This window comes from Moschus berezovskii, chromosome Y (assembly GCF_049115385.1).
Source record: "Moschus berezovskii isolate FMDL1 chromosome Y, NW_MosBer_1.0, whole genome shotgun sequence".
Lineage (NCBI taxonomy): Eukaryota > Metazoa > Chordata > Mammalia > Artiodactyla > Moschidae > Moschus > Moschus berezovskii.
In genome coordinates this window covers 4,187,419-4,257,667 of record NC_142489.1, presented here as the reverse complement: position 1 = coordinate 4,257,667, position 70,249 = coordinate 4,187,419, and the positions used below count along the sequence as shown (strand labels likewise).

Sequence of the window (70,249 nt, the reverse complement as noted above, 5' to 3'; positions counted from 1 at the left end):
CTGGAACCCCCAGGACAGAACTAACAGTTCACATGTCGCAATGAAATCCTGCTTGCTACCACTAAGACCTGAAGCAATCCAACGCTTAACAAATAAAGACCATTTTTTTTTTTTTTAAAGAGAGACCTGCAGCTGCCCCTTTGCCGTGCCCCACCTGATCTGACGGGGTAGCGACCGGTCAGGAAGGCGGCCCTGCTCGGGGTGCACATGGAGGCGGCTGCCAGGTGCTGGGTGAGTCTCACGCCCTCGCTGGCCAGTCGGTCGATGTTCGGCGTGCTGCAGACAGACGGAGAAGCCAGCAGGCGGGTTTGTGAATCCCTCCCCCGCTCAAAGCGAGTGAGACTCAGTGGCAGCCTGCCTGGGGAGTCAACATGACTCTGTTTCCAGTCCACCTGAAAGACATCCTTGTTTATACATCAACCCACCAATCTACTCCATCCCTGGTTAGACAGATGGGAACCAGAGGGCCAAGCAGCGCATCTCCAGGCAAGATTGATGACAGTCTAACGCAGCGCATCGTCAGATATAATCAGATGAAAAGTGAAAGTGTGTTAGCCTCTCAGTCATGTCTGACTCTTTGCAACCACGTGGACTGTAGCCCGCCAGGCTCCTCTGCCCATAGGATTCTCCAGGAAAGGATACTGGAGTGGGTTGACATCTCCTCCTGCAGGGGATCTTCCCCAACCAAGGATGGAACCCGTGTCTCCTGCATTGGCAGGTGGGTTCTTTACTGCTGAACCACCCGGGAAGCCCCCACACTAAGCTGCAAAGGAAGCCAAACGCTCTCCTGATGTTTTGCAGCTTTCCTGAGACAAAACCTTCCGCTGTTGGGTTTGAAAACTGCTTCCTGAAGGTCATTCTCCTCCAAGACAAGAGACGTGGCTGGCGGGACACTACCATCCACAGCGACTTTCTTTCTTTCTTTTTTCCTTTTTCTGTTCCTTTCATTTATCGAATTAGCTGATGGTTTCTTTACCTCACTGAGTTATTCCCGTAGCAGCATAAATCTCCCACCCCAAGGTCGTCCGCCATGAAGAGGACAATGTTGGGTCTCGAGTTCCTGGTGACGAACATTCCCTGAAGGCTCCCACAGAAGCACCACAGGGACACTGACAGCCAGCAGCGCCTGAAAGGGGGAAGAAAAGAAAACAGAGGAAAAAATAAAAGCTCAGACAGAAGCAACTGATGGGGAGGGAGGTGGGACGGGGTTCAGGAGGGGGAACACATGTACACCCATGGCTGATTCATGTCAGTGTATAGCAAAAACCACCGCAATATTGTAAAGTAATTAGCCTCCAGTTAAAATAAATAAATAAATAAAAACAAACACCCAGAAACCATTGGTTCCATTTTGCTTTCTAGGCAACTTAAAACAGGAACTGAGGCGTCCCCAGTAGCTCAGCGGTAGAGAATCCACCTGCAATGCAGGAGACGCTGGAGATGTGGGTTCGATCCCTGGGTTGGGAAGATCCCCCTGGAGGAGGTAATGGCAAGCCACTCCAGTGTTCTGACTGGCTTCCCTGGTGGCTCAGGTGGTAAAGAATCTGCCTCCAATGCAAAAGACCAGGTTCAATCCCTGTGTCAAAAAGATCCCCCAGAGAAGGGAGTGGCAACTAACTCCAGTGTTCTTGCCTGGAGAATCCCATGGACAGAGGAGCCTGGGGGAGGGGGGGACTACAGTCCATGGGGTCGCAAAGAGTCAAACACGACTGAGCACCCATGCAAACTAGCAACTCATAGGGAGCCCCCTGGTGACATAGTGGTTAAGATTCCAGGTTTTCACCACTATGGCCTGGGTCCAATCCCTGGTTGGGGAACTGAGATCCTGCAAGCCGTACGGTGTGGTCAATAACTAAATAAATAGGAAATAATGGTATTTTGGCAGTGTCCCTGGAGCTGGCTTCCTCAGAAACCACACAAAAACATTTTAGGTCATGATTTATGTTCATCAGATCTGTGTGTGTGCTCAGTCGTGTCTGACTCTCTGCGACCCCATGGACTGTAGCCTGCCAGGCCCCTCTGTCCATGGGATTCTCCAGGCAAGAACACTGGAGTGGGTTGCCATTTCCTTCTCCAAGGGATCTTCCCAACCCAGGGATCGAACTCAAGCCTCACACATCTTCTGCATTGTCGGGGAGATTCTTTACCACTAGCGCCACCTGGGAAGCCCTAAGGTGTTATAGTTTACAAATCAATTTTAAATGTATTGTGACATTAAATTCCTCATAATTTTTCAGCTGCGTTAGTGACAGGAGGCCTTTGAAACAAGAACAGAGGTTTAAGAAAAGAGCCTAACAATTTAATTTCTTAGTATAAACAAAATGGAAAATCAGAGGTTAATAGCCAGCTAATCAGGCTTGATTTTCTTTCATGCTCAACTGTATGCTTTAATTCACTTTATAACTTCATAATTTTGCTCTCAGCCACAAAGATGGGAAAGCAGAGACTGTACTAACTTCTTGGCTCTGAGCCCGGGAAGAAATGATGAAAAACTGGTTTTTCAGGGTGAGCTACATGTGTACACAGAAAGTAATTCTTCCTTTTCCTTCATCAGAAAAATATGTCTGCAAAATAAATCAGGTGGGGGAGCTCAGCTGCCAAAAATAATAATAAATGCTAGGAATTCTTTTGACGTTTGAAAAATGAAATTTAACACATCTATGCACGCTATTAAATTTTGGAGTGTGGAATCATTCATGTGTTAGGTGCTCAGTCGTGTCTGACTCTCTGCGACCCCATGGACTGTACCCCGCTAGGCTTCTGTGTCCATGGGATTCCCCAGGCAAGAATACTGGAGTGGGTTGTCATGCTCTCCTTCAGGGGATCTTCCCGACTCAGGGATCGAAGCTGTGTCTCTTACACCTCCTTCATTGGCAGGCAGGTTGTTTACCATGAGTGCCACCTGGGAAACCCCGGACCACAGACGGCCCTCCTTAAACTTCCTTAAGAGTGGTCCACGACGTTCATTGCTTTGCTGTTTCCATCTCTAAAAGGTCTTGCATTTACTCTGTGAATTCCCAAACATGCTGGCATTCCTAAGTTGGCATGGCAGTGATGGCGGTTTAGTTGCTAAGTTGCGTCCAACTCTTTGCGACCCCCATGGACTGTAGCCCACCAGGCTCCTCTGTCCATGGGATTTCTCAGGCAAGAATGCTGGAGCTTCCCTGGTGGCTCAGAGAGTAAAGCGTCTACCTGCAATGCGGGAGACCCAGCTTCGATCCCTGGGTCGGGAAGATTCCCCTGGAGAAGGAAATGGCAACCCACTCCAGTGTTCTTGCCTGGAGAATCCCATGGACAGAGGAGTCTGGCGGGCTACAGTCCATGGGGTCGCAGAGAGTCAGGCACGACTGAGCGACTGCACTTTAATACTGGAGTGGGTTGCCATTTCCTTCTCCAGGAGTCAAGCCCACATCTCTGCATTGGCAGGTGGATATTTTACCGATTGAGCCGCCAGGGAAGCCCCTTAGAAAACACTTCTGTTTGACTCCAGCAATCCCTACAGCACCCACCACTCTCCCCATTGCAATTATCACGTATAAACAGACGAAACATCCGCAGGATTGAGGAAGAATTGGACAAAGCACCCTTCCCTCTAGAGACAGACAGTAATGAAGGTTTATAAGTTTTCCTACTTACCAGCCAAAGAACGGCTGTCTCATGGCTTCTTACTGTTACCTAGAAAAGAAACAAATAAACAATGAACTTCTGCAAAGCGGTTATTTTTCTTATAACTGGGTGGTTATGGTCCAAAGTGTGAAGGAGCCTATTTTGTCTTTTTTACAACGACCCACTGAAAAGACCCTGATGCTGGGAAAGATTGAAGGCAGGAGGAGATGGGGACGACAGAGGATGAGATGGCTGGATGTCAGGATGAGATCACTGACTCTATGGACATGAGTTTGAGTGAACTCCGGGAGTTGGTGATGGACAGGGAGGCCTGGCGTGCTGCAGTCCTTGGGGTCTCAGAGTCTCACAGGACTTGATGATGGAAAAAAAACAACCACTGAATTATTTATACTGAATTGCACGCAGGCGATGTTGGTTCAGACAGAACACGGCAACGTCATGCACAATCCCTTCATTTGTGGGTCGTTCCGACGGCATAGTTCCCACCCTTTATGTACGTCTGATAACAAAAACCCTTCATTCTGAGGACACTGAGCAATCAAGGTGAAGGACTACAATAAAATGTCTGAAATGCATTTTTAAGGATTGCGTTAATTGTCTTCTAAGTGTCGTGAGATCTTTGACAATGAAAAGCAACGTTAAATCAGACCACATTCTCCTGGGTTGTTGGAAGAAGGCATTGCTTCCCCTTAGATATCTAACCCAGGAATTTTATTTTTCATGTGGCTGACTTTTTTTCGACATTCTAAGCCCTACATCTTTTTCCTTCCAATAAGTAATGATGAAGTAAAGATATACTTTCATTAGAGAACAGTCTACGGTCTATGCAGTTTCCTGAGGAGGGTAGATGAGTTTTTTCTTTTAAAGTAGTCTAACTTCTTTCTGGTTTTCATTTGCAGCTCTAAATTATAGGTCTCAGGGCAAGGGGGAGGTCGTGGGCACAGAGATTCAGGTCTAATTTAAATATGTGTGCTCAGTTGCTGTCGTGTCCAACTCTTTGTGACCCCAATGACTGTAGCCCGCCAGGCTCCTCTGTCCATGGGATTCTCCAGGCAGGAATACTGGAGTGGGTGGCCATGTCCTTCTCCAGCGGATCTTCCTGACCCAACGATTGAACCCAGGTCTCCCACATTGCAGGCAGATTCTTTACCATCCGAGCCACCAGTTCAGTTCAGTTCAGTTCAGTCACTCAGTCGTGTCCGAGTCTTTGCCACCCCATGAACCCCAGCACGCAAGGCTTCCCTGTCCATCACCAACTCCTGGAGCTTGCTCAAACTCATGTCCATTGAGTCGGTGACGCCATCCAGCCATCTCATCCTCTGTCGTCCCCTTCTCCTCCTGCCTTCAGTCTTTCCCAGCATCAGGGTCTTTTCAAATGAGTCAGTTTTTTTGCATCAGGTGGTCAAAGTATTGGAGTTTCAGCTTCAACATCAGTCCTTCCAATGAACACTCAGGACTGATTTCCTTTAGGATGAACTGGTTGGATCTCCTTGCACTCCAAGGGACTCGCAAGAGTCTTCTCCAACACCACAGCAGGGAAGCCCTCCAACTTAAATCTTCTGTTCCACTCTAAATATTCTTCACCAGTTAGCAGTAACAACTTCCTTCGAGGCTCAGTCACCTTCTGAATGTCACCCAATAAAAAGATGAGAAAGACACCCTGTGGTTCCTAGACAAGAACGTTAATAAAAGCACTTTCTCAAGTAACACCAGCAACAAAACCCTTCAATCTGGAGCCTCTAAAATAAAGGTCACCCACGAGCAGGGAGCCGTCCAGGAAGTGTTTGTGTGAGACGCACTGCTTGCGCCTCTAGGGAGGATGGAAGATGGTTGAGCATGGCAGACCACCCATCCCTCTCGCCTTGAAAAGCGCAAGGACCAGCAGTGTAGACCTGGGGGTCATGGTGGCCAGACTCAATCCCCACAGACCAGCGTGTGGGGCAGCTGTCATTAGGACCGTTTTATGAGAGTCCCAAGAGTGATACAGCTGGGTATCCCCTTGCCTTGGGATGCTTTAAATTCCCCACATCAATGAGGTTCTGTCAGCTGAGCACCCACCCCACAGACCAAATGACAGGTAGTAAAGATTAATGACTCCACCAAACAGTTTATAGGGTTTTCTGAACCCCAAGGCATCGCTACACACGGCTTCCCACTGGGTCCTCAAAATACCTTACCTGGCTCACCTCGAGGGGTTAATGATAGCTGCTCTGTTTTATGGGAGAGGGACCTGGGGAATCACAGGGTTTAGAAGACTTTTCACGAGGCTGGTAAATTGAAGATCGGCGTGCGGTGTGAGGTGTCTGAGTCAATCCTGTGTGTGTGTGTGTGTGTCCAATTCCTAGGGCCATCTTGCCATCTTTGACCTCCAGTAAGGATCTCCGAAGGATTGATGGTTTTGAACTGTGGTGTTGGAGAAGACCCTTGAGAGTCCCTTGTACTGCAAGGAGATCCAACCAGTCCATTCTAAAGGAGATCAGTCCTGGGTGTTCATTGGAAGGACTGATGCTGAAGCTGAAACTCTAATCCTTTGGCCACCTGATGCAAAGAGCTGACTTACTGGAAAAGACCCTGATGCTGGGAAAGATTGAGGACAGGAAGAGAAGGGGAAGGCAGAGAATGAGATGGCTGGATGGCATCACTGACTTGATGGAGGTGAGTTTGAGTGAACTCCGGGAGTTGGTGATGGACAGGGAGGCCTGGTGTGCTGCAGTCCATGGGGAAGCAAAGAGTCGGACACGACTGAGCGACTGAACTGAACTGAGTAGCATCAAAGACCCAGTGTATCCAAAAATAAATAATTTTTTTAAAAAAGAATTACAATGGGTGGTCGTAGGCACCACTGCAAAGTCCTTCTGAACAGGCAAGCAACAAAATCTATCTGTTAAATAGACAGGAAGGAAAGTTGTCTTCACGATTTAAGGGAACGCCTATGGCCTCAAAATACTGTGTCTATCAACTCCAGATTTTTAAGAAATATCAAGAAGATCCTGTCTACCAAGAAGCTGCTCCAACTAAGCCTATATTCCTCACCCCACCCCACCCCCATAGCCTGCTATTTTGTTCAAATTTTAACATAGAATGTTATTAAAGGTAGGTACATGGGCAAGAAGCAATTGGACTTCAGATCTATAAATGCATGAAGCTGACAAGCTGAAAGCGTCAGTCTCTCAGCCATGTCTGACTCTTTGAGACCCCATGGACTGTAGCCCGCCAGGGTCCTCTGTCCATGGGATTCTCCAGGCAAGAATACTGGGTTGCCATGCCCTTCTCCAGGAGATCTTCCCCAGCCCAGGGATGGAACCCAGGTCTTCCGCAGGCAGATTCTTTACCAACTGAGCCACCAAGGAAGCCTCAAGCAGCCTGACACATCACACACAAATACAGTCTTATAAAACCGTCGTTATCTTTCGGCAGTCTTTAAAGAGGTGGCCAAAGTCACCTTCCTTCATCAAGAGCACCCCTGAAAAAAATTACTAAACACATAAACTCCGCTGCAGAAAAGTAGGATTGGACACCCTGTGTCCACCCACAGGTGAATGTGACTCCATCAAGTCTGGAGAGGCCAGAAATCCTTAGAATACGTAGTACTCAGAGATTATTGTTTATTTATTTATTTATTTTTTAAGGAGCAAAGCATTCAGAGAGATAACAATATTGATGGATTGAAAGATAAATACGCTGGGTGAAAGAAGCCAGAGAAAGTAGTATATACTGATGATCTCATACCTACACACATTTAAAACTGCAGAAAATGTGAAGGGCGGAGCGAGAAAGAGAGACAGAATTTGATGAAATTCACACTCAAGTCTCCCCCCTCTCCCTTGACCAGATAAAGATACGAGCATCCCCCAAGCTGAAGTATCGCAAAGTTAAACTGTTCTACTCACTGGAGACGAGTTGCTCCCCGCAGGCTCCGTGCATTTGTGAATGCCGCTCCTGCAAGTCCAAATTCCCCTCTCGGCCCCGAGCTCCTGTCCTCACGATTATAATTAGACACGTATTAAGTGCCCAGGCTGGGCCTTGCTCAAATCCTCCAATTATTTTCATATTTAAACATGACCTGTCGAGACTGCCGCGCACATAGTTATTTACGGGAGGAATCGGGCATCGTTGACTTTCAAGTGGTGCAGATATTTAGTCCCTTAGTCATGTCCCAATCTTTGCGACCCCACGGACTGTAGCCCACTGGGGCTCCTCTGTCCATAGGGATTTTCGAGGCAAGAATACTCAAGCGGGTTGCCATTTCCTCCTCGAGGGGAATCTTCCTGACCCAGGGATGACCTGTGTCTATTTCACTGCAGGCAGATTCTTTCCCACTGAGCCACGAGGGAAGCCCTTTGCGTGGTACCAAACACACACACATAAGAAAGGGGAATTCAGAACGTTGAATTTTATTTTTTTTTATAAAACTTAAGCAAGGACCCCAGCCAGATGTTCAAAGCAGGGAAGAGAGGGCAGACGTGTAATAAGAAGAGCTTCAGCCTCTTCCGGTCTGCAAGGATCTCATGGACCTTTCACAGCTCTGTAAACGCTGAGTGCCATGGGCTGCATACAGAGGTGGTGGTTTCACGGCACCCAGACACCCTTTCTGCTAGATTCAGCCATGCATCCCTATTGTTGGGCATCTCCACCCTTTCTTAAAGTTTTATTATGACTTCCCTGGTGGCTCAGACGGTAAAGCATCTGTCTACAATGCGGGAGACCTGGGTTCGATCCCTGGGTCGGGAAGATTCCCTGGAGAAAGAAATGGCAGCCTACTCCGGTACTCTTGCCTAGAAAATCCCATGGACAGAGGCGCCTGGTGTCCACGGGGTCGCAAAGAGTCAGACACGACTGAGCGACTGAACTGAACTGATGTTGATGAGACATGTTGGTGAGACAGAGGATGAGAAGGTTGGATGGCCTCACCAACTCGACGGACACAAGTTTGAGCAAGCTCCAGAAGCTGGTGCTGGACAGGGAGTCCTGGCGTGCTGCAGCCCACGGGGTCTCAAAGAGTCGGACACGACTGAGCGACTGAACTGAACTGATGTTGCTGAGAAGCCAGGGGTTAGGGAAAGAAGACATGCTCATGTGTCGGAAGTCTTGACGCGCTGAATCGCCCCATTTTCCGTACAGGGTCTGTTCCTTCACTCTTGTGTATTTCGTTAAAAAAAAAAAAAATCTGTTTATTTTTAACGGAAGGATAACCGCTTTACAGTTGCATTGCTTTCTCCCAGACATCCACATGGATCAGCCATAGGGTTACCAATCTAGGTTGCCCCAGAGCCAGGCTCTGAGTTCCCCCGAGTCACACAGCAAAGTCCCATTGGCTGTCTGTGTTCCATATAGTGACGTCTGCTTCCATCTTACTCTCCCCATACCTTCCACCCTCTCCATATATATGCATTAGTTTGTGATACTGTTTTTCTCTTTCTGACTTACTTTACTCCGTATAATAGGCTCTAGGTTCATCCATCTTTCAGTTCAGTTTAGTTCAGCCGCTCAGTCATGTCCGACTCTCCGCGACCCCATGAATCGTAGCACGCCCAGCCTCCCTGTCCATCACTAACTCCCAGAGTTCACTCAAACTCATGTCCATCGCGTTGGTGATGCCATCCAGACATCTCATTCTCTGTCGTCCCCGTCTCCTCCCGCCCCCAATCCCTCCCAGCATCAGAGTCTTTTCCAGTGAGTCAACTTGTCGCATGAGGTGGCCAGAGTATTGGAGCTTCAGATTCAGCATCACTCCTTCCAATGAACACCCAGGACTGATCTCCTCTAGAACGGACTGGTTGGATCTCCTTGCATTCCAAGGGACTCTCAAGAGTCTTCTCCAGCTGCTGCTGCTGCTAAGTCACTTCAGTCGTGCCCGACTCTGTGCGACCCCATAGACGGCAGCCCACCAGGCTCCTCTGTCCATGGGATTCTCCAGGCAAGAACACTGGAGCGGGTTGCCATGCCCTCCTCCAGGGCATCTTCCTGACCCAGGGATTAAACCCAGGTCTCCTGCATTGCAGGCAGATTCTTTAGCATCTGAGTCACCGGGGAAGCCCTATATTTATAAAAGGAAGGGGTCAAATTCAACATCTGTTCTCTCCAGGGAGGTTCAGGTTAAGCACTGCTATGGGTCACACACTGTGCTAGAATTGGAATCTCGGGCAGGTTGCAAACTCTTATTTTTATCTGCTCCAAAATACGTATTTTTATCCTCAGCTTATTTTTTTTTTCATTTTTTAATAGTAAAATATACATAACAAAAAACCTCCCAGGGGCTCAGCGGTAAAGAATCTGCCTGCCAGTGCAAGAGACGTGGCTTCGATCCCTGGGTCAGGAAGATCCCCTGGAGATGGACACAGCAACCCACTCCAGGATTCTTGCCTGGAGAAACCCCATGGACAGAGGAACCTGGGGGGGCTGCAGTCCATGGGGTCACAAAGAGTCGGACATGACTGAGCGACCATGGACCACATCACATACTCCACTACATGGATAGATCTGTCCTCTCTCCATGGGATTCGGAGAGTCGGACCCAGCTGAATGACTAACGCTTTCATTTTTACTTTTTAAAAGTATCCACTGTATGGACAGACCTCTAAATTAACCACAAATGGATCAAAGACCTTAAACAGGGGCCTTCAATACACAAAACTCTTACAAGAAAACAGAGGCTTAAATCTTCACAACTTTGGATTTGGTGATTCTTTAGCTATGACATCGGTCCTGAATATTCATTGGAAGGACTGATGCTGAAGCTGAAACTTCAATCCTCTGGCCACCTGCTGCGAAGAATCGACCTGTTGGAAAAGACCCTGACGCTGGGAAAGATTGAAGACGGGAGGATAAGGGGACGACAGAGGATGAGATGGCTGGATGGCATCACCGACTCGATGGACATGAGTTTGAGTGAAGTCCGGGAGTTGGTGATGGACAGGGAGGCCTGGCGTGCTGTGATTCATGGGGTCGCAAAGAGTCGGACACGACTGAGCAACTGAACTGAACTTTCTGTGACTTTGAAAGCGCAAACAACAGAAGAAAGGGAAAATAGGCAAGTTGTACCTCGTCGGAATTAAACAGTGGTATGTCCACAATCAGCAGAGTGAGAAGACAGCCCACAGCACAGGAGGTTTACATATGGAATCCTGTGTGTTCCCATCTGTGAATGTAACATGCATTTTACTGCACTTGGCAGCCAGGTGGCAGTCACCATCTATTTCTGCCTAAACTCTCTGCCGGCACCTTCCAGAAAGATCAGGAAAAGGGCTAATCCAGGGGTTTGAATGAGCATCTCAGGGCACATCCATTCTTATCATGACTGCACCTTTGCCAGATTGTGGGGTTTTTTTTTGGTTCCAGTAACCTGCATCCAACGCGGACCAACCATGACGAATTTCAACTCCCAACCTTCCCAGTTTTTACCAGTTCTGGGGTGTGATAACAGTCACATTGGGCTTCCCAGGTGGCATTCGTGGTAAAGAACCTGCCCGCCAGTGCAGGAGACAGAAGAGAGGCAGGTTCGATCCCTGGGTCAGGAAGATCCCCTGGAGAACGGAAGGGCTACCCACTCCAGTATTCTTGCCTGGAGAATCCCCATGGACAGAGGAGCCTGGTGGGCTGCAGTCCATGGGGTCGCAAAGAGTTGGACACGACTGAGCAACTGAACAACAAAATAACTGATTGACTTTGCTGTACGGCAGAAACTAACCCAGCATTGTAAATCAACTCTACTCCAATAAAAATTAATTTAAAAAAAAAGAAATATATGTTCTGCCACCATATGGGAAAATGTTTCCCCTCGCCAACAGAAAAGAAAAATGGCATGACGCTGAAAAGGAGTTTACACAGATGGTCACGTATTGAGAGGGTAACAGTCCACGGGTCTCCAAACACAGGGAAGAGGCTGCAAGTGTCAGACATTTTTAATCTCACCCTTAAGCGGCAGGAGGAGACAAAGTGCAAGTGCCGGATTTTTTTCCCTTCTCCAGTGGGGAATCCCAGGGATGGGGAGATTGGTGGGCTACCGTCTACGGGGTCACACAGAGTCGGACATGACTGAAGTGACTTAGCAGCAGCAGCGTACAAAATTAAAAGGAGGTTTCTCTTAAAATTCTCTGCTGCCATGACGACACCCGGTTCCACCTGAACTTAACTTTTCTCGAACCCTGAGCTAAGCAATGCATTCTTCTTATGGAAATGTTTTCCTTAAGCTACACGAATGAAACTATGTGTTTGCTTTGAGATTTGCCTTTCTTCAAAACGATTCCACCTAAGACTAACTTTTTTTTTTTTTCCTTTTCTCAAACCTTGGGCTGATAATAGCTCAACAAACCAGGATCCGTGTCAATTGTTTTGTGGCTGGGGGATGACACAGCTTGTGCTAAGCTATCTAAAAATGCACATTGTGGGAGAGGGGTCTGTGAGACTCCTCCTCAGCTTCGAGGTGCCTCTCTTATCTGATTAATAGCTTTCTAAGAGACACAGAGGAGGCCTGGCGTGCTGTGATTCATGGGGTCGCAAAGAGTCGGACACGACTGAGCGACTGAACTGAACTGAACTGAAGAGACATCCAATGGCTTGCTGAAAACCAGCAAGGGGTGGGGGTCACTCTTTCTGCCCCCTTCTGATGTCTGTATCAGCTTTGTCTGTCTCTTGCATACTTGAAGAAACCTTTGTCACACCAGAGCTCTGAGCGATCAAGCCTCATCACTGCCCCTTTCGACCGGAGGCCCAGAATCCTGGCGTGTTTCAGGGCTCAGCAACAGCATTTCCGTTTCAGGTGATCAACCTTTTGTTTGCACACACAGAAGGAGCTAAAGCCTCCTCAGAGTTGCCCTCTGTCTTTCCATTTCGGAAGCAGACGCGAGAGAAGGGGAAAACCACAGACATTTCAGGACTTGTGCAAGGGGGCATTTTCAAGGCAACGGCGTCCCTGCTTTGGGACAGGGCCCAGCAAACGCCCCGTGTGACGTGAGCGATGTGCCGGATGCGGGCCAGCCCTACTTGTGAATGAAAAGGCTCAGTGTTTCCAGCTGTCGGAGATCCCTTGGCAAGCGTTACCATCTTCTCAAGGGGCACAGAAGATCTTCTGTCGACAGGCAAAAAAAAAAAAAAAGGCTGGACGACAGGCCCTCCCTACAGAAGATCTTCTGTGCTATTTTGCAGAGTGTAAGGCTTGCTGAGTCTGTGCACAACCTAACTTGGTTCAGGCAGGACCGCTGTCACTCCGGAGAGTTAATCAGTCGCACATGCGTGGACCGCAGGGACCTCCCCGGGTCAGAGCCTGAGATCACATCTCCCGCCGCCTGCTGACCTCGGCTGCCCGGCCCCGAGACGGCCCTGCAGGTAACCCGTTTTTCTTGATTTGTTCTCCAAGCAGCAGCCAGCCTGGCTGGTGACCCTCAGCCCACACGTGGCCGCCTGGCACCCCTCTGGGATCTGGCTGTACTTGGCAGGCAAATTTTCTTAAAAAAAAAAAATAGAAAACAAAGATATCCATGTCAGATGGTGCCTCGGGGTGGGGTTTCTGGAAGGACTGCAGAATTAAACAGCGAAAGAGAGGGCTTCCCTGGTGGCTCAGATAGTAAAGACTTTGCCAGACCTGGGTTCGATCCCTGGGTCGGGAAGATCCCCTGGAGGAGGGCATGGCAACCCACGCCAGTATCGTTGCCTGGAAAATACCACGGTCAGAGGAGCCTGGTGGGCTACAGTCCACCGGGGTCGCACACAGAGCAATGCTCTGCAGAGTTGATCTCTCAGATGCTAAGACATTTCAGAGCGTGGGGGACTGGGCACTAAAGAGATGCTGACATTCAAAACTGAAGTGGGTTTGGGAACGGAGCCCGGAGCGTAGTGGAGAAGCGAGGCATGCCGCCCCGGGGTCTGGAGGGTGGCCAGAAACCCAGGGGCTTGCAATTCTTTCTTCCCTGGAAGAGCATCAAAGGCTAAATTATAGGTACTACTTCACTGAAGGGCTTTCTTTCTCTTTTCCTGTATCCTATTTTTTTTTTAAATGGAGATATAAATAGCAGATAACATTGTGAGAGTCTGCCCTGTACAAAGGGACAGTTTGATACTCCTATGTGTTGCAATACGGTTGTGTCGATCGCGGGCGCCAACACTGCAGTATCCTCACAGTTTCCATTGCTTTTTGTGTGTTGAGAACAATTAAGGTGTAGTCTCTTAATGACTTTGACTCTGCTATTATCTCTGGAATGTATTCACCTACACATTGCAAGGTTGCCTCCGTAAACATCGTCGGGTTCCTCCGGGACAGCTCAGCTGGGAGAAGGATGATGACCCCCCAGCTCAGAAGCCCACCCCACCATGGAGGCCACACAAGCCAATCTCTCTTCCACTCTTGAGCAGAGTTCAGGGTCACTGCACAAGCCATGCCACATCAACGGTCAGTAACTCCCCCAAGAGCCATCACTGGGCTTCCCTCATGTCTCTATGGTTCCTCATGGCCACAAAGAGGCTGCCAGGGACCGGCATTTTCACTACACGTAATGTCACCCAGTCAGTCAGTGACATTCCATCTTTACTGGGTATCCAGGAAAAGAGAAGTAGAAGATTAGCCCAAGGAATGAGACTCAGAAAACTCCTGTTGCCACCAGATGGTTTTGTAGACAAACAGATAAACTCCCTTTTCATGGAGTAGGAAGTGGCAACACACTCCAGTGTTCTTGCCTGGAGAATCCCATGCACAGAGGAATCTTGTGGGCTAACAGTCCAAAGGGTCGCAAAGAGTCAGACATGACTAACTTAACACTTCCCTTTTCCTATTATTGTTTGGTGCAGTTAGTAGCATACTAAATGCTATCCTGACTCTTTCTCTTTTTTTAAATCTATTTTTTATTGAGGAATGATTGCTTTAAAGAATTTTGCTGTTTTCTGTCAAACCTCAGCATGAATCAGCCATAGGTATACATATGTCCCCTCCCTTTTGAAACTTCTTCCCATCTCCCGCCCCTCTAGATTGATACAGAGCCCCTGTTTGAGTTTCCTGAGCCATGCAGCAAATTACCATTGGCTATCTATGCTACATATAGTAATGTTAGTTTCCATGTTATCTTTTTCATTAAAAAAAAAATCCTGGATATACAGGCTTCCCCGGTGGCTCAGCGGTAAACAATCCACCTGCCAAAGCAGGAGACCCAGGTTTGATCCCTGGATCTGGAAGATTTCCCTGGAGAAAGAAATGGCAACTCACTCCAGGATCCTTGCCTCGAGAATCCCATGGACAGAGGGGCTTAGCAGGCTACGGCCCCCACGGGGTCGCAAAGAGTTGGACATGACTGAGCGACTCAGCAACAACAAAATACTGCATATATAGATGACATGGTCCATCCACACAACAGAATATCATTTCGCCACGTTGGGGAATTCTGCACAGGGTACAACGTGGGCCAACCTTGCGGACATTTCGCTATGTGAGATTTAACGCCGGCCAGGAAAGGACAGACAGTGTACAGTTCATGGGTATAAGTGGCAGAGACTTATCCGATTCAAGGAGACAGAAAGCAGCAGAGTGGGCTCCGTGGGCTGGGGGAGCAGGGAGGGCAGGAGAGTGTTTAATGGGGACACAGTCTGGGTCTGCGGAGATGAACTAGTTCCGAACGTGGGCAGAGGGGACGCTTGTACAACGAATGACGTGACCGTGCTCACTGCTACTGCGCTATGCACGTCAGGATGGAGACGGGAAATTCTGCAATGTCTTGTTTGTTGCTGTTTAGTCGCCACGACCTGTCCGGCTCTTTTGCAACTCCATGGACTGTAGCCCGCCAGGCTCCTCTGTCCATGGGATTCTCCAGGCAAGAATCCTGGACAGGGTTACCATTTCCTCCTCCTGGGGATCATCCCGACCCAGGGATCGAACTCAGGTCTCCTGCGTTGGCAGGCGGGCTCTTTACCACTAGTGCCACTTGGGAAGGAATTTCATATTGATATGACATGATCTTCCATATAAATCTTTTTTAGTTTTAATTAAGTGTGTTTACCACAATTAAAAAGCAATCAGGGCTTCCCTTATGTCTCAGTTGCTTGCAACTGCCTGCAACATGGGAGACCTGGGTTCGATCCCTGGGTTGGGAAGATCTGCTGGAGAAGGGAAAGGCTACCCACTCCAGTATCCTTGGGCTTCCCTGGTGGCTCAGCTGGTAAATAATCCGCCTGCAATGCGGGAGACCTGGGTTCAATCTCTGGATTGGGAAGAATCCCCTGGAGAAGGGAAAGGCTACCCACTCCAGTATTCTGGCCTGGAGAATTCCATGGACTTATGTATAGTCCACGGGGTCGCAAAGAGTCGGACACAACTGAGCGACTGTCATTTTCACCAGAATTAAAAATGAAAAAATATGTATTAGAGATCACGTCATATCGATTTCTTATCACTTCATTTTGCATTTTCCTTTATCCTGCTTCCTTTATGTCGGGGATCAGAAACCTCTGGTGCCTTCCACAAACTCAGCCTGCCTTTGGAAATCCAGTTTTATTGACGGACAAGGTCAGCCGTCTGGATGGTCGGGGGTCACATCCTGCTGCAATGGCAGAAAGAAGTGGCCGCAACAAGACCACCTTGGCAAAAAGTCCAAAATATTTATCGTCACGTTGTTGATAAACACATGTTCTACTTTCTTTTTTTTTTGTTCCTCTCTTTTTCTTTCTTTTTTTGCTCGCACCTCAAGGCTCGCAGGATCTTTGGTCTCTGACCAGGGATTGAAACTGGACGCAGAATTAGCAGCGTGGAATCCTAACCAGTGGGCCACCGGGGGCGGGGCGGGCAATCTTAAGATTCTTTTTTAAATTTTTGGAAATGTTATTTATTGATTGACTTTGGACTGTGCTGGTTCTTCATTGCTGCTCAAGGAGTTTTCTCTAGTGGCGGCGAGCAGGGGCTCCTCTTGAGCTGTGGTCTGCGGGCTTCTCACTGCAGTGGTTTGTCTTCTCGCCGAGCACGGGCTCCAAGCTTCTGCAGCTGCAGCTCGCGGCCTCGAGAGCACCGGCTCAGTCAGCTGCTGCTCCGTGGCACGTGGGATCTTCCCAGACTAGAGGTCGAACCCGTGTCTCCCTCTCCGGCAGGTAGATTCTTTACCACTGGGCCACTGGGAAAGCCCTTACATTTTTCTTTTTTTTAAAGTCACATTAGGACTCAGCCGCTTGCCTGGAGAATCCCAGGGACGGGGGAGCCTGGTGGGCTTCCGTCTATGGGGTCACACAGAGTCAGACACAACTGAAGTGACTTAGCAGCAGCAGCAGGACTCAGACACAAAAGGCAGAAACCCCAAACCAGGTGTTTTTTTTTTTTTTCTTTTCCTGGTCAAGGTGAAAGAGCGTTCCAACGAGGACATACCCACTCCAGCCTACCTCCTGCAGTCTGGCCCCAAGGGCATTGCTTGGACAGGCTTGCCAGGTGGTTCAGTGGTAACCAACCTGCCTGCAGGGCAAGAGACACAAGAGTTGTGGATTCGATCCCTGGGTTGGGAAGATCCCCTGGAAGAGGGCATGGCAACCCAGTGTAGTATTCTTGCCTGGAGAATCCCAGGGACGGAGGAGCCTGGTGGGCTGCAGTCCGTGGGGTCGCAGAGACTCGGGCACGACTGAGCACACACGTGGTTTGCACACTGGCCCCACCTGATCCAAGGACCTACCTCGAGGGCATTCCGGGCCTCATCAAACTGAACGCGCCTCCAGCCTGCCGCTGAACTGGAACATCCGCTTCGTCCCGAGTTTGTGCAAACAGGAGCAGTGAACCACGACCTGGGTGGGGTCCGAGGATTCTAGAACCTTCACAGGAAACATGGGTTTGCTTGCTATTGTCGTTCAGTCTCTGAGTCAGGTCTGACGCTTACGACCTCTTGGACTGTAGCCCCACCAGGCTCCTCCATCCGTGGGATTCTCCAGGCCAGAAGACTGCAGAAGGTTGTCATTTCCTCCTCCAGGGGAGCTTCCTGACCCAGGGATCGAACCTGCGTCTCCTACATTGGCAGGTGGGTTCTTTAACTACTGAGCCACCAGGGAAAACCTTGCTTTCTGGCTCCATATGTGGGACTCAGGGTCCATCTGGACTGAACCAGGCTTCCAGCATCCACGCCTGAATCCAGAACGCCTTGGGAACTTACACACTGCAATGGAGAAAACGTGGTCTGTTTTGGGGCCTCAAAAGCAATCACCCTTTCTGTCCTAAGCTACATCTAACGAAGTCCACGTTCTATGCTCTGGAGACGGTGTTCAGTGTCTGTAAAGCTTCTTCCGTAGGGAAGAGCACTGCTTTGGTTCTTTGTTTTGTTTCCAGATTAATTGATTTACTACTTATGGCTATGCTGTGTCTTCTTTGCCGTATCTGGGCTTTTCCGCACTGGCAGTGGGCGGGGGCAACTCTCTAGTTGGGGTGCAGGGGGCTTCTCATTGTGGGGCTCCTCTTCTAGAAGATCTCGGGCTCTAGAGCTTGCAGACTTAAGTATTTGTGACTCAGGGTCTTCACTGTTCATCGGCAAGAGGGATCTTTCCAACCCAGGGATGGAACCAGCGTCCCCTGCATTGGCAGGTGGATTTGTCACCGCTGAGCCACCAGGGAAGCCCCTGTTCGGTTTTTTTTTGTTGCTGTTGTTTTGGCCACCCTGGCCAGCATGCAGGATGTTAGCTTTTCCTACCAGGAATTGAACCCACTGGAAGCACACAGTCTTAACTACTCGATTACTAGGAAATTTCCAGGAAGAGCCTTCCTTTATGGGTTTTTAGTAATTTTCACAGGCTATTAGCAGAATCAAACTTTTCCCTCTTGTTGTTGAAACTCTTGAGTATACTCAGTGTCCTAAGCTGACTGGCCTCGCAGGATTGCCTGCGTGCTCAGCTGTGTCCGACTCTTTGCGACCCCATGGACTGTAGCCCGCCAGGCTCCTCTGTCCATGGGATTCTCCAGGCAAGAAGACTGGAGTGGGTTGCCATTTCCTCCTCCAGGGGATCTTCCCGACCCAGGGACTGAACCCACGTGTCCTTCATTGCAGGCAGATTCTTTATTTTTTTACCACTGAACCGTTACATCACTTACTGCATTATTATGATATGCCTTACTGCATTATCAATATTTGAGCTTCTGCTGCCCATGTGAGTATGCATCTCTTTATTTCTTACAGGAAATACAAGGAAAGAGAGGCCATGTCGCGTCTGGAACACTCTTGGTAAGACAGGGCTGGGTGCAGTCGGTCATCTTCACCATCTGCCTCTGCATCTCTTCCAGTCATCTTCTCAGAATCCACTGACAGTAAAGTGATCTTCTCAGTTAGTCACTGATCAACGCCCCTTGGAGTTCCCTGGGGGCTCACATGGTAAAGAATCTGCCTGCGTTGCAGGAGATCTGGGTTCCATCCCTGGGTCGGGAAGATGCCCTGGAGGAGGGCATGGCAACCCACTCCAGTATTCCTGCCTGGAGAATCCCACGGAGAGAGGAGCCTGGAGGGCTGCAGTCCGTGGGGTCACAAAGAGTCAGACACGACTGAGCAGCTGAGTGCGTGTTGTCGAATGTATGACAATACTGCTTCCGTATTATGTTTTGGGTTTTTGGCCCCCAGGCATGTAGGATCTCAGCTTCCCGACCAGGGATCAAAGCTGTCCTCCCTGCAATGGAAGGTGAAATCTTAACTGCTGGACTGCCTGAAAAAAAAAAAAAAGAAAAACAAAAAATTCAAATGCCTAAGAGATGTATTCAAACTCTTCTGAAATGGGATGGATACTATATATTTTAAAAGTGTGAGTTGCTTTAACTAAAAAAAAAAATCAAATGCCTAAGAAAGTGAAAGTCACTCAGTCGTGTCCAACTCTTTGCAACCACGTGGACGATACAGTCCATGGCATTCTCCAGGCCAGAATCCTGAAGTGGGTAGCCTTTCCCTTCTCCAGGGGATCTTCCCAACCCAGGGATCGAACCCAGGTCTCCCACATTGCAGGCAGATTCTTTACCAGCTGAGCCACCAGGGAATGTATTTGAGCCATAAGAGATGTATTCAAACTCTTCTGAAATGGGATGATAATATATATTTTTAAAGTGTGAGTAGTTACTTTTAACTATCTGAAATCTGAAATGGATTGATAATATTTTTTTTAAAAAGGAGTATGAGTGTTTTTAACCAAAAAAACAAGTCAAATGCCTAAAAGATATATTCAAACTCTTCTGAAATGTGATGATAATATATATGTTAAAAAGTGTGAGTTGTCTTTCACTAAAAAAGAAAAAAATTAAATGCCTAAGAAGTGTACTCAGGCTCTTCTGAAATGAGATCATAATATTAAAAAAATGTGAGTTGTTTTTAACTAAAAAAGGGAAAAAAAAATCAAATGCCTAAAAGATGTATTCAAATCTGAAATGGGATGATAATATATATATAAATTAAGAGCAGAGTTGTTTTTTAACCAAAAAAAAAAAAGGGGGGGGGGAACTCAAATGCCTAAGAGATGTGCTCAAGTTCTTCTGAAATGAGATGATAATATTAAAAAAAGTGTGAGTCATTTTTAACAAAAAAAAATAAGAAAAATGAAATGCTTAAGACATGTATTTAGGCTCTTCTGAAATTCAAACCTAATATTAAAAAAAAAGTATGAGTTGCTTTTAACAAAAAATAAAATGCCTAAGAGATGTATCCAAACTCTTCTGAAATGGGAAGATAATATAATATATATTTAAGGCTTCCCTGGTGGCTCAGTTGGTAAAGAATCTGCCCACAATGCGGGAGACCTAGGTTTGATCCCTGGGTTGGGAAGATCCCCTGGAGAAGGGAAAGGTGACCCACTCCAGTATTCTGGCCTGGAGAATGCCATGGACTGTATCGTCCATGGGGTCTCAAAGAGAAAAAAAAGAAGAAAAATCAAATGCTTAAGACACGTATCCAACCTCTTCTGAAATTCAATGCTAATATCCAAAAAATGTACAAGTTGCCTTTAAGAAAAAGAAAATGCCTAACAGATGTTTTCATCAGAAACAGGATGATAACACATATATATATTATATTTAATATAATATACATTTAACTAAAAAAAGAAGAAAAAATATTGAATGCCTGAGAGATGTATTCAAAGTCTTCTGAAATAGGATGATAATATATGTATTATATTTAACATAGTATAATATATATTTAATTAATATATATTATATCTAATATAATATAACATTTCTAAAAAGAATCAGATGCCAGAGAGATGTATTCAAACTCTTCTGAAATGGGATGATAATAGATATATTATATATAAAAAAACATAATATACATTTAATTAATAGATATTATATTTACGGAGAAGGCAATGGCAAGCCACTCCAGTACTCTTGCCTAGAAAATCCCATGGACAGAGGAGCCTGGTGGGCTACAGTCCAAGGGGTCGCTAAGAGTCGGACACGACTGAGCGACTTCACTTTCACTTTTCACCTTCACGCATTGGAGAAGGAAATGGCAACCCACTCCAGTGTTCTTGCCTGGAGAATCCCAGGGACGGCGGAGCCTGGTGGGCTGCCGTCTGTGGGGTCACACAGAGTTGGACAAGACTGAAGTGAATTAGCAGCAGCAGCAGCAACATACAGGTTTAAGAAGAAGAAAATAGAATCAAATGCCTAAGAGATGTATTCAGACTCTTCTGAAATGGGATGATAATAGATATATATAATATGCATTTAATTAATATGTTATATTTAATGTAATATAACATATATTTTCAAAAAGAAGAAAAGCGAATCAAATGCGTAAGAGATGTATTCGAGCTCTCCTGTACCGGGACGCCCCTATCAGTCCCCGGAACAAGTGCCCCCAGCTTTCAGGTCACAGAAGCTGTGTACTTAGATGGAAGCCCGCACGCAGCCTTGTCTGGCCCTTATCTTTCAGGAGCTGGCTGGCTCTCACCGTCGCTGCGCTTCTGGGTCCGAAACCCTCAGCCTGCGGCCCTCCACCCGGCCCCCGGCCAAACATCCTCCTTCTGATGGCAGACGATCTCGGCATCGGAGATGTCGGTTGCTACGGCAACACCAGCATCAGGCAAGGACCGGGGAGCGGGCTTCTCTGACACCCGGGTGCAGAGGTCCACGACAAGCCGTCTGACCTTTGCTCCAGGCAATTCAAACGTGAACAGAGCTGTGCACACATCCTTTCTTTGTCCTGTATCGGGCTTCTCATGTGGCTTAGTGGTAAGGAGTTTGCATCTCCAGTGCAGGAGATGTGGGTTCCATCCCTGGGTCGGGAAGATCCCCTGAGGGGAGGGCATGGCAACCCACTCCACTCTTCTTGCCTGGAGAATCCCATGGACAGAGGAGCCTGGAGGGGCTACAGACCGTGGGGTGGCAAAGAGTCGGAGGCGACCCAGCCAGTGAAAGCACTTCAGTCTTGCATTGTTTCCAAGTCTGCACTCAGGCCAGCTCAAACGTAGAGTATAACCAAGTCGCTCTACTCTACAGCAGAGATTAATGCAACATTGTGAAATCAATGATGCACCCATATATAAAAAAAAATGTTAAAATAAAAAAGACTGAAAGTCCTAAGTGAGGAGTCACCCTGGACTCTCAACTCTGGATGTTCTATTGAGTCCATCTCAGCCTCAGTAGGACAGTGTGGAAGCGTTTGATAAACAATGCAGTTGGATGGCATTTTCCTGGTGGTCCAGTGGTTAAGACTCCGCCTTCCAACACAAGGGACGCAGGTTCGATTCCCGCTCAGGGAACTGAGATCCTGCATGCAGAGGGGTGTGGTCAGACATTGAAAAACAATTCTGCAGCTGACGCTTCTTTGATGGTTCGGAAGACATTTGAAGTTTTGCTGCTGTTTGTTTGGAGTTTTTTTGTTTTGTTTTGTTATTAATTTTTAATGGAGTATAGTTGCTTTCCGATGTTGTATCAGTTTCTGCTGTACAGCAAAGTGAATCAGCTAGACGTGTACCTGTATCCCCTCTCCTTTTGGATTCTCTTTCCCATTTAGGTCACCATGGAGCATTGAGCAGAGTTCCCCGTGCTGTACTGTAGGTTCTGACTAGTTATCTCTTTTATACGTAGTATCTCGCTAAGTCGCTTCAGTCATTTCTGATTTTATACATAGTATCATGCTAACTTGCCTCAGTCATCTCCAACTCTCTGTGACCCCATGGACTGTAGCCCACCAGGCTCACCTGTCCACGGGATTCTCCAGGCAGGAATACTGGAGTGGGTTGCCACGCCTTCCTCCAGGAGATCTTCCCAACCCAGGGCTCGAACCCGAGTCTCCTGCATGGGCAGGTGGGCTCTTTACCACTAGCACCACCTAGGAAGCCCATAGTATCAGTAGGGTCTATATGTCAATCCCAAACTCCCCAGTCATCCCACCCCACCGCCCCACCCCTCATTCCCTGCTTGGTATCCACACCATTAGTCTCGACATCTGCGTCTCTATTTCTGCTCTGCAAACAGGTTCGTTGGTACCACCTTTCTAGATTCCACGTACCTGCGCTCATATACGATATTTTTACGTTTCTGACTCACCTCACTCCGTAGGACAACCTCTAGGTCCATCCTGACCTCTGCAAAGTCATTGCCTTTTGATAAGGCAGTAAAGAATCCACCTGCCACTGTAGGAGACTCAGGTTCGATTCCTGGGTCGGGAAGATCCCCTGGAGTAGATTGAGGCAACCCACTCCAGTATTCCTGCCCGGAGAATCCCATGGACAGAGGAGCCTGGCGGGCTACAGTCCACGGGGTCACAAAGAGTTGGACACGATTGAATGAGCCCGCACAGGAACTTAGGGAGTTATTCACTGGTAAACTGCCAGGTTTTCTATCAAGTAGGATGTCACTCTGCTTTATGGAAAGAAAAACAAACCATGTGTTGGTTTGCTAAGGATTAAGAGAGTTAATGTTTCCTTCCACAGGACTCCAAACATCGACCGCCTTGCAGCGGATGGCGTGAGGCTCACCCAGCATCTGGCCGCTGCCTCTGTGTGCACCCCAAGTAGAGCGGCGTTTTTAACGGGCAGATACCCGCTCCGATCAGGTTGGTCCTTCCATCTAACCACACACTGGACAGGAACACACTCTCTGTAACTAATCAGGCATGAATTGTTCAGTTCAGAGTCTGGAGAATGCTTCAAGTCACCCTGTATTTTTTTTTTTCTGTTTTTGTTTAATTGTGGTCAAAGTCACATAATATACAATATCCTATGTTTACTGTATTTAACCACACAGTTCAAAGGGTTCCCTGGTGGCTCAGATGGTAAAGAACCTGCCCGCAATGCAAGAGACTGCATTCAATCCCTGGGCTGGGGAGATCCCCTGGAGAAGGGCACAGCTACCCACTCCAGCAGTTCTGGCCTGGAGAATCCCATGGACTGTACAGTCCACGGGGTCGCAAAGAGTCAGACACGACTGAGCGCCTTTCACCCACAAACTGAAACAGTGTCTCCATTAAAGCCAAAGTCGCCATAACTAGAGAAAAGCCCGCCGTCAGTCACGAAGGGCCCGTGCAGCCAAAAAATAAAATGGACATAAAAAAATTTTTTTTTTAAAGAAAGTACACTGGGTGACGATGCCAGAAAAAAACCCCATGAGGTCAACTCATGTTGGAAGGTTAAATTTTTCATGGCATGTTGAGTCACGGAGATTTCCAGCAAATACTCCGAATTAAATAATAAGAGTAGAGACTTCCCTGGTGGTCCAGTGGCTGACTGTGCACCCAGCGCAGGGGCCCTGAGTTCGATCCTTGCTCACGAAACTAAGACCCCACATCCTGCAACTAAGAGTTCACACACACAGTTAACAGATCCTGTGGGCCCACCTAAGACCCAGCACAGCCAAGTAAATAAAAAGAAGATATTAAGTAGGTGACTCAGACCGTAAAGAATCTGCCTGCAGTGCAGGAGACCTAGGTTTGATCCCTGGGATGGGAAGATCCCCTGTGGAAGGGCATGGCAATCCACTCTGGTAGTTGTGCTTGGAGAATCCCACGAAGTAGGTGACTCAGACTGTAAAGAATCTGCCTGCAGTGCAGGAGACCCAGGTTCGATCCCTGGGACAGGAAGATCCCCTGGAGAAGGGCATGGCAACCCACTCCAGTATTCTTGCCTGGAGAATCCCGTGGACCGAGGAGCCTGGGGGGGGGCTACAGTCCATGGGGTCACAAAGTCTCAGACAGGACTGAGAGACTAACTCTTAACAACAGCAGTGATGATGCAACTTGATGTCTGATTGTAACGTCTCTCTGAACACCGTTGATCAAAGGTATGGTTTCCAGTGACGGTCTCCGTGTTCTTCAGTGGACAGCGGCCTCTGGAGGACTTCCGCCCAGTGAAATAACTTTTGCAAAAATACTGAAAGCTAAAGGCTATACCACCGGACTCATAGGTATGTACACTTTCTAAGGGTTAAGCACATTACTATCTTTTTCTTCTGAAAACTTTTAGACTGAACTCAGTTTCAGCTCAGTTAAGTTCAGTTCAGTCACGTCCAACTCTCCGCGATCCCATGAATCACAGCACGCCAGGCCTCCCTGTTCATCACCAGCTCCCGGAGTTCACTCAAACCCACGTCCATCGAGTCGGTGATGCCATCCAGCCATCTCATTCTCTGTCGTCCCCGTCTCCTCCCGCCCCCAATCCCTCCCAGCATCAGAGTCTTTTCCAGTGAGTCAACTCGTCGCATGAGGTGGCCAAAGTATTTTAGACGATCCGAATTCTGTTGGCAATATCCAAAGAACTATAGTCGGAGCCAGTCAAACAGTATTGAGCACATTATTTTTATAGGGACATTTAATTGACATATGGGCTTCCCTGATAGCTCAGTTGTAAGGAATCCACCTGCAATACAGGAGACCCTGCTTCATTCCTGGGTTGGGAAGATCCCCTGGAGAAGGGATAGGCTACCCACTCCAGTATTCTTGGGCTTCCGTGGTGGATCAGCTGGTAAAGAATCTGTCTGTAATGCGGGAGACCTGGGTTTGATCCCTGGGTTGCGAAGATTCCCCTGGAGAAGGGAAAGGCTAAGCACTCCAGTATTCTGGCCCGGAGAATTCCATGGACTGGATAGTCCATGCTGCTGCTGCTGCTAAGTCGCTTCAGTCGTGTCCGACTCTGTGCGACCCCATAGACAGCAGCCCACCAGGCTCCCCCGTCCCTGGGATTCTCCAGGCAAGAACACTGGGGTGGGTTGCCATTTCCTTCTCCAATGCGTGAAAGTGAAAAGTGAAAGTGAGGTCGCTCAGTCGTGTCCAACTGAGTGACCCCATGGACTGCAGCCTACCAGGCTCCTCCATCCATGGGATTTTCGAGGCAAGAGCACTGGAGTGGCTTGCCATTGCCTTCTCCGGGATAGTCCATGGAGGGGGTCACAAAGTGTTGGACACGACTGAGCGACTTTCACTTTCAGTTCAACTAAAAAGTTTGCAAATGAAATAGTTGGGAAACGCAGCAGAATTTCTCACTGGACAGAAAGCTCCACTCATGCTGGAATGTTGCTACCCAGGTTGCTCCATGCAAAGTAGATGTGCCAGAAATATCAGCTTAATGAGATATTTGGCATTTCATACAATTTTCTGATGCACTATGATTTAAAAGCTTAGAAATTGGGTGGGGATTAGAGTGGGAGTTTGGGATGGACATGGACACACTGCTGTATTTAACATGGAGAACCAGCAAGGACCTGCTGGACAGCACAGGGAACTCTGCTCAATACTCTGTAATAACCTTACAGCTCCCAGGAGGACGGATAGGGGAAGGGATATTCAGGGAGTCTGGGATGGACATGGACACACTGCTGTATTTAACATGGAGAACCATCAAGGACCTGCTGGACAGCACAGGGAACTCTGCTCAATGCTCTGTAGTAACCTTATGGTCACCAGGGGAGAAGGATGGGGGAAGGGATAGTCAGGGAGTTTGGGATGGACATGGACACACTGCTGTATTTAACATGGAGAACCAGCAAGGACCTGCTGGACAGCACAGGGAACTCCGCTCAATTTTCTGTAATAATCTAACTGAGGAAACCTTTTAAAAAGAAGATATATGTGCATATGTATCACTGATTCACTTTGCCGTACATCTGAAACTAACAGAACACTGTTAGTCAATAAGACTCCAATATGAAATAAACATTAAAAAAATATAACTGCAAATCATCTACAAGACGGCACTGGAGGCATCACAGGTGTGATGATAACAAATTTTCAGCAGGAAGCAAAGTCTCTCTAAGGTCCCCAGTGCAGCCCACATGGAGTTCTAATCTGTCGGTGATGTTCCATGCCTCAGTTGTGTCTGACTCTTTCTGACCCCATGGACGGCAGCACGCCAGGCCTCCGTGTCCTCCACTATCTCCCGGAGCTTGCTCAAACTCATGGCCATTGAGTCGGTGATGCCATCCAACCATCTCCTCCTCTGTTGCCTCCTTCTCCTGCCTTCAATCTTTCCCAGCATGAGGGTCTTTCCAAATGAGTCAGCTGTTCGCATCAGGTGGCCAAGGGATTGGAGTTTCCGCTTCAGCAGCAGTCCTTCCAATGAATATTCGGGATTGATTCCCTTTAGGATGGACTGGTTGGATCTCCTTGCAGTCCAAGGGGCTCTCAAGAGTTTTCTCCAACACCACAGCTCAAAAGCATCCGTTCTTTGATGCTTAGCCTTCTTTATGGTCCAACTCTCACATGCATACATGACGACTGGAAAAACCATAGCCTTGACTGGATGCACTTTTGCTGGCAAAGTGATGGAGTTCTCAACTGAGAAACAAGATGCAGACAGGTGTCTCAAAGGACGATCAGACTCTGAGAAGATGGGAGACGGTGATTAGTTACAACGGGCACCAGAAATGCAGACACACAAGCTCCTCCTTGCCTTGACTGAGCCTGCCCAGCTTCCTGGGGAAATAACAGCAAACACCGTCCCCTGCCCACCTGCCTGCGTCCTGACCTCATCCCATGACCCAGCAGAGAACTGAGGACTCGGCAAGCACGTCATACCCACTCACCGAAGGATAAAAGGACCACTGTCATATCTGCACACTTTTTTTTTTCTTGCCTGTTTTCCAGGAAAATGGCATTTGGGTCTCAGCTGTGCATCTCCCGACGATCACTGCCACCACCCACTCAACCACGGCTTCGACCATTTCTACGGAATGCCGTTCAGCATGATGGCAGACTGCCAGCGCTGGGGACTATCCGAGAAGCGTGCGGTCCTGGAGCGTCGACTCAGCATCTGCTCCCAGCTCGTGGCCTTGGCCGCCTTCACGCTCACGATGGGGAAGCTCACCCGCCTGATAATGGCCTCCTGGACTCCAGTCATCTGGTCGACCGTCGTGGGCCTCCTGCTCTTCACCACCTCCTGTTTGGTGGGCGCCCTGATCGCTCACGCGGACTGCTTTCTGATGCGGAATCACTCCATCTCCGAGCAGCCCATGCGCTCTCAGAGGACGACGCCACTCATGCTCCGGGAGGTCTCAGCCTTCCTCAAAAGGTGAGTGCAGAAAGGCGCTTCAGGGTGAAGACGCAAGCTTCAGGGTGAAGACGCATCTCGAATCTCCTTCTTCCATGATGGGTAGGGTGTTGTTTGGTTGCTCAGTGGTGTCCGACTCCTTGCGACCCCATGAACGGCAGCATACCAGGCTTCACTGTCCATCACCACCTCCCGGAGCTTACTCAAACTCATGTCCATCCAGTCGGATGAGCTGCCATTCAACCATATCATCCTCTGCTGCCCACTTCTCCTCTTGTTAATAGGTATATAAAAAATAAAAAGTGAAACCATTAGTTGTTGAGTCATGTCTGACTCTTTGTGACCCCATGGACTGTAGCCCACCAGGCTCCTCTGTCCTCGGGATTCTCCAGGCCTGAATACTGGAGTGGGTTGCCATTTCCTCCTCCAAGGGATCTTCCCGACCCAGGGATCGAACCCAGGTCTCCTGTGTTGCAGGCAGACTCTTTACCAACTGAGCCCCCAGGGAAGCCCGCATGGTGAAATCGTTCTGGCTAAAAGACAATTGTGGTAAAATGGATGCTCCTAAACGATGATTCCCTGGAACCCAACTGGGTCCACTGAAGCAAGTGAGCAAGAAATAAAGCCTGGCGTGTTGTATCGATTTTCAGAAACAAGCAAGGACCTTTCCTCCTCTTCGTGTCCTTCCTGCACGTCCACACCCCTCTTGTCACGACTGAGAACTTCCGTGGGAGGAGTCCCCACGGGCTCTACGGGGACAACAGCGAAGAGATGGACTGGATGGTGGGTAAGTAGCTTTGCTTCACTGCTGCGCAGACACTTTAATGCCTGCTTCACAGTCACCTCTGCTCCCTCTCCCTTCTCCCCTATGACCTTCTTTTACCTCACTGTTAAGTGTTTGCCACCTCGTCCTGTCTCATCCACCCTTGTCGCTCTCCTGAAATTGTTTGGAGGATGAATGGGGCATATACAAAGAGATGCATCAATCTTAGATCAAAGACGCTTTCTGGTTGTTCCGTCTCCGAGTCATGTCCGACTCTTTGTGACCCCATGGACTACAGCATGCCATGGACCCATGGCATTTGGGTCTCAGCTGGTAAAATGGCCATTTTATCAGCCATGTGGATCACAGGACACTTCCCTGTCCATCACCGTCTTCCGGAGTTGCACAAACTCATGTCCATGGAGTCGGTGATGCCACCCAACCATCTCATCCTCTGTCGTCCCCTTCTCCTCCTTCCTTCAATCTTTCCCAGCATTGGGGTCTTTTCCAGTCAGTCAGCTCTTCCCATCAGGTGGCCAAAGGAGTTTTAGCATCAGTCCTTCCCATGAATGTTCAGGGTTGGCTTCCTTTAGGATGGACTGGTTTCACCTTGCAGTCCAAAGAACCCTGAGTCTTCTCCAACATCACAGTTCGAAAGCATCAGTTCTTTTGTGCTCAGCTTTCTTTATGGTCCAACTGTCACATCCGTACATGACCACTGGAAAAACCAGAGCTTTGAGTACACCCACTGGAATACCACACTTCTATTACTGGTCACTCAGTACGCTTTCATACTAAAGACTCCTTTTCATGAAGCGTTCCAAAAATTTGGGGAGAGACTGTCTTCTGTTTTGACTGACTCAGACACATCTGTTCTTTGCAGGCCAGATCCTTGATACTTTGGACACAGAAGGGTTCACCAACAGTACCCTCGTTTATTTTACATCGGATCACGGGGGATCCTTAGAGGCTCAGTTTGGAAACAACCAATACGGTGGCTGGAATGGGATATATAAAGGTGAGTGAGGCATTCCCAGATGATGTGTCTACTGTCTTCATCTCTTCCCAATTATTCTCAACCCTTCCTCTGGAATTTGAGTTTACAAAAACAAAGTCACAAAAATCAGAAGAACCCCAGTGATCACTGTGGTGGACAGAATCATGTCCCCAAAGACGTCCACGTCCTTTGTAGACATGTGGTTGATAGAATAATGTCCCCAGAGGTGTCCATATACTGACCTCCGAGTGGGCAAAATTGTGCCCCGAGACATTCACACCCTGACCCCAGTATGGTCGAAAACCAATGCCCAGATTAATAAGGAAAATAAAACCTGACCATGTAGGAGCTAATTGTCATCATGTCATTAAACAGAGAGGGACAGAAAGAGTGATTTAAAAGGACCAGAAGAGTTTAGTCACCCAGGGAGGCAACCGCTGATTTTGAATCACATTCTTTCCTGTTGATGTTTAAACACAGGTGGCAAAGGCATGGGCGGCTGGGAAGGCGGGATCCGGGTCCCAGGGATATTCCGGTGGCCTGGGGTCCTGCCGGCCGGCCGCGTGATCCACGAGCCCACCAGCCTGATGGACGTCTTCCCCACCGTGGTCCACTTGGCGGGCGGCCAGGTGCCCCAGGACAGGTAAAGACCGGCCCAGAGAAGGCAATTCCGTTTTGCCTAGAGACAACGTGTGTGGCAAACATCACTGTCCCTTTCATTGGGCCTAAAACACCCATGAAATCGGAACCCGGAAAAGCATTGATCATTAGGGGCTCCAATGTCTGCTTTACAGAGTACACAACACGTCCTTCTCCTGAGTTAAAAGCAGAGCCTTTTGAGTATAAGGACGTTGGTCGCTGAAACGCACTGATACTTTACTGAGTTTGTCACGAGAGTTCTTTTCATGTATCCCGGTAGAGACTTTTGATGTTTTCGGTTTTTTTTTTTCCCTTTAAAAATTATAGAGACTTCCCTGGAAGCCCGGTGGTTGAGACTCTGTACTTCCAATGCAGGGGTTGTGGGTTCAATCCTTAGTCAGGGACTAAGATCCTACATGCAGCAGAACATGGTACCCCCAAAAATTATAGAAAATTTGGGAGTAAAAGAAAAAAGATAAAATAATTTCTTAAAGTTGCCAACATACAGAGGAATACATAATTAATTTATATGATGACGTGAAAGCATTAGTCACCCAGTCACGTCCGACTCTTTGCAACCCCGTGGACTGTCGCCCGCCAGGCTCTTCTCTCCATGGGATTTTCCAGGCAAGAAGACTGGAGTCGGTACCATGCCCTCCTCCAGGGGATCTTCCTAAACCAGGAATCGAGCCCCAGTCTCCTGCATTGCAGGCAGATTCTTTACTGTCTGAGCCACCTGGGAAGCCCCATATTAAATGATACCTAGATACTATATATTTAGATATATTTTATATATTGTATATATATTATATAATTGTATATGTGTGCACGCTAAGTCCCTTCAATTGTGTCTGACTCTTTGCGACGCTACAGACTATAGCCCACCAGGCTCCTCTGTCTGTCTCCAGGCAAGGATACTGGAGTGGGTTGCCATTCCCTTCTCCGGGGGATCTTCCTGACCCAGGGATAGAACCTGCTTCTCCTATATTGGCAGGGAGATTCTTTACCACCTGGGAAGCCCCATATATATCGTGAGTGAAGTGCAAGTCGTTCAGTCGTGTCTGACTCTTTGCAACCCCATGGACTATACAGTCCATGGAATTCTCTAGGCCAGAATACTGGAGTGGGTAGCCTTTCCCTTCTTCAGGGCATCCTCCCAACCCAGGGGTCGAACTCAGGTCTCCCGCATTGCAGGTGGATTCTTTACGAGCTGAGCCACCAGGGAAGCCCCATATATACTGTATATACTCATTTTATTATATATATTTATGGAATGATTCCAGGTCTTGTGGAAGTACAGCACATATTCTGTGATGAGTCAAAGCTCCAATCTGTATAAAACCAAGCAGCTGTTTCCCAGACATTAACCCATCCGTGCATTCAGAATAAGGCTGGGTAGACCTTTGCTTCAGCCCCCTGCAGGCTCTTGCAACCAAAGGTTCTGCCTGCAGGTGGATGGTATACCAGCTGCCTGCCCAGGGCTCGCTGAAGGATTTTGCCCACCTCTCAGCGGCCCCGCCCTGAGTCCGCCCCGCCTTGCCCCCGCCTGCAGGGTGGTGGACGGCCGGGACCTGCTGGCCCTGCTCCAGGGGACCGCGCAGTACTCGGACCATGAGTTCCTCATGCATTACTGCGAGAGCTTTCTGCACGCCGCCCGGTGGCACCAACGTGACCGTGAGTCCGCCGCACGCGGAGGCCGGCTTGGCCCCTGCTCTCCTTTGTGCTCCTTGACGTCTTTCATTTATTTCCACGTGATTGTCTTTACTTCCTTCCGTCTTTACTTGGCAGTATTTTTCTTCCGATCCCCGGAGCATCCTTTAGCTGTCAATCACCCTGCCCCGATGAGAAGGGAAGGCTTGCCTATGGTTCCGTGGTTGTTCAGTGGCTAAGTCGTGTCAAACTCTTTGGCAACCCCATGGACTGTGTGTAACCCCCCCCAGGCTCCTCTGTCCATGGGATTCTCTGGGCAAGAATACTGGAGTGGGTTGCCATGCCCTCCTCCTCCTCCAGTGACTCCTCCGGACCCAGGGGTCCAACATGGGTCTCCTGCATTGCAGGAAGATTCTCTACCATCCGAGCCACCAGGGAAGCCCATGCCTGTCCCATCCACCTCAAACACGCTCAGAAGACTGGCCACTGTCCGTCCTTAACCTTCAATTAAGTCCACTAACTGAATCCAGTAATTCAGCTAAGTTCACTAATTCTCGCCCTTCTTCCAGGAGGCGCAGTGTGGAAAGTCCACTTCACGACCCCAGTCTTCCAGCCGGACGGCGCGGGCGCCTGCTACGGGCAGGCGGTGTGCCCCTGCTCCGGGGACGGGGTGGCCCACCACGCCCCACCGCTGCTATTTGACCTGTCCCGAGACCCTTCCGAGGCCCACGCCCTCACGCCGGCCACGGAGCCGTCGTTCCACCGGGTGGTGGAGACCGTGGCCCGGGCCGTGGCGGCCCATCGCCGGACGCTCAGCCCGGTTCCGCTGCAGCTGGACGGGGCGGACAACGTGTGGAAGCCGTGGCTGCAGCCGTGCTGTGGTCGGTTTCCCTTCTGCTGGTGCGATCGGGACGCGGACCCATGATTGGACCCCGCCTGGGATAACCAGCTCCCTGGCGTCAAACAAATATAAAACATCGGTGTGAAGTCAAGTCGCCTGCTTGTGTGGGCTTGAATGCTTTCACCTAGAATCCAGGCTGCAGTGAGTGCTGGGCGGTGCGGGCACGGGGCGGGCCGAGGCCGGGGGGCACAAAGGCTGAGATATATGAAGACGGTAACTTGGAAACTCACATTGCGCTGCGTTGTGCCAGACTCTGCGACCCCATGGACTGTAGCCCCACCAGGCTCCTCTGTCCATGGAATTCTCCAGGCAAGAATACAGGAGCAGGTTGCCAAGCCCTCCTCTAGGGGATCTTCCCGACCCAGAGATCCAACCGCACTGCAGGCGGATTCTTTACCAGCTGAGCCACCAGGGAAGCCCGGAAACTTACATGACCATATGTAAATTACATAACCAGTGGGAATTTGCTGTATGACTCAGGAAACTCAAACAGGGGCTTGCTGACAACCTAGATGGGATGGGATGGGAAGGCAGATGGGAGGTAGATTCAAGAGGGAGGGGAACATATGTACACCTACGGCTGATTCATGTTGAGGTTTAGCAGAAGCCAGCCAAATTCTGTAAAGCAATTATCCTTCAATTAAAAAGATAAATCAATTTTTAAAAGATAATCCAATATTTGTCTTTCTGTTTTGACTTTGAGAAAGACAAATATCATATATCAATGTACACAGCAGAAGGGGGCGACAGAGGATGAGATGGTTGGATGGCATCACCGACTCGATGGACATGAGTTTGAGCAAGCTCCGGAGTTGGTGATGGACAGGGAGGCCTGGCGAGCTGCAGTCCACGGGGTCACAAAGAGTCGGACGCGACTGAGCGACTGAACTGAACTGAATGCACATACATGGAATCTAGAAAGATGGTCCTGACAATCCTAACTGCAGAGCAGCAAAGAAGGTGAAGTCATAAAGGACAGACGTGCAGACACAGCGGGGGAAGGACGGCGTGGGAGGGACGGGCGGACAGGGAAGCCTTGAAACATATGTCCTATCCTCTGTAAGGTAGACAGCCAGTTGGGACTTGCTGTACGACGCAAGGAAGCCAAAGCTGGTGCTCTGTGACAAACTACATGGGTGGGACAGGGAGAGAGGTTCAAGAGGAAGGGGACATATGCACGCCTACGGCTGATTCATGCTGATGTAAAGCAAAACCAGCACAATATTGGGAAGTAATGACTCTCCAATAAAAAATAAGAAAGCCTTCCTCAGCGATCAATGCAAAGAAATAGAGGAAAACAACAGAATAGGAAAGACAAGAGATCTCTTCAAGAAAATTAGAGATATCAAGGGAACATTTCATGCAAAGATGGACTCGATAAAGGACAGAAATGGTATGGACCTAACAGAAGCAGAAGATTTTAAGAAGAGGTGGCAAGAATACACAGAAGAACTGTACAAAAAAGTTCTTCACGACCAAGATAATCACGATGGCGTGATCACTCACCTGGAACCAGACATTCTGGAATGTGAAGTCAAGTGGGCCTTAGAAAGCATCACTACGAACAGAGCTAGTGGAGGTGATGGAATTCCAGTTGAGCTATTTCAAATCCTGAAAGATGATGCTGTGAAAGTGCTGCACTCAATATGCCAGCAAATTTGGAAAACTCAGCAGTGGCCAGAGGACTGGAAAAGGTCAGTCTTCATTCCAATCCCAAAGAAAGGCAATGCCAAAGAATGCTCAAACTACCGCACAATTGCACTCATCTCACACGCTAGTAAAGTCATGCTCAAAATTCTCCTAGCCAGGCTTCAGCAATATGTGAACCGTGAACTTCCAGATGTTCAAGCAGGTTTCAGAAAAGGCAGAGGCACCAGAGATCAAATTGCCAACATCTGCTGGATCATGGAGAAAGCAAGAGAGTTCCAGAAAAACATCTATTTCTGCTTCACTGACTATGCCAAAGCTTTTGACTGTGTGGATCACAATAAACTGTGGAACATTCTGAAAGAGATGGGAATACCAGACCACCTGACCTGCCTCTTGAGAAACCTGTATGCAGGTCAGGAAGCAACAGTTAGAACTGGACCTGGAACAACAGACTGGTTCCAAATAGAAAAAGGAGTACGTCAAGGTTGTCTATTGTCACCCTGCTTATTTAACTTATATGCAGAGTACATCATGAGGAACGCTGGGCTGGAAGAAGCACAAGCTGGAATCAAGATTGCTGGGAGAAATATCAATAATCTCAGATATACAGATGACACCAACCTTATGGCAGAAAGTGAAGAGGAACTCAAAGGCCTCTTGATGAAAGTGAAAGAGGAGAGTGAAAAGGTTGGCTTGACGCTCAACATTCAGAAAACAAAGATCAAGGCATCTGGTCCCATCACTTCATGGGAAGTGGATGGGGAAACAGTGGAAGCAGTGTCAGACTTTATTTTTTGGGGCTCCAAAATCACTGCAGATGCTGATTGCAGCCAGGAAATTAAAAGACGCTAACTCCTTGGAAGGAAAGTTATGACCAACCTAGACAGCATATTAAAAACCAGAGACACTACTTTGCCAACCAAGGTCTGTCTAGTCAAAGCTATGGTTTTTCCTGTGGTCATATATGGATGTGAGAGTTGGACTGTGAAGAAGGCTGATAGCCGAAGAATTGATGCTTTTGAACTGTGGTGCTGGAGAAGACTCTTGAGAGTCCCTTGGACTGCAAGGAGATCCAATTAGTCCATTCTGAAGGAGATCAATCCTGGGTGTTCATTGGAGGGACTGAAGCTGAGACTGAAGCTCCAATACTTTGGCCACCTCATGCGACGAGTTGACTCACGGGAAAACAGTCTGATGCTGGGAGGGATTGGGGGGCGGGAGGAGACAGGGACGACAGAGAATGAGATGGCTGGATGGCATCACTGACTCGATGGACATGAGTTTGAGTGAGCTCCAGGAGTTGGTGACGGACAGGGAGGCCTGGCGTGCTGTGATTCATGGGGTCGCAGAGAGTCGGACATGACCGAGCGACTGAACTGAATAAAAAATAAGCCTCCAACGCTAAAATAAACAAATGGACTTATCTATACAACAGAAACCTGGGTTTGATGCCTGGGTCAGGAAGATCCCCCTGGAGGAGGCAATGGCAACCCACTCCAGGATTCTTGCCTGGAGAATCTCATGGACCGAGGAGCCTGGCGGGCTACAGTCCATGGGGTTGCAAAGAGTTGGACACGACTGAGCGATGAACTCACACACCCACACGTACAAACAGAAACAGAGTCACAGATGTACAGAACAAACATGCTGACCAGGGGTAAGGGGCGGGCAGGGTCCACGGGGAGACTGGAACTGACACGCACAGACTACAACGTTTTAAATGGCTTTCCTTTTCTTTTTTGCTATTCAAATATAATAGTATATTTTGAAAAGCAAAAAGAATCTAGGTCTAAATTTTTGGAATTAATATGCACATTTAGAGGAACTGTTGTTAAAAGGCTTTCTATATGGCACTGGTGGTGAAGAACCTGCCCGCCCAGCAGGAGACGTAAGAGACACAGGTTCAGTCCCTGGGTCGGGAAGATCCCCTGGAGAAGGAAGTGGCGAGCTACTCCATCCAGTATTCCTGCCTGGAGAATCCCGTGGACAGAGGAGCCTGGCAGGCTATACAGTCCACGGGGTGGCAAAGTGTCGGACACAATCGAAGCAATTTAGCACACATATATTACACAGATAACCTGTGAGAGCCTACTGTATAGCTCAGGGAACTCTACTCATGGCCCTGTCGTGACCTGGATGGGAAGGAAATACAAAAAAGAGGGGATCTATGTGTATGTATTACTGATTCACTTTGCTGTACCCCTGGAACTAACACAAGATTGTAAATCAACCCTACTCCAATAACAGAAGACTCTTGAGAGTCCCTTGGCCTGCAAGGAGATGCAACCAGTCCATGCTAAAGGAAATCAACCCTGAATATCCACTGGAAGGACTGATGCTGAAGCTGAAGCTCCACTACTCTGGACACCTGAGGCGAAGAGCAGATTCACGATTGTCATGACTACAGCTTGTCCAGCTTGTGGGGTTTTTTTTGTCCTAGAAATCTGCATCCAAAGTGAATGAACCTTTGATTCACTATAACGAATTTCAATCCCCATGCTTCCCACTTTTCACCAGTTTGGGGGTGCGATAACCGTCACATTACTAGAAGGAATGTTGCTGAAGCTGAAGCTCCAATATTCTGGCCACCTGATGAGAAGAGCTGACTCACTGGAAAAGACCCTGATGCTGGGAAAGACTGAGGGTCGGAGGAGAAGGGGATGAGAGAGGATGAGATGGATGGCATCACTGACTCAACGGACATGAATTTGAGCAAACTCCGGGAGCTGCTGATGGACAGGGAGGCCTGGCAGCTCTATGGTCCATGTGGTCGCAGAGAGTCAGACACGACTTAGAAACTGAACAGCAACACCCCCACTTTGGCCCCAGTCACCTGGGAGTGCCTGCCACTAAGAAAGCCACCCAGGAAAACCTGTTTGCGAGCTCAGTTCCCGAGGCCCCAGGACTTGAAGCGGATTAGAGCGGGAGGGGGACCCCACACGCCTGCGCTCGCCGCTCGGTGGGCGGGACACGGAGCGCACGGGGCAAGGTCCGGCGCCCCGGGCCGCGCTCCGCCATGGCGCACACAGCGCGGAGGAGACGCGCCGCGCACGCCGCCAGGTGCGCGGGGCCCTGGGACCCGGCCCTTCCCCGATCCTGGGGCTGGGGGCCTGGAAACAGGGGAATAGAGTGGGCAGGGGCGTCCAGGGTGAGCGTGGACCCCCACCCACCCGGGCAGCCAAAGGCCGGCCTGCGCTGGCGCCTCGGAGTCTCCAAAACGCAGCCGGAGGCCGGCTCGCCCTCTTGGCCGCCGGCAGGACGAGAGAGCTGGGTTGGGGGGCGTCGGGCGGGGGGCACGAGAGGGAGCGGAAGGAAAGGGACCAGAAAGGGGGGAAGGCGGCGGGGAGGAAGCAGGGGGGCAGGCCGGCCACGCCCCGGTAGAGGTGGCGCAGCCCCTGCCCCGCTCTCCAAAGACTTCCTGTCCCGCCCCAGAGGTCCCCGTCCCCAAGCGCATCCGCGTCCCCTCCAGCCACTCACTAGGGCGCGACCCTCCCAGGCTCCCTCTTGGAAAAACCCACGCCCCGGAGCCTCCTGCCAGCCCTCTCTCGCCGCGCGCTATCCATCGCGAGCGCGGCCGTGCCCCGTCCATCCCCAAACTAAGACACACCCCCGCTCTGGACAATGACCTCACCCCCACCCCACAAGCGTGGCCGTGTGCCTGAAACCCACTAGGATGCGACCGGTCTGCCCTACTTTCTTGATTCTTGGCGAGACTAGCCCGCCAGGCTCTTCTGTCCGTGGGATTCTCCACGCAAGAACACTGGAGTGGGTTGTCATTTCCTTCTCCAGGGGGTCTTCCCGACCCAGGGATCGAACTCAGGTCTCCAAAGAGCAGGCAGATTGTTACCTTCTCACCCACCAGGCAAGCCCCCAAAAGGGGTGACAGGAGCTTGATTTCTTCCTCTTGCATTGTTTCAGAGAGAGTCCTACCCTGTCAGTAACCCAAAACTGAGTCTGGCAGTTCGGTGGCTCTAGGGGCCTTCTTTCTGACATGTAACTTGAAGGGGAAGGGTGTTGTAAGCGTGAACACCAGGTAGGGGGTGCATTTAGCATAGAGTCCAAGGGGGAAAAAATGTGAATTGTGGCTCCTGCAGAGTTAGGGGGCAGAAAAAGCAAATTTTAGTTACAGACACGCAGAGTTCCGAGCAGTTAAAGTAAAAAACAAACAAACAAACAAAAAAACCCAAAACTAGGAATGATCGGGCCTGCTCACTGTTCACTTTCTCTTTGTTCTCAGGAAAGGGAAAGAAAACCTCATTCCTCTATTTTCCTTTTCAGCACAACAAATTGCTCCAAGGGTAACCCCACTCGCCAAGTCTCGGGCCAGGGGCTACAGGTCCGGAAACCCAAGCGCGGCAGGAACGCCGCCCCCAGTTTCCGGACTGCTTGGCGCGTTGGGGCCCAACTCGGGGACGGGGTTGGCACCGGAGGGCCCTGCTGGCGACTCTGGGCTCCGCTGGAGCTTCCAGCCCCCAGGGCCGCAGCTTGCGGGGCGGGGAGAGCCTCGGTGGGCCCACCCCCAGGCCCGCCCAAATCTCCGCTACGCAGTGCACACGCCGGCACGCCCGCACTAGCTGGCCGCGCGCCTTGCAAATCGGAGCCGTGATTGATCAAAACAGCTGCGCTGTCTACGGGACTTTTAATCGCGCATTGATCCTTTACAAAGGGAAGCCCCCAGGCCACAGGTCCCCAACCCCGAGCACCGCGGAGACGCCGTCCCCGGTCTCGGGACGCGATCCGGGAACGTGGATGGCACCGGGGACCCTGCTGGGCACTCGGGGATCCGCTGGAGCGTCTAGCCCCCGAGTGCCTCTGGGTTGTGGGGTCGGGGAGAGCCTGCGTAGCTCCACCACCCAGGACCGCCCAAACCTCGGTGGCGCGCGCGCACGCCGGGTGCGCCCCCGACGCTCGCTGACCGCGCGCTTTTCAAATCCGAGCAGTGATCGTTTGATCAAAACAGCTGTGCTGTCTAGGGTACTTTTAATCCCCTATTGATCCTTTAAAAACGTCAGTCCCCTTCTGATCCGACCTGGCCCCGTTTCCCTCCTGGCGGAGCCTGGCCCCGCTCACCCCGGGCTCCCGTCACCCCGGGCTCCCCCGATCCTGGGCAGAAGGCAGCTCTGAGGCCCAAGGAAAGGCGTGCCAGCGGTGCAGTGAGAATTAATTACAAAGTAGTGCAAGGTGGGGGGCCTGGGTGAATTCAGTGAAAGAAACTGGATTTGGGCGGATCACGACTTTCAAAAGCAAAAACTGGCGCGTTCAAGTTCTGTGCGGCGCGTGGAATGGATTGCTCAAGCCTTTGGGATAAAACTATACAAGGTCTGCAGGCCTTTGTTAAATCCTCATATAAAGGAAGAGCTTCCCAGGAGGCTCAGTGGTAATGCATCCCTCTGCCAGTGTAGCAAACACGGGTTCAGTCTCTGGGTGGGGGAGATCCCCTGCAGAAGGAAATGACAGTGCAGTCTAGTTGTTCTTGCCTGGAGAATCCTATGGACAGAGGAGCCTGGTGGGCTCCTGTCAGTGGGGTTGCAAAGAGGCAGACTGGACCTACGGAAGCAGCACACGTGCAGTGGAATGCCAACGCCCCCACCTTCCCCGCGACTTGGTTTGAAAGGCTGACTTTTTCATTTCAAAGGAGACGTTTATTTCGTTTTTGGCTTTTTTCTTTCTTCTCTCTCTCTAGCGACTCTTTAAATGTGTTGCTCATCATGTGTTTGCTTCTGAGGACTTGCGAATTAAAATCAGCAAATACGTCTAAACCAAATATTCTGCTGATAATGGCCGACGATCTGGGCACTGGGGATCTCGGTTGCTATGGAAATGGCACACTAAGGTACCACTAGGTGGGGATAGTGGCGGGGGGAGGGCAGGGAAGCAGTTCTGGGGGTGTGTATGGATGAATGAAACAGACTTCAAATCTGCCTGTAGAAATTAGGAAATTCCTTAAGGCATCAAATTTCCACAGCGAAACACTCATTTTTGGAGCAAAAGAATTATCAGTCTTTCTGAGGAGAGGAAGAGAGTGCAAGGGACTTTGGAGGGAAAGAAGGAGAGCTAGAAAGAAATCTGAGACTAGTAAGGTGAGAAGAATTCCTAAGATCAGGCGAGTGACGCTGAAGCTCCAGTACTCTGGCCACCTGATGCGAACAGCCGACTCACTGGAAGAGACCCTGATGCTGAGGTAGATTGAAGGCAGGAGGAGAAGGGGGTGACAGAGGATGAGACGGTTGGATGGCATCACTGACTCGATGGCCATGAGTTTGAGCAAGCTCCAGGAGATGGTGGTGGACAGGGAACCTTGGCATACTGCAGTCCATGGGGTCTCCAAGCATCAGACACAACTGAGCATGCACGGAAACCTTTTTTGGAGTGCGAGTACCATCAGCTGCCACCTCTGAACAGAAGTTTTAGGAACTGCCTCTGCAGATGTGTGTGTGTGTTAGTCGTTCAGTTGTGTCCGACTGTGACCTCATGTACTGTAGCCCACCAGGCTCCTCTGTCCGTGGGATTTCCCAGGCGAGGATACTGGAGTGGGTTGCCGTTTCCTCCCCCAGGGGATCTTCCATACGCAGGGATTAAACCCGGTTATACCGAATTGCAGGCAGGTTGCTTTACAATCTGAGCCACCAGGGAGGTCCTGCAGGGGACAAAATGCAATTACATCTAAAGCAAAGGAAGTTCTTCAAATAGAGAACTCATCCGTATACTTTTCAGCATGGGAACTGGACCCAGCTCGCTCGACCCATCCTAACGGTGACGTTTATGTGCTTTGCCCAGGACACCGAACATCGACCGGCTTGCGGAGGAAGGGGTGAGGCTCACCCAGCACCTGGCGGCCGCCCCACTCTGCACCCCGAGCAGGGCTGCCTTCCTCACGGGGAGACACGCCTTCAGATCAGGTGGGTGTTGTGGGGGCTGCTGAGGAAAGGGCTGGCCTCGTCCGCCCGTTGACTGTCCTCAAAAATGGAGTGGTGGCCATCTCCCGGAGTTAGCCCGAGTTCCTGTCCATTGCATCTGTGAGGAGGCAAACCACTCCAGTATATTTCCCAGTGGGAACCCCATGAACTACTATACAAAAAGACAAGGGGATTTTGATACAAATTTTTAAAAAGGCTAACATAAAATACAAACAAAAAGAATTAGGTGGTAGGACTTCCCTAGTGGTCCAGTGGTTGAGACTCCATGCTCTTCCACTGCACGACGCATAGGTTCAATCCTTGGTCAGGGAACTATCGGGGTCCAGCCTCGATATGGCCCAGGGTATCCTCGGGATGAACGGCGTTGGCGTCAGAGAGAGAGAGAAACAGAGAGAGACAGACAGGGGCTGATGATTCCTTAGTTTACGCTGGAAACCAATAAAACCCCAGCATGGGGTTTGCTCTGTTTACGTAGGCCGCAGGCGCCCTCTCGAATCGCTGGAGGCACCCCACCAGGGCAGCCCCTCGAGTGGGTCTTAGAAGCCCAGGCAGATAAGTAAACTCAGAGGGCCCAGCGCTCCAAGGATCTCAACCAGAAAAAGGAGAATAGAGAAAAGGATGGAAAAAGAGAAAGAACCACACGGGGAGACCAAGCTTCAGTGAGCAAGGCCCAAAACTTTATTTTCCAGTGCTGCTTTTATACCCTAAGTTATGCGCATAAGACACAGAGAAAGGGAGGTATAGAGTCACGCCAAAATCACGTGGGGTCAGCAGTCTTGACCCTTATCAGGATCAGGGCTTATTTTTGTGTGTCTCGTGATAAAAGTTTTTAGGTGGTTTACATTATCTTCTGGCCAGGGGGCCTGCTAACAGTTTTATGGCCCTCTTCTCCTGACAATAGGTTAGTTAGCAAGTAAAAGACTTTTCTTTTAAGGTGACTTTCCTAAAGTTAGGTGCATAACAAAGTTACATTCCTATAAGGCACCGGTGTAGTGAGCTGCAAGAAAGGAACTTATTAACTTAAGATCTGATGTGGTTAAATCAAAGGCTACTACTTATATTCTCTATATGTGATTAATATATTTCCAAGGATACAATAGATAGAGGAAACTTTGCAGCAAGCATTGATTCAACAATGAAATCTTTTTTAGTACTACTCTAATGATTTTAACTTCTTCAACAGATTCCTGTATTTTAGAATATTAGGCTTTCTGTCCTTGCATGGCTGGGAGGCTATAAACAGTCACATTCGTAGTTAAGAGCCCGGACAAACTTGTCATGCAAGTTAGAAAGCTATCAGAGGGGCTTGGATTGGAACACTCCTATTAAGCCGAAGAGAACGTTTAAACTACAGCTCTGAATTAATGTTTTCAGAGAAAGGTGGTTGGGGAGAAGCCCCCGTAAGTATTAGAGGACTTGGTAAGAGGCGTAAGATAGTAAAGCAGTCAGACTCCAGTTTTCTTTGGGGTAGATGCTCAGGTAAGTCCAGGGGGTTCCTCGAGCCCTGATTAGCCTTTGCCCGTCAGGCCTCGTCCCCAATTGACCTTTGCCATGGGTAGGATTTCCCTCGCTGGCTCCCGGCAGGGAACCAGATTCCACATGCCATCACTAAGACCCTGCACAGCCATATATATATTTAAGAATCAGGTGGTGGGACTTTCCTGGCAGCCCAGTGGTTGGGACTCTTCTTCCGATGCAGGGAGCATGGGTTCGATCCCCAGTCAAGCAACTAGATCCTACTTAACACTACTCAGATCCTGCATAGCCAAATAAATAAATACATATTGGGGGGAAAAAAAAGAATTAGGTAGTGGGACTTCCCTGGTGGTCCAGTGATTGAGACGCTGAGCTTCCAGTGAAGGGGGCATGGGTTTGATCCCTGGTCTGGGAACTAAGATCCCGAAAATAGCCAAAAAAGAAAAAGAAATCAGGTGCCAATGGCTGATAGATGGTTAAAATACAATCTACAAATCCACTTTCCTGGAATTATGTAAATATCGTGCCTTGGTGCTGCCAAGTTGCTCAGTCATCTCCAGACTCTTTGCGACCCCATGGACTGTGGCCTGCCAGGCTCCTCTGTCCATGGGATTCTCCAAACAGGAATACTGGAGTTGGTTGCCATTTCCTTCTCCAGGGGAATCTTCCCAACCCAGGGATCTGAACCCCCGTCTCCTCCACGGCAGGCAGTTTCTTTACCATATGAGCCACCAAGAAAGCCCTGTAATTACTGAGAATTCAGAAAGCTGAAAGTCTTCAAGGTAACTGATCGTATTCCACGTTGTTTGCCCAGAGTCTTTGAGCCAGTCTCGAGGTCAAGTTGCAATTTCAGATGGTTCCTCACAGGGTCATCCGCGGTGGAGAACCTCAATCCACAGCGGAGACCCTCAATGTACTTACTAGAAGTAGGACGTTACCGGAAGTACGGTAGATACCGGAAGTTCGGTTGTTACCGGAAGCACGGTAGATACCGGAAGTACAGTACTTCCGGCTTTTTACCGGAAACCAACATTTCCTCTCGGCTCTGCTCTACTCGGCAGGCATGGACGCCACGGATGGCTACCGGGCCCTGCAGTGGAACGCGGGTTCGGGGGGACTCCCGCAGAATGAAACCACGTTTGCGAGGATCCTTCAGCGGCAAGGGTACACCACGGGCCTCATCGGTATGTGGTGACACGTATGTTTTTCTGATTCCTTTGCGTGACGGTGAAGGTCAGGTATCGCAAGGCCCTCTGTTCCTGGAAAACATTGAAATGTCAGAACCCAGATTTAGTTCCTGGTTCCTCTCGTGTCTCTTGAATGGTTCACCATGTCGGAATTGAAGGGTCTTTTTTTTTAACCCAGTAATTTTCTTTTCTTTTAATAATACTCATCCTTATTTTCTTTTTTTTTTCCTAGATTTTTTTGTTTTTGAGGATAGTTGTTTTACAATGGTGTCTTGGTCTCTGCTTTAAAATGAAGTCAGTCAGCCATGAAGAATGCTCCCTCTTGAGCCTCCCGCTCACCTCCCCCCAGGTCATCACAGAGCCCCGCGCTCAGCCCCCTGTGCTATACAGCAGCTTCCCACTAGCTGTCTGTTTTACACATGGTCGTGTATAGATATCACTGCTGCTCTCTCAATTCGTCCCACCCTCTCCTTCCCCTGCAGTGTCCACAAGTCCTTTCTCCACGCCCTAGTCTTTATTCCTGCCCAGTGAATACGTTCATCTTTTTTCCGTCTTTCTAAATTCCATGCTATGCTAAGTCACTTCACTCGTGTCCGCCTCTGTGCGACCCCATAGACGGCAGCCCACCAGGTTCCCTCGTCCCTGGGCATCTCCAGGCAAGAGTACTGGTGTGGGTTGCCATTTCCTTCTCCAGTGCATGAGAGTGAAAATGAAGTCGCTCAGTCGTGTCCGACTCTTAGCGACCCCATGGACTGCAGCCTACCAGGCTCCTCCGCCCATGGGATTTTCCAGGCAAGATTACTGCAGTGGGTTGCCAGTGCCTTCTCCGATACATACGTGTTAACATACAATACTTGTTTTTCTCTATCTGAGTTACTTCACTCTGTATAGCAGGTTCTAGGTTAATCCACCTTCACTACCAGTCATTCAAATTCATTCTTTTTTTACAGCTGAGTAATACTCTGTTGTATATATGTACCACATGTGTATCCATTCATCTGTCAATGGACATTTAGGTTGTTTCTATGTCTTGGCTATTGTAAATAGTGCTGCAGTGAACATTAGAGTATGTGAGTCTTTTACAATTATGGTTTTCTCAGGGAGTCCTTGTAACTTTAAAATATTTCTCCATTAGCCTCTTTGCTGGAGGACTCCATCTTTTTCTCACGGCACTGGTCAGAATCTTCTAGACATTATATTGGTTTAAATGGCCACATCTTATCTCAAAACTCAGTGTTAAAACATCAGATGGTGGAAAGCTTTGGACGTGGGATGCTTCTGTATGGTTTTATTCTCCACAATCCTCACTGCAGCCCACTGTTTTTGTTTCCTTAAACGTAAAAGGGCAGATTCCTGGGTTGGGAACCAGAACAGAGTCTTATAGGTTCTGAAGATAGCTTGTGAGTCGTGGGGAGAACAAGGGAACAAGGGTCACTTCTCCACGTGGAATTTTGGGCAACTGTAGCCTGCCAGGATCCTCTGTCCATGGGATTCTCCAGGAAAGAATACTGGAGTGAGTTGCCTTTTCCTGTTCCAGGAGATTTCCCAAACTCAAGGATTGAACCCGCATCTCTTGTGTCTCCTGCATTGGCGGGCAGATTCTTTACCACTGAGACACCTAGGAAGCCGCTATTGGTTTTTGGGTATTGTTGTTCAGTCGCTGAGTCGTATGGACTGCAGCACACCGGGCTTCCCTGTCCTTCACTGTCTCCGGGAGTTTGCTCAAACTCACGACCACTGAGTTGGTGATGAACCTCCAAATTACCCTCAGAAAGTAATTTCAGGCAGAATCCCTTAGACGTATGCTGTATTTTGTGTTTCTTTTTTTTTTTCTTCCCCAATATTCTTGCTTCTGTCTTCAGGAAAATGGCATCAGGGTGTAAACTGTGCCTCACGCACTGACCACTGCCATCACCCTCTGCACCACGGCTTTGACTATTTCTACGGCATGCCCTTCACGCTGGTCAACGATTGCCACCCAGACAGGCCCCCGGAAGTGGACGCGGGCTTGAGGGCCAGGCTGTGGCTTTACACCCAGATCATGGCCCTGGGCGTGTTGACCATCGTGGCCGGCAAAGCCTGCAGGCTGATCTCCATATCCTGGAAACTAGTCTTGAGTGTGGCCACCCTGGTCCTGCTGTTTTTCACGTCCTGGTACGCCAGCTTTGGCTTTGTCCGCCGCTGGAACTGCATCCTGATGAGAAACCATGAAGTCACCGAGCAGCCTATGGTTTTGGAAAGAGCCATGAGCCTCGTGCTCAAGGAAGCCGTTTCCTTTATTGCCAGGTAATGGCGCCGTCCCCTTGGAAATCAGAGGTGAGTTCTTGGTGCATCTGAGTCTCTTTACCGCCGGTGGGAATCTGCCAGCTCTACGAGCAGACGTATGTGTGTGTGTGTCTTAGTGTCTCAGTTGTGTCCGACTCTTTGCAACCCGTGGACTGTAGCCCACCAGGCTCCTCTGTCCATGGGATTCTCCGGGCAAGACGACTGAAGTGAGTTGAAATAAGCAGATGGATTTGAAGACTTCAGCAGTTACACATGGATTGGTTTCCAAAACTCTAGTCTCTTCTTTCTTTTTTTTTATTTTGGCTTTGTTTTGTTTTTGTTAATGTAAATATTCTCTGTGTGCACGCTCAGTCGCTCAGTTGTGTCCGACTCTTGGCTACCCCCATGGACTGTAGCCCGCCAGGCCCCTCTGTCCATGGGATTCTCCAGGCAAGCATACTGGAGTTGGTTGCCATTTCCTTCTCCAGGGGGATCTTCCAGACCCAGGGATATGAACCCGGGTCTTTTGCATTGGCAGGCTGATTCTGGTAACACTAGCGACACCTGGGAAGCCCCTGCGTATTTGTCGGAAGGAGATGCAATCAGGACATTGAACCAATACCTGCGCCCTTATGTTCACTGCAGCACTGTTCACAGTAGCCAGGACATGGAAACAACCTAAGTGTCTTACCGATGGAGGACAGGATAAAGGAAATATATGTATACACACATGCTCATGTTCTTTGCGACCCCATGGACTGTAGCCCACCAGGCTCCTCTGTCCATGGGATTCTCCAGGCAAGAATCCTGGGGTGGGTGGCCATGCCCTCCCCCAGGGGATCTACCCAACCCAAGGATTGACCCTGGGGCTCTTGCACTGGCAGCTGGATTCTTTACCACGGAGCCACTTGGGATGTCTAGAATCCTGCTCAGCAACTTAAAAGACTAAGGGGGCTGTGTGTGCTGATATGGAAATGTAGCTGGCACAACCCTGCGGGGCGTTCCTGGGACAGACCCCCACCCCTGTCCTCTGCTCCAGCTCCTGTCTGAAGTACGCAGATCATAGCATCCGATGCAGACTTCTTCAGTTGTTTTACAGATGCTAAAACCCCCAGCACACGGAAGAGGTTAACTACCTGATGCCCACGAGCCTTCAGTCTCCACTTTGAAGTCCTGGATCATAGAGATGCTCTTATAGCCGAAGCATGTCTTCTCCTCTTTCAGAAATCAGCGCGGTCCGTTCCTGCTCTTCGTGTCCCTGCTGCATGTCCACGTCCCCCTGGTGGCCACAGAAAGGTTCCTTGGGAAAAGCCAGCACGGCCTGTACGGCGACAGCGTGGAGGAGATGGACTGGCTCGTGGGTAAGTCAGCCCGCGCCCAGGCTTCATTAGTTCCCGGCCTTCTCTTGATGGCGGGGTGACAGGTGGGTGACCCCCCCCCCCCCAGGAGCCAGCCTTCAGAAAAGAATCAAAGACAAAGAGGAAGATTCTCCCACATCATCTGCAGGCTCCTTCTGCCTTTCCGAGTTCTTTTGTCTACTTTTGCGCAAAGGTGTCCTTCTAAAGTCTATGATTGAACACCTTCATGCCAGGGCTTCCCAGGTGGTCCAGTGGTTACCACTTCACCTTCCAACGCAGGGGGTGTGGGTTCCATCCCTGACTGAGGAGCTGAGATCCCACATGCCTTGTGGCAAAAAGCCAAACATAAAACAGAAACTGTATTGTAGTACATTGAATAAAGAGTTTAAAAATGAAGTGTTAGTCGCTCAGTCATGTCCGACTCTTTGCCATCCTGTGGACTGCAGTCTGCCAGGTTCCTCTGTCCATAGGCTTCTCCAGGCAGGAATACTGGAGTGGGTTACTGTGCCCTCTTCCAGGGGATCTTCCTGACGCAGGGATGGAACCCGAGTCGCCTGCGTTGGCAGGCGGGTGGGTTCTTTTACCACGGAGCCACCTGGGAAACCCTCAGAAAGGAGACGACATGTTGAACTCTCAGGTGCCGTTTCATTTACATCGCCCTGAAATGCTCCGTCTTCCCCAAAGGGGAGATTCTGAACGCCGTTGAAGAACACGGTCTGAAAAACACGACTGTCACGTACTTCACCTCTGATCACGGGGGACACTTGGAGGCGAGAGATGGACACGTCCAACTGGGCGGGTGGAATGGCATATACAGAGGTAAGGCCCACGGGCATTGGGGTTCCAGGTAAATCTCTTTACATTGGTACTTTTAAATACCTGACATGAGGGACTTCCCTGGTGGTCCACTGGTTAAGACTCTGCACTTCCATTGCGGGGGGCACGGGTTCGATCCCTGGTCAGGGAACTAAGATCCCACATGCCTTTCAGCATGGCCAAAAAAATTTGAAAAATAAAATTTGCTACGGTCCATCTGAATGATTCTGGAGAAGGAAATGGCGACCCACTCCAGCATTCTCGCCTGGAGGATCCCACGGCCAGAGGAGCCTTGTGGGCTACAGTCCACGTGTGATGCTCAGCCACTCCGTTGTCTCTGACTCTTTGCAACCCCACGGACTGTAGCCTTCCAGGCTCCTCTGTCCATGGGATGCTCTAGGCAAGGATACTGGAGTGGCTTGCCTTGCCCTCCTCCAGGGGATCTTCCTAACCCAGGGACCAAACCAACATCTCTTGCACCTTCTGCTTCGGCAGGTGGGTGCTTCACCACTAGTGCCCACGGGCTACAGCAGTGGGGTGGCAAAGAGTCGGACACCACTAAGCAATAAGCGCACACACTGGATACGGACACACACAGGTACATCCGGGTGTGTCTCTAGGCTGGACCATCTCTTGAGAACGCAATGGTGTCGTTCCCTTCCAGGCGGCAAAGGCATGGCCGGCTGGGAAGGCGGGATCCGGGTCCCGGGGATATTCCGATGGCCCGGGGTCCTGCCGGCCGGCCGCGTGATCCACGAGCCCACCAGCCTGATGGACGTCTTCCCCACTGTGGTCCAGCTTGCAGGCGGCCAAGTACCCCAGGACAGGTACACTCCTCCTTGCATCCTGAGAGAGCCCCCTTCCCTCGTCCATATTTTTGGGGAAAACATTCTACAATAGCAGAACGTTTAAGATAGTCTCCCATGTAGGGGACAGGCTGATGTGAAATGACCACACCCAGGAAAACAAGGCTAAACGATTGGGTCCAGTGACTTGTTTTGGTTTTTTGGGGGAAGATTTTACATTTCAGCATCATAATCCAGAGATCCAGTCGTCAGAATGTGACATCTCCTATTAATCTTCTGAAATGCAATCTTGCCCACATGTTGGTGCTGCTATGAACATTTAAAAAATTTTTTTAAGTTTATTTTATTTATTTTTAGTCTGTGCCACACAGCATGTGGGATCTTAGTTCCCCAATCAGGGATCGAACCTGTGTCCCCCCTGAACTGAAAGTTCAGTCTTAACCTTGCTAGACCACCAGGGAAGTCCTTTGAAAATATGATTTAAAAATGATTATGTACCTCGATACATACCCAAAAAATCCCTCTCATACATGAGAAAAAATAGAAGTATTTTGATACAAGATTGGATTTTATTTCATTTAGGATAACCAATAAGGGACTTGAGTAGAGCTCCAATGGTTAGGAATCCACTTTTCCACTCACAGGGGGTATGGGTTCATTCCTGCTTGGGGAACGAGGATTTTACCTGTCACCCCCCCAAAAAAAAAGCCTTAAAAAATAGATTACAAATAAATATTTGTGTGTGATGGATAATAATATAAGGTACTTTATCCTCTAGTTCTTACTGCAAAGAAAAAAAACAAAGCCATCTGATTAATTTTTTAGTTTAGTAGTATTTTTAGTTCAGCAGGTTTCTCTGGAGAGAGAGAGCCAACAGTACATATGCAGATAAGTGTGTGTGTGTGTGTTTGTAATAAGGCTTCCACTAGTGGCTCAGATGGTAAGGAGTGCCTGCCTGCAATGCAGGAGACCCAGGTTCGATCTCTGGGTCGGGAAGATCCCCTGGAGGAGGACATGGCAACCCACTCCAGTATTCTTGCCTGGAGAATCCCATGGGCAGAGGAGCCTGGCAGGCTATAGTCCATGGGGTCAAAATAAGACATTTATTATAAGGAATTGGCTCACGCAGTGATAAGAGACTGGCAAATTGAAATTTGATGTTGGGAAGGCTGCAAGCCACAAATTCATGAGTATTTCCGTATCATTGTGTTGGGGGACAGTTTTCTCTTCTCCAGCAAATCTCAGATTTGTTCTTGAGAGCCTTCAACTGATCGGACCAGGCTCACCCTCCTTACCCAGAGCAATCTGCTTTACTCAAAGCCTTGCTGATTGTAGATGTTAACCTCACCCACTATCTATAAAACAGATAACCAACAAGGCCTTACTGTACTGCACAGGGATCTCTGCTCAAGGCTCTGTAATCACCTAAATAGGAAAATAATTTGAAAAAGAATAGATACATGTCTTATGTATCACCGATTCACTTTGCCATATACCTGAAACTATCGCAACATTGTTCATCAACCATACTCGAATAGAAAATAAAAATTCAAAAATATATACATAAAATGAACAATATAAAGGTTTCTGCTGCCCTCGACTTCAACCTAGGGTCACGAGCAGCCCAGCTGGAATTTAAGAAGACTTGGTGTTAATATCTGCGGCCGCGTGGTGTGTGTGGTCGCGTCTGGGTGCGTCTGTGTGGCTTCTATCTGTGACGTGCTCCATGCAGTCTGGGCAGCCTCAGGGAGACAGGGCGTGTCTGATCCACTGTGCGTTATCTGGGGTCCTGGCAGCCTTGGGATTTCGAAGGTCCCAGGTCCACAGTGCAGCCTGCACAGCCTCACTGTCAGTCCCTCCTGTGCTCTCTTCCCTGAATCAGGGTCATCGACGGCCGGAGCCTGCTGCCCCTGCTGCGGGGAGACGCTGAGCGCTCGGCACACGAGTTCCTGTTTCATTACTGTGGGCAGTATCTCCACGCCGCCCGCTGGCACGAGAAGGACAGTGAGTACACACCCTCCCCATGCCACGGCGGGTGCTGTCTTAGTCAGGGTCCTCCAGAGAAATGGAACCCAGAGGATGTGTGGGTGCCCGGGTGGATGGGTGGGTGGATGATGGATGGGTGGATGGATGAATGGATGGATGGATGGATGCATGAGTGAATGATTGGGTGGATGGATAGATGGATAGGTGTATAGATGGACAGATGGATGGGTGGATGGATAGATGGATGATGAATGCATGGATGGATGATGGATGGATGTGTAGAGGGATGGATAAGGGATGGATACCTGTATACATAGATGATCGGTGGAGAGCTGGGTGGATGGATGGATGGATATATTAATGAATCTATATTTGGCTGACTGGATGTGTGGGTGGACAGATGAATGGATATGTAGATGATGGATGGATGGATGATGGATGGGTGGATGGATAGACTGATGGATGAATGGGTGGGTGGATGGATGGATGGGTGATGGATGGATGTATGGATGGATGGATGCATGAGTGAATGATTGGGTGGATGGATAGATGGATAGGTGTATAGATGGACAGATGGATGGGTGGATGGATAGATGGATGATGAATGCATGGATGGATGATGGATGGATGTGTAGAGGGATGGATAAGGGATGGATGCCTGTATACATAGATGATTGGTGGAGAGCTGGGTGGATGGATGGATGGATATATTAATGAATCTATATTTGGCTGACTGGATGGGTGGGTGGATAGATGAATGGATATGTAGATGACGGATGGATGGATTGATGGGTGTATGGATGTAGGATGGATGGATGGATAGATAGTCTGATGCATGAATGGGTAGATCGAGAGATGGGTGGATAGATGGGTGGGTGGATGGATGGGTGGATGATGGATGGATGAATCAATATATAGATGATGAATGAATGGATGGATGATCGATGGATGGATGTGTAGAGGGATGGATAAGGGATGGATGCCTGTATACATAGATGATCGGTGGATAGCTGGGTGGATGGATGGATGGATATATTAATGAATCTATATATGGCTGACTGGATGGGTGGGTGGACAGATGAATGGATATGTAGATGATGATGGATGGAGGTGTGGATGGGTAGATGGATGAGTGCCTGGAGAGATTAATAGATGAACAGGTGGATGGATGGACAGATGGAGGGATGGATGGACAGACTGATGGATGAATAGGTAGACGGGTGGGTGGATGAAAGGATGCACGGTGATGGATGGATTAATTGATACATAGATGATGAATGGATGGATGGATGACGGATGCATATATAGATGATGGAGACATTGATGGGTGGGTGGCTGGATGATGGACGCACAGATGGATGGGTGGATGGATGGATGGATGGGTAGGTGGATGGATGGATGGATATGTAGATGATGGATGGATGGATAGATGGATTGATGGGTGGATGGATGCGTGGTTGCCTAGATACATGAGAGGATGGACAGATTAATAGGTGACTGGGTGGATGGATGGATATGTAGAGGGATGGATGCATGGATACACAGATGATGGATGGATGTAGGTGGATGGGTGGATGGATTGATAAGTGGATGGATGGATGGATGGATGGAACGGTGGTGGTAAATAGATATATAACAGGTGGAAAAGATGGCGTGATAGCTGAACAGATAGAGAAGCAGATTTACACAGATAATAGATGAATAGGTGGATAATAAATAGTTTAGATACATACAGAGGGGCTTCCCTGGTGGTTCAGCTGGTAAAGAATCTGCCTCAGTGCAGAAGATCTGGGTTCCATCCCTGGGTCAGGAAGATCTCCTGGAGAAGGGCATGGCAACCCACGCCAGTATCCTTGCCTGAAGAATTCCATGGACAGAGGAGCCCGGCGGGCTACAGTCCATGGGGTCACAAAGGGTCAGACACAGCTACATATAGAGGAGGAGAAACGGGTAGATTACAGATGACAGACAGAAGGCAGGAAGGTGAGCCATGAGAGATGCGGGTGCTGACGGGGGACCGACTCCGTTTGCCCCTAGGCGGAAGGCTCTGGAAGGTGCATTACACCACGCCCCGCTTCCACCCCGAGGGCGCGGGGGCCTGCCACGGCCGCGGCGTGTGCCCCTGCTCGGGGGCCGGCGTGACCCACCACGACCCGCCCCTGCTCTTCGACCTGTCCGGGGACCCGGCCGAGGCCCGGCCCCTGTCCCCCGACGCCGGGCCCCTGTACCGCGAGGCGGTGGCCCGCCTGGGCCGGGCCGTCCGGGAGCACCGCCGCTCCGTGCGCCCGGCGCCTGCGCAGCTCTCCTTCCGGCACGTGGCCTGGAAGCCGTGGCTGCAGCCCTGCTGCGGGCCCTTCCCGTTCTGCGCGTGCTCCCGGGACGCGGCGCCCGGGGAGACCTGAGCTCGCCGCTCTGGACGTCACAGCTCAGGGCGGGCCAGGAGGTGGGGAAGACGGGACGCTCGTGTGCTGTCGGGAATGGAGGGCTGCAGCCACCGCTGCGGGCAACGGGGTGGACGCTCCTCCAGCCACCAAAAAATGGAACTACCCTAGGAAGCAGCAACGCCAGCCCTGCGTGTGTGCGTGTGTGTGTGTGTGAGTCGCTCAGTCGTATCCAACTCTATGCGACCCCATGGACTGTAGCCCACCAGGCCCCTCTGTCCATGGCATTCTCCAGGCAAGAAGACTGGAGTGGGTTGCCATGCCCTCCTCCAGGGGATCTTCCCCACCTCGGGAATGAACCCGGGTCTCCTGCATTGGCAGGCATGTTCTTACTGAGCCACCTGTGAAGCGCACATACACACACACACACCCCTCACACACACACACACACACACACACACACACACATACCCCCTAGGGATTGAACCCGGGTCTCCTGCATTGGCAGGCATGTTCTTACTGAGCCACCTGTGAAGCGCACACACACACACACACCCCCCTCACACACACACACACACACACATACCCCCTAGGGATTGAACCCGGGTCTCCTGTGTTGGCAGGCGTGTTCTTTACCAATGAGCCACCTGTGAAGTGCGCACACACACACACACACACACACCCCCTAGGGATTGAACCCGGGTCTCCTGCATTGGCAGGCATGTTCTTACTGAGCCACCTGTGAAGTGCGTACACACACACTAGAATATTATTTGGCCATAAAAAAGAAATCTTGTCACTTGTAGCAACGGGCTTCCCTGGTGGCTCTGCCTGCAATGTAGGGGTGGGGAAGACCCCCTGGAGGAGGGCATGGCAACCCACTCCAGCATTCTTACCTGGAGAATCCCATGGATGGAGGGGCCTGGTGGGCTACAGCCCACGGGTTCCTAAAGAGTCCAACAGGACTGAGAGACTGAGCAGTCAACCGGTGAACCTTGAGGGCGTTACTCTAAGTGGAACAAGTCAGGCAGAGAAAGACAACTATCTTACGATCTCACGTATGCATGGAAGTGAAAACAATGAAGTTATAGATGCAGAGAGCAGGCTGGTGTGTGTCACAAACTGTGGAGGGGCTGGTGATGGGGAGACACCTCCAGCTATAAGATGGATAAGTACTTCTTTGTTGAAAACCTCCGAACTGTTTGCCACCTATAAAACCAATGATTCGAACGGGAATGCTTCTAATTTAGAGGTTCCACCTGGCTTCGTTGAACATTGTAATTTTTTTTTCTTTTAAGATTTTTTTAAACATGGACCATTTTTTTAAGGTCTTTATTGAATTTGCTCCAGTACTTTTTCTATTTTATGTTCTGGTTCTTTGGGCCCTGAGGCACGTGAGAATCTTAGCTCCCCAACCCGGGATCTTAACCAGTGAACCACCATGAAGTCCCTGTATTTCTTTAAAAAAAAAAAACACACAAAGAACTTTTTTTTTTAAGTTTATGCATTTTCACCTTCTTGGGGTCTTTTTCTTCTTTTCCTCCGGTACAAATTTCTGACGCGCTCCTCGTGAATTACATTCGAGTCAGACCTTCCTCGTGAATTACATTCATTTTGAGTCAGACCTTTTTTTCCCCCCTCCTCTGCTGAAAAACAGTCTTTCACTCCTGCAGCTTTTAAATGTTACGCATTTCTGTGGTAATCTGCGGTTTCAGATTACCACGCTTGTTAATAAACAAGTATTTTCTCAGCAGATGGGTGCCTGGCGGGAAAGCGGGGAAAGACCCCCGCCAAGAGAAGGGGGCTTCCCTTGCAGATCCCAAGTGCAAAGAAACAGCCTTGAGCCCCGGGAGTGTGGGAAGCGGGGAGGGGTCACCGGGGACTTGGGGCACGGAGCTGATGCACAGCTGAACTGAATAAACTCGGTCTTTCTCTCCCAGGCGCCTGTAAGTCTGGTCTTTAACTCTGGACAAGGGGATTTACTATGATCAGGTCAAAGTTCACGAGTGTCCCTGAGGACCCCAGAGTCTACGGCTTAAGAGTTTCCATGGTTACAACTGGCCCAACCGGTTAGGCAGGCTGTCACAAACAAGTGACTTCGGAGGCTTGGCCGGCTCCCGCCCTCCAGCGTCTGTGTGTGGGTTTGCATCTCCAACGGCAACAGGCATATATCTGTATTCACTGACAGTCCAGTCGCTCAGTCGTGTCCGACTCTTTGCGACCCCATGGACTGAAGCACGCCAGGCCTCCCTGTCCTTCACCATCTCCCAGAGTTTACCCAAACTCATGCCCATCGAGTCGGTGATGCCATCCAACCATCTCACCCTCTGTCGTCCCCTTCTCCTCCCGCCTTCCGTCTTTCCCAGCATCAGGGTCTTTTCCAGTGAGTCAGTTCTTCGCATCAACACACAGCACAAGTGTTCTGAGAGGTCTCTATCAGCAGGTATCTTTCTGCCAGTGGATGTCCACTGGTCTCAGCACTGTTTGTGGAAAAGGCCATCCTTTCTCTGGCCGTGCTTCTGCACTTGGGTGAACCCTTGCCTTCATATATGGGGAACAGTGATGTCGGAGTGGACGGCCTCCCGGTTAGACATTTACGGCTAGCCTCCTGTTTGCATTTCATGGGGCCGGAAGACGTGGACTTGAGGCTGGAGACTTGAAACCAGCATCCTGTGCGCATTTCCCGAGATAAGGAGATAGGCCGGGCTCCAGTGGAGGGATGTACAGTCGGCCCCAGAACCAGGGTAACTCGCCAGTGTTTTTGTCCCTTGTAAACATCTCAAGGGAAGAGTCAAGGCACACAGAGGGACAAAACCCTGTGTGACTAGAGGGTTAAGGGATGTCCGTTCGCCCCTCTTTGGGGACAAGTGAAACACTCCACGTGCTCAGGAAGTCTCCTTGGGGGGATCCAAAGTCAGGGAGTCAAGCCAGACCATAATGAGTCTTGCTCCTCCCAGAAGCCTTCACTTCGAGATCCACCTTGCCTGTGGGGTGGGTGCGTACACCGCAGGGGAGGGTCCCGGGGTAGGTCAGGTGTGGGAAGAGAAACCAGATAATTGGCCTGAAGGAAGATAAAGACCTGAAAGAATTGCCTTGTATAAAAATCTTAACTCTGTACTGGGCTCCTCTCTGGGAGGGGGGAATGCCCACACCCTCTGCCTCCCCTTAAGCATCTCTGTCTTGCTTCTGTCGTAACTAAACGAACCATTTCCTTATGTGCTCCCTCGCTTGTTAGGCTGTGTTTCTAATAAAAAATTTTTATACCTGCATTGACAGTTTCTGCCTCCGAGATAAATGCATTTTTCACTGGGGGCAAAGTTCCAGGGAGAAACAGCTTCTAGCCTCCTAGCCCTTGGGGGTGTGTTGGCTAGGATTCCTGGTTCTCATCCAGGATGCCCATCCCTGGGCAGGGAATGAAGATCTCGCTTGCCTTGGGTGAGTGCTCAGTCACTTCAGTCGTGTCTGACTCTGTGTGACCCCATGGACCCGCCAGGCTCCTCTGTCCATGGGGATTCTTCAGGCAAGAATACTGGAGTGGGTTGCCATGCCCTCCTGCAAGGGGTCTTCCTGACCCAGGGATTGAACCTATGTCTCCTCTGGCTCCTGCATTGAAGGCAGATTTTTTTTTAACGCTGACCCCCTGAGGAAACCCACTGCTGCCTTGATGAGATCAGTAGTAGATGCCCACGCCCAGGGTATTGAAAGATTAAATGATCGGGACATCACGCACTTAACCTGCAATACTGGGAGTTTTCTATTCTGGTCTTTGATCACTACTGAAGCCTGGAAAGTCTATAAAAGGTCTCCTGGAGGAGGACATGGTCTTGATGAAAAGCTGAGACCTAGATGAGCTTATAGAGAGTGTGTGTATTGGTTTCCTGGACTGATTACCACAAATGAGCACAAACCAGGGGACTTAAAGCAACAGACATCAATCCTCCCCCAGCCCTGGAGACTAGACGTCTGAGGTCAAGGGTCCCAGGGCTGAGCTCCCTGCAGACTCTCCAGGGGAGGCTCCTTCCTGCCTCTTCCAGCTTCCGGCGGCTCCAGGCCTCCGTCCCTGGGCTGGTGGCCGCCTCCCTCCTATCTCTGCCTCCATCTCTACCTGGCCATCTCCACCTGGCCTCTGTCCGTGTCTCTCTTCTTCTGTCTTTTACAAGGCTTTGGAAAACAAAGCAGTACCAGGGTTTCTTCAAAACTTGTTTTCCTACCATTTGCGTTTCTTTTTTCTGTCTCAAGCTGCCATGGTTATATTTTTACAAACGTCTTGCAGAGACTCCTGGTTCCCTGAACAGTAAATAATCAAAAAATAGGTCTTGGATGAATTAGTACATGACTCCTTCCAAGAACTTGAAAGGCCATGGGGGAGGGTAAAAATGTCCTTGAGAAATTGCTCTAAAAGGGCACGTCTTTCAACATTTGTCACAAACCACTCGGCCAGAGAAATATTTGTGTGCGTTTGTTGATACCAAGGAGTGGCCTTCCAGAAATTACTATTTGGTATGACAAGCAGCAGCAGGCTGTCAGAGTTATTAACTAGCCCCACCCGGAAATCTGTGCACGCATGTGGAAGACGAGTTAAACTGTGGTGAGGGACCCACCAGACAAAAAGATGTGTGACTTTTTTTCTTTCTTCCCTTAGTTTTATTTCTTTTCTTTTGGCTGTGCCCTGCAACATGGGGGATCTTAATTCCCCAACCAGGGACCGAACCCACGCCTCCCTGCAGTGGCAGAGAGGAGCTTTAACCAATGGACCACCAGGGAAGTTCCTTTCCCCAGATTCTTAGAGGTGTCACGGACATACTCCATGGTGTAAACTTACAGTTGCCACACAAAGATCTCAAATATGTATAAACAGGTGGCGCTACTGGTAAGGAATCTGCCTGCCCATTCAGGAGACACAGGTTCGATCCCTGGGTCAGAAAGATCCCCTGGAGAAGGGCGTGGCAAACCCACTCCAGTACTCTTGCCTGGAGAATCCCATGTCTGGCATGTCACCAAATGGTCACCAGCAAACGTTAGCTGACACCACCATCGTATCAGCTACCCTTTCTTTCTGGTGATGAGAAATTGTTAAATCTACTCTCAGCAACTCCTCAGCATGTAATACTCTCTCCTGAGCTTTGACCACCGTGCTATACGTTGGTTCGCCTTGTTCTGTGTTCTGAATGTCCGCCCTCACCCACAGGCTGTATCTACATGACACCGAGTCCCACCTTAGTCTTGACCATTAGCAATTTATTCTTGGGTCAGCCCACTGCTAGGTTTTCTGTTTTTTTTTTTAAGTTAAAAATTTTTTATTTTTGGTGTTTAGTTGCCTTACAACGTTCTGTTAGTTTCTACCGTACAGCAAAGTGAATCAGCTATATGAGTCCCTTGGGTTGCAGGGAGATCCAACCAGTTCATCCCAAAGGAAATCAACCCTGAACATTCACTGGAAGGACTGATGCTGAAGCTGAAGCTCCAATACTTTTGTCACCTGATTCGAAGAGCTGACTCACTGGAAAAGACCCTGATGGTGGGCAAGATTGAAGTCAGGAGGAGAAGGGGACAACAGAGGATGAGATGGTTGGATGGCATCACCTACTCAACGGACATGAGTTTGAGCAAACTCCGGGAGACGGTGAAGGACAGGGAGGCCTGGCGGGCTGCGGTCCATGGGGTCACAGAGACTCAGACACGACTGAGTTACTGAGCTACAAATACATGTATCCCCTGTTTTGTTTGGATTTCCTTCCCATTTAGGTTACTGTCAATTCTGAAAATCCCATTTGGTTATTTTAATTGATAGTAAGACAAACGAAGCCAGTCATGTTCCTATAAATGGCGTTTTGAAGACTCAGGACACGTCCAAAAACACAAGAAGGAGACCGCATTGCCGTCCTAAGATTTTAATTGCAATGCACTAGCCTTCATCCAGACGTGAGGACAGACCTCATAATGTGGGAGAGAGATCTAAGTTGAGTCTGACTTGAAACCAGTGAGCCTTCGGACTCACGTATGGAGGGTCCTCTTCGGAGAAGCTGGACTCCGATGTTCACCATCCAGAGTTCTCTCATGGACATAGAATCCGCCTTTTGTATCTTATAGTCCAACATCAGTTCAGCTCAGTTCAGTTCAGTCGCTCAGTCGTGTTTGACTCTCTGCTACCCCATGAATCACAGCATGCCAGGCCTCCCTGTCCATCACCAACTCCCTGAGTTCACTCAAACTCATGTCCATCGAGTCGGTGAGGCCATCCAGCCATCTCATTCTCTGTCGTCCCCGTCTCCTCCCACCCCCAATCCCTCCCAGCATCAGGGTCTTTTCCAGTGAGTCAACTCTTTGCATGAGGTGGCCAAAGTATTGGAGTTTCAGCTTTAGCATCAGTCCTTCCAGTGAACACCCAGGACTGATCTCCTTTAAGATGGACTGGTTGGATATCCTTGCAGTCCAAGGGACTCTCAAGAGTCTTCTCCAGCACCACAGTTCAAAGCATCAATTCTTCGGCGATCAGCTTTCTTCACAGTCCAACTCTCACATCCATACGTGACCACTGGAAAAACCATAGCCTTGACTAGACGGACCTTGGTTGGCAAAGTAATGTCTCTGCTTTTTACATCATGTTTCCCCAGAACAAACCTAAGGGATTACTCTGATGGCTGGCAAACACCACCACCCCCACCCCCCACCCCCCACCCAACCCACCCAAGGAGTTTGTCCCCAGAGCTCTTTCCTGAAGCATCATATGTAGGAAACCAACCCAGACACCAGATCATTCACCCACAGATAAAAAATAAAAGCCGCTCCATAGCACACGCCTCTCACAGCAAACGCTACAACAAACCCCAGAAGTCCACTCGGATCTCACATGGATTTGAACAAAGCTGTCTCAACCTTCTTCCAAACCCATGTAACAATTTTCAATAGTACATGCTCAGCCACTCAGTCGTGTCTGACTCTGTGTGACCCCGTGGACTGCAGCGCCCCCAGGCTCCTCTGTCCATGGGATTCTCCAGGCAAGAACACTGGAGTGGGTTGCCATCTCCTCCTCCAGGGATATTCCCGAGCCAGGGATCAAACCTGAGACCTCCTGCAGATTCTTTACCACTCAGCCACCTGGGGAAGAGATGAATAAACCACTCAGACATTTAAACCCCGCATCTTGTCTTTAGTACAGCGACCCATGTCCAGCTTTAATTATCTTCGTGGGTGGTGGCCAGCATCTCCTCCTCCTTAGGACAGCAGCTGACACCTGGCTTTAATTATCCTTGCGGTGGCCACAAACACTGACCCCATGAGAGGGTCTGACACACTGCGTTCATTCCCAGAACTAGGATGCTTCTGAAGTAAGGCTCTCTCGCGGAACTACAGCGTCCAGTGTCACAAAACTGGAGGATCGTCCCCACGTAGCCGAGTTGCAATGGCTCACCGGGGACCTCGAGTGCAGCTGTGAAGTGAGGGAGTGAAACCCAGCCAAGGGCAGTCCCGTGTCCTTGACCCCGCACGGATTCACCTCCAGAGAAACAGCCTCCCCAGATCCAGTCACCGTGAGCACGTGACCACCAGACACCCTTGGGCGTAAACCCTGGGCGCTTATACCTGCGTGCTCAGTGTCACGTGGCAGCCTGGATGGGAGGGGAGTCTGGGGGAGAATGGATGCTCGTATGTGTCTAGCTGAGTCCCTTCACCATCCACCTGAAACCATCACAGCATTGTTGATCGGCTACATCCCAATACAAAATAAAAAGTTCAAAATGAGAAAAAAAAAAAATACTGGAGTGGGTTGCCATTTCCTTCTCCAGGGGATCTTCCCGACCCAGGGATGAAACTCACATCTCCTGCATTGGCAGGTGGGTTCTTTACCACTAGCGCCACCTGGGATGTCTTCCACACCAGTAGGTAAACCAGTCTGCAAGAGGTCATCTCTCCCAAGCCAGCTAGACTCTCCTTCCAAATATCTCTGACGCGTCCCCACGGGGACTATGTCAAGACACTTTGAAGTCCCCCTGGGTATTTCTGCAGAAGAGAAAGCACAGCCGTGGTGTCTGTCAGCCACTCTTGGCAAAATTCACGCCATAGTCACACTCAAGACATCCGAACGTTGACCCCATCGTCAAGAAAAGGACTTAATCATTCCGGAAGGTTCTCAGGGAGCTCAATGCCTTTCTGAGTGCTATGCGTTTGAAGCTCTGCAGTACTTCAAGCTAATCTACATAGGACAAGGTCTCATCTGTCCAGCAGAAAATTCCAAGCTCCTTCAAGCAAGTCCAGAGACCCAGGCTTCCCTGTCCTTCTCCATCTCCCAGAATTTGTTCAAACTCATGCCTATTGAGTCAATGATGCCATTGAACCATCTCATCCTCTGTCGTCCCCTCCTCCTCCCACCTTCGATCTTTCCCAGCATCAGGGTCTTTTCCAGTGAGTCAGTTCATTGCATCACGTGGCCAAAGTATTGGAGTTTCAGCTTCAGCATCAGTGCTTCCAATGAATATTCAGGACTGATTTCCTTTAGGATGGACTGGTTGGATCTCCTTGCTGTCCGAGGGACTCTCAAGAGTCTTCTCCAACACCACAGTTCAAAAGCATCCATTCTTCGGTGCTCGGCTTTCTTTATACTCCAACTCTCACATCCATATGTGACTACTGGAAAAAAACCATAGCTTTGACTTAGACGGACCTTTGTGGGCAAAGTGATGTCTCTGCTTTTTAATACACTGTCTAGGTTGGTCATAGCTTTTCTTCCAAGGAGCAAGTGTTTTTCAGTTTCGTGGCTGCAGTCACCATCCTCAGTGATTTGCTAACAAGACATAAAGGAGGCAGGACCTCCCCGGGGAAGCCCGAGAGGCGTGGGGAGCTGGGGTCACGCGGGGCTTCGAGCTGGGTTTTGGATGGACCACAGGGTGGACAGAAGGCACTCAGGTGGATCGACGGTAAACTGAGGCACATGGGTGAAGAGCTCCTCCTCCGAAAGGGCTTTGGGATGTTGATGGAACAGGACCGCTCATCAGAACGGCGCGGTCACTGCAGGAAGCGGTCCAGCTTTTCCTGAATGCGGGCGAAGGCGTCCTTCCCCAGGTAATCCATCCGTCCCTCCTCCCACTTCCTCCTCTCCTCCTCGGGACTCAGGACCTTGAGCTTCTCTTCGATGGAGATCTGGGAGATGGAAACGGTCAGGTCCACCTGGGGAAAGACAAGCCCACAGGGAGATGCTTGTGAGCCAGGGAGAGGGGTTCCCACCAGACCCCAGACCTGCTGATGCCTGAAACTTGGACACCCAACCTCCAGAGCTGCGAGAAGTAACATTTTGTGTTATTCGGAAGCCATCCAGACTGTGGTCTTTTTTTTTTATTACAGCGGCCTCCACGGACAAAGGCACGATAAAAAACATCAATACCAATTTTATCCTCCGCCCAGCAGTCAGCTCTTGAGCTAGATTTCCTCCGATTATTATCAACCCTGAATATTCATTGGAAGGACTGATGCTGAAGTTGAAGCTCCAACACTTTGGCCATCTGATGCGAAGAGCCGACTCATTGGAAAACACCCTGATGCTGGGGAAGGTTGAGGGCAGGAGGAGAAGGGGACAACAGAGGACGAGACGGTTGGATGGCATCACCGACTTGAAGGACATGAGTTTGAGCAAGCTCTGGGGGATGGTGAAGGACACCCCTGTTCTTCACTGTTGTCACTCCAAGGAAACCCCTGGCGTGCTGCAGTCCGTGGACATAACTTAGCGACTGAACGACAACAACAAAAAGTGTTATTACATCATAGTTAAAACAGGAGCCACCAACTTCCTTAAATGCATGATCAGAGAGACTGAAATGTAAGACCAGAGCATCCGCAAGAGGTAGACTTAGAAAGAAAGCATCTTTCATTTCCTTCTGCAAGAAGAAATCAAGGCATGCTCGATTCGGATCAAAACTTCCCCCGCCACCCCTCAAATTTCCCAGGTTGTATGTCTGTGCATCACCTCCCAAGCTCAGGCTGCAGAAAACAAAGCCCAGCCCCTTCAGGTCAATTAAATTCTGCAGAACAGCGTTGCAAGAGAAAGCGGGTGTGATGATCAGAGTTGAGGACAGGAAAGCGGTTGGGCCGACCGCCAAGGGCAAAGGCCAGAGAGAAGCCAGCTGAATCTGAGACAGCGGGAGAAGAATGAAGGGTCTCATCTCAACAAGCAAGGCTGAAACCGCGGTAAGGCCCATGCGAGTACACAGCTGGCCGCTGCAAGAGCCCACAGCGCCCATCACGGGAGCTGGACGAGGTGGACGGTTGGGACAGGGGACACTACCTCTAGAGCGTCCTGGGGACTGAGGTCCCTGTTGAGATCCGCAGGGGGCTCCCGGCTCGGTTCCAAGGCGTCCTCGGGTGGGCCACCTCCTGCCTTCTCCGCCCGCCGCTGGAAACAGAATCGTTGCATCGTTAGTTTGCAGGGGGCTTCCCAGAACCACAGCCTGAACCAGAATGACAGAGAACTCTTCCTCCTTAGGATCAAACAAATGGTTTGTGCAAAAAAAAAAAAAAAAGTAAGCCATTTAGGGGAACCCCCCCCGTGGTCCAGTGGGTGGTATAGCAGTGTTTAATCACTTAGTTGTGTCCGACTCCTTGTGACCCCATGGACTGCAGCCCACCAGGCTCCTCTGCTCATGGAATTCTCCAGGTGAGAATACTGGAGTGGTTGGCCATGCCCTTCTCCAGGGGATCTTCCCGACCCAGGGATCCAACCCAGCTCTCCAGCATTGCAGGAGGATTCATTACCCATTGAGCCCTGGTCTACTGGTTGGAACTCTTCAGTTTCACTGCCGAGGGCCCTAGCTCAATATCTGATGGGGAAACTAAAATCTCGCAAGCTGCACCGCACAGTCAAAAGAATGAACAAACAAACAAAAAACAATTTTTAAGTCATTTGGTGTGATTTACTACTGTGAAGTTTCCCCTGTTACTTTCTGCACAAGACGAGAGGCTGACATTTGTTATGTGATGTAAGGGTTAATTTTTCAAATGAGGAGATTGGGATTGACATATATACACTATTGATGCTACATATAAAATAGATAAGTGACAAGGAACCTGCTGGACAGCACAGGGAACTCAGCTCAATCCTCTGTAATAACCTTATGGTTCCCAGGGGGAAGGATGGGGGAAGGGAGAGTCAGGGAGTCTGGGATGGACATGGACACACTGCTGTATTTACCATGGAGAACCAGCAAGGACCTGCTGGACAGCACAGGGAACTCTGCTCAACACTCTGTAATGACCTACCTGGCAAAATAATCTGAAAAAGAATACGTACATGTATATGTCCGGGCTTCCCTGGTGGCTCAGGGGTAAAGAATCTGCCTGCCAACGCAGGAGACATAAAAGACTCGGGTTCCATCCCTGGGTCGGGAAGATCCCCTGGAGGAGGGCATGGCAACCCACGCCAGTGTTGTTGACTGGAGAATCCCATGGACAGAAGAGCCTGGTGGGCTGCGGTCCAAGGGGTTACAAAGAGTCAGGGGCACGACTGAACGTCTAACACTTGTCTATTTCTTCCTAAAGCAAGATAGAAGAGAACCTCAGGGATTTAGGCTTGCAAAAACCCAGGTGTCTTATCCACCTGGAAAGCAAAGCGATCCATGAACAACACCAGGGGGGAAAGCCATTCAGAAATGTCCCGGGATAGAGGAGAAGCACACGGGGTGTCTCCTTTGGCGGCCGACCCACACAGGCACACAGAAAAACAGGCGCCGTTTAACAAGTCTTTCGCTGCAGGCGGTGTGGGTTCCATCCCTGCTGAGGGAACTCAGATCCTCTGTGTTCCGTGGTGCAGCCATTTAAAAAAAAAAAAAAGGAAGTAGCAGTGAGTTATACCGAACTGGTTTGGATCTCTGTGAGGTCTGCAAACTGGGGGGAGGATGTTGACAACGGGTCAGGTGGCACTTCAGCACGAGTCTCTATTTCCCGCCAACCTATCCTCTAAAAAAAAAAAGTGAAAGCAAAGTTAGGACAACGCTTCAGGCAAATAACTAAAAACGCCTCATCTGTGTTCGTCTGCCTCCACGGGTGCAAATATAGCTGGAGTAGAAGCAGATCAAGGAGGTTCAAACCGATCCCTCGTAAAGGAGATCAGTCCTGGGTGTTCATTGCAAACACTGATGCTGAAGCTGAAGCTCCAATCCTAACCTGATGCGAAGAGCTGACTCACTGGAAAAGACCCTGATGCTGGGAAAAGTTGAGCGCGGGAGGAGAAGGGGACGACAGAAGATGAGATGGTCGGATGGTATCACCCACTCAGATTGGGTGGTCAGGTGGCAGACAGTTTTCCTCCCCCGGGTCACCGCAGGTCTGGTGAAGGTCCTGTCCCATGAGGACCCCTTCTGATTTCAGCTGGAATGCCACAGGAAGACGAAACCGCACAGAAAACCAGGCAAGCGGCTCTTCTCGACTCTTCCCGGAATGGCACATGGCGAAGACCATCCCAGTGCGCAGGAGACAACTTAATCCATCACGGGCATCGTATTCGGGTGGCTTCAGTGTGGAAGCCAAAACTGTTTCTCAAGGAGCCGCCTTGGAAGGGGATGGAGCAGAGGAGTGGCAGGAACGCTGGGTCATTAGATGACTGCGTAGAGCAGAGCACGCCTCTCTGCCCCTCGGCTGCGCGTGACGCAGACCAGAAGCTGACCTGCGTGCCGGCGGCTTGGACTTTCATGGGGGTCAACGGTAAAGAATCTGTCAGGAATGCTTCAGCTGCAGGAGACCTGGCTTCCATCCCTGGGTGAGGAAAGTCCCCTGGAGGAGGGCATGGACATCCACTCCGGTATTCTTAGGCTTCCCCGGTGGCTCAGACTGCAAAGAATGCCCCTGCAATGCAGGCCATGTGGCTTTGATCCCTGGGTCAGGAAGATCCCCTGGAGGAGGGCATGGCGACGCATTCCAGTATTCTGGCCTGCAGAATCCCACGGACAGAGGAGCCTGGCGGCCTACAGTCCACGGGGTCACGGAGAATCGGACATACAAAGGCTGCTGTTTGAAATAAGCATTCCAGATCTGTCTCTTGCGTATTTACAGGCTTTATGCGAATAATCTCTCTCTGTCTCTTTTTTTGGGGGGGTGGATTCCAAATTCCCCAAATAAAGAACCCAGCGTGGGTCATTCTCTAGATGGTCAGTAGGTGGCAGCAACACAGAACAATTAATTACAAAGATGTCTGCCGTGTTGTTGTTTGGTGGCTAAGTTGTGTCTGACTCTTTGTGACCCCCATGGACTGTAGCCCGCCTTGCTCCTCTGTCCGTGGGATTCTCCAGGCAAGAATACTGGAGTGGGTTGCTATTCCCTTCTCCAGAAAGATAACCTTGGAGTGTAAAATAATGAAATCTACTCACAGACACTGTAAAAAGGACCCCTTCCTTAAAGCTCAGCTGGTAAAGAACCCGCCTGCAATGCAGGAGACCTGCGTTCGCTCCCTGGGTTGGGAAGGTTCCCCTGGAGGAGGGAAAGGCTACCCACTCCAGTATTCTGGCCTGGAGAATTCCGTGGACTGTATAGTCCATGGGGTCGCAAAGAGTCGGGACTTCCACATTCACTGTCATGTCCTTTTTGGACCTAAATGATGACTTAGGTTTTCTGCCCACTTCTTACCCAAAGTTTATTTTGTAAACATATTTATTTTATTTACTTTTGGACTCGACTGAGTGACTTTCACGTATAGAAGGGCCATGACTTTCTCAATTTTAGACACACATGCTCATTGGAACATGGTCAATAGAGTCTTTCTTGTGTGTGTGTGTGTGTGTGTGTGTGTGTGTTTTCTGGCCAAGCCTCACAACATGCAGGATCTTAGTTCCCCAACCAGGGATTGAAACCAGGGCCCCCTGCATTGGAAGCAGGAAGTCCTAACCACTAGACCATCAGGGAAGTCCTGATAGACACTTCCTTAAATGCTAATCTCTTCCAGAAACACACCCCGAAGTAATGGTTCACCAGCTATCTGCACACCCGTTACTCTGCTCAACTTGACTCATAAAACTAACCATCGCAGTTGGAAAGGGTTTTTATTAGTTTATTAATTTTAATTTTATTTATTTACATTAATATAACATATTCATATTAATTTATGTTTAATCTATTTTAATAAAATGATTTCTATTTTTATTTATATTTATTTATCATAGTATTGCTGTGATTCATGGGGTCGCAGAGAGTCGGACCCGACTGAGCGACTGAACTGAACTGATAATAGTATATCAATAGAACTACATTATTAATATGTTTTATAATTAATATATTGTTTAATTACATTAATCAATTGTACTATATTATTTATATAAATTATATAGATTAATTTGTTAATCATTTTAATATATTGATTAATATAATTATATTAAATTACAATATAATATATTGTTATCTATATTTATATTTACATTATATTTTATTTGTTTATTTGTAAATATAAAATTATATTTTATTTATATTTTTTATGTTAATATATTAATACAATACATTTATATTGATAAATTTATATTGATCATTTAAATTATATAATCATTTATATAATTATTTCCTTTTGTTTATTTATTTCTGAGAGATTCCCCACAGAGTCTGACTGTCAAACATTTAACGCGAATGCCGACTCTTCTCAAAAATCTGAATGAAAAGGACCTACTGTATAGCAGAGTGATATTCACTACCTTGTAATATAACCTGTCATGGAAAACAATCTGAGAAAAAAAATAATAACTGAAGCACTCTGCTGGACACGTGAGACTTAACCCAGTATGGTAAATCGAGTACACTTCATTTTTTTTTTTTAATTCCCATTGCGGGCGTGGCTCCTGCTGGCAGAGCTGGGAGGCGGGTCTATAGGAATGTAAGAGCTTAATCCACAGAGTGTTCACATTCCTGCAAGGCGATGCTTTCTGCTTAACCCTCAGAAGCCATTTCCTGGAGCCAGAGGCAGGTGCTAGAAAAACTTCAGGGTACAGCAGAAGGAATTAAAACAACCAAATAGGAATCAGCTCACTTCCCAGCCACCTCCATGGTCCAAACCTGGGTCTGTCTTTCTTTTTTCTCAGTTTGTTTGGTTGGCTACGAATTCACAAGTCAAAAATTGCTAACGCACGGAAGTTGCCTGCACATCACCGATCCCATATTAAAGTGTAGAAGAGAAACGTCCCGTAGAAACGTCGGCTAAAGTCAACATGTCCATTGTCTTACCGTCATCAAGAAACAGCCCCCCGGAAAGCTATTCGCGAGATAACGGGAAAGGACAACACCTCTTCCACGGGGCCCCCAAATCCCACCCCCATCAGAGAAGTCATGCTAAGTCTTTTGAGAGACAGAGGGGCTTGAGAATGCCTTTTATGTGGCAGCCTGGCTGGGAGGGGAGTTTGGGGGAGAATGGATGCGTCTATGTGAATGTCTGAGTCCCCACCCTCTGCACCTGAAAGTATGGCTGCACTGTTACTCGGCTATACGCCAGTACAGGGCTTCCCAGGTGGCTGTCGCGGTAAAGAACCCGTCTGCCAGTGCAGGAGAGTTAAGAAAGGTGGGTTCGATCCCTGGGTTGGCAAGATGCCCTGGAGGAGGGCATGGCCACCCACTCCCGTCTCCTTGCCTGGAGAATCCCACGGACAGAGGAGCCTGGCGGGCTACCGTCCATGGGGGTCGCAGAGAGCCGGACACGACGGAGCAGCTGGACAACAGCCTCACCACCCTTTTGTGAGACATCATTATCATCATCCGTGTCTCAGAGGAGCTGACAGAGGCGCCCCGAGAGGTTGGCACAGCTTGCCTTGGGTCACACAGCTCGGGCTGGAGGAGCCAGACTCTAATCTCACGCTTTGGGCCTGAGGCCAGAGATGTATCACAACCGGCTTCCACTACGGCCTGCATAGACAAGCTAGAGGCACTCCTTGGACGTGACTGACGCTTTCACACTGATGCCAGAGCAACCTGAAGACAGGTTCTGCCCCCCCTCTCCCCCATCCCCGGGGGTCCAGGGAGCATCCCCCGTCTCCTTGGTCACCAGTGAGCCTGAGCCTCCATCGCCCCTGTGCAGAGCAAACGTACTGACCTCTTCCGAAGGGCATGCTGCCAGAGTAGGGGGGTTTTCCTCCACCCCCACGGCCCTCTCCGAGCCGTGAGCAGAGCGATCCTTCCCAGGCCTCTCTGCTGGATTCGCACACGACCCGTCCGCCGCCGCCGCTGCACTGGAACACAGCACCCCAACGCCTCCGAGGCGAGCCTGCGTAAAAACGTTCACACTCAGCAAATGTCCCGTGTTGTGCAGTCGCTCAGTCGTGTCCCACTCTCTGCGACCCCATGGACCGCAGCACGCCAGGCCTCCCTGTCCATCGCCAACTCCCGGAGCTCGCTCAAACTCATGTCCATTGAGTCGGTGATGCCATCCAGCCATCTCATCCTCTGTCGTCCCCTGCTCCTCCCGCCTTCAATCTTTCCCAGCATCAGGGT

The 70,249-nt window shown here is 49.5% G+C and overlaps 4 protein-coding genes across 7 annotated transcripts in view; 2 read left to right on the top strand and 2 right to left on the bottom strand.

Moving 5' to 3' along the window:
* Nucleotides 1-3,659, bottom strand: part of LOC148773009 (arylsulfatase H) — a 15,318-nt gene extending 11,659 nt beyond the window's left edge. The window contains exons 1-3 of the mRNA XM_088834365.1: nt 3,637-3,659; nt 977-1,126; nt 155-276 (exon numbers count right to left, since the gene is read on the bottom strand). Coding sequence (XP_088690491.1) covers nt 155-276; nt 977-1,126; nt 3,637-3,659 — 295 coding nt within the window. The remainder of the gene's footprint in view (nt 1-154; nt 277-976; nt 1,127-3,636) is intronic.
* Nucleotides 3,660-12,153: 8,494 nt separating this feature from the next.
* Nucleotides 12,154-33,056, top strand: LOC129564508 (arylsulfatase L). Of its 2 annotated transcripts, none has more exons than XM_055438557.2 (11): nt 12,154-12,951; nt 18,741-18,785; nt 21,471-21,620; nt 23,476-23,597; nt 24,821-24,943; nt 27,618-28,041; nt 28,671-28,807; nt 29,667-29,801; nt 30,261-30,423; nt 31,972-32,093; nt 32,639-33,056. In XM_055438557.2, exons 2-11 carry the CDS (start codon nt 18,763-18,765, stop codon nt 32,992-32,994), a joined length of 1,755 nt encoding a protein of 584 aa, XP_055294532.2. In that variant the 5' UTR covers nt 12,154-12,951; nt 18,741-18,762; the 3' UTR covers nt 32,995-33,056. The 2 variants fall into 2 exon arrangements, with proteins under 2 accessions (XP_055294532.2, XP_055294531.2); XM_055438556.2 differs by lacking the exon at nt 12,154-12,951 and adding an exon at nt 17,410-17,594.
* Nucleotides 33,057-37,604: 4,548 nt separating this feature from the next.
* LOC129564507 (arylsulfatase D-like) lies at nt 37,605-54,247 on the top strand. Its single transcript, XM_055438554.2, has 10 exons — nt 37,605-37,680; nt 40,304-40,453; nt 41,398-41,519; nt 44,075-44,197; nt 46,063-46,486; nt 47,690-47,826; nt 48,508-48,642; nt 49,304-49,466; nt 51,328-51,449; nt 53,469-54,247. Exons 1-10 carry the CDS (start codon nt 37,637-37,639, stop codon nt 53,831-53,833), a joined length of 1,785 nt encoding a protein of 594 aa, XP_055294529.2. The 5' UTR covers nt 37,605-37,636; the 3' UTR covers nt 53,834-54,247.
* A 6,257-nt stretch (nt 54,248-60,504) lies between these two features.
* The window catches only part of LOC148773008 (glycogenin-2-like), a 23,628-nt gene continuing 13,883 nt past the window's right edge, over nt 60,505-70,249 (bottom strand). For 2 of the 3 annotated variants that reach the window (XM_088834400.1, XM_088834401.1), the window contains exons 8-11: nt 69,852-70,022; nt 65,648-65,752; nt 64,086-64,193; nt 60,505-62,974 (exon numbers count right to left, since the gene is read on the bottom strand). In XM_088834400.1, the coding sequence (XP_088690526.1) occupies nt 62,813-62,974; nt 64,086-64,193; nt 65,648-65,752; nt 69,852-70,022 (546 nt within the window). In that variant the 3' untranslated portion in view covers nt 60,505-62,812. The remainder of the gene's footprint in view (nt 62,975-64,085; nt 64,194-65,647; nt 65,753-69,851; nt 70,023-70,249) is intronic. The other variant, XM_088834402.1, reaches the window with a different exon arrangement.

What these genes read in the sequence shown, in the direction of transcription:
- LOC129564508 (XM_055438557.2), top strand. Translation starts at nt 18,763, where the DNA reads ATGTCGCGTCTGGAACACTCTTG. An exon ending in CTATACCACCGGACTCATAG is followed by an intron (nt 24,944 to 27,617) that starts GTATGTACACTT and finishes CCTGTTTTCCAG; the next exon opens with GAAAATGGCATTTGGGTCTC. An exon ending in GGCCAGGTGCCCCAGGACAG is followed by an intron (nt 30,424 to 31,971) that starts GTAAAGACCGGC and finishes CCCCGCCTGCAG; the next exon opens with GGTGGTGGACGGCCGGGACC.
- LOC129564507 (XM_055438554.2), top strand. Translation starts at nt 37,637, where the DNA reads ATGGCGCACACAGCGCGGAGGAGACGCGCCGCGCACGCCGCCAG. An exon ending in CGCGCCGCGCACGCCGCCAG is followed by an intron (nt 37,681 to 40,303) that starts GTGCGCGGGGCC and finishes CTCTCTCTCTAG; the next exon opens with CGACTCTTTAAATGTGTTGC. An exon ending in TATGGAAATGGCACACTAAG is followed by an intron (nt 40,454 to 41,397) that starts GTACCACTAGGT and finishes TGCTTTGCCCAG; the next exon opens with GACACCGAACATCGACCGGC.